Source organism: Neomonachus schauinslandi, chromosome 13, assembly GCF_002201575.2.
Source record: "Neomonachus schauinslandi chromosome 13, ASM220157v2, whole genome shotgun sequence".
Classification (NCBI taxonomy): domain Eukaryota; kingdom Metazoa; phylum Chordata; class Mammalia; order Carnivora; family Phocidae; genus Neomonachus; species Neomonachus schauinslandi.
The window spans coordinates 19,831,457-19,902,501 of NC_058415.1; the positions used below are offsets into that span (position 1 = coordinate 19,831,457).

Genomic DNA, 71,045 nt, shown 5'->3' on the forward strand with positions numbered 1-71,045 from the left:
GGTCCTTTTGTCTTAAAGGATAAATTTGACCGCGGTGTGAAAACAGAAAAATCAGGAGAGGGGATAGGAGAGGTGTTGTATAAGGTTACACAACAATATTGTATTATAATCATCAAACTTGCTAAGAGACTAGATCTTAATTATTCCAACCACTAAAAAGAAATGATAATTGTGTGACGTGGTGGAGGTGATAATTACCACTACAATGACAATCATACAAATGTATCAAATCAGTGTGTTGTACACCTTAAATTAACAAAATGTTATATGTCAAAAATATTTCAATTAAAAAAGCTAAAATCAATTTACTAAATAGCTCTAATTTCTTTACACCGAAGTCAAACCAAATCTTTTCTAAGAACCTAGTGCCTTGGGGCGCCTGGGTGGCTCAGTCAGTTAAGCGCCGGACTCTTGATTTCAGCTCAGGTCATGATCTCAGGGTCGTGGGATCGAGCCCCACACGTCAGGCTCTGCGCTCCGTGGGGAGTCAGTTTGAGATTTTCTCTTTCCTCTCCCTCTGCCCCTTGGCGTGCATGCTCTCTCTCTAATAAATAAATAAAATCTTAAAAAAAAAAAAAAAAAAGAAAGAATCTAGTGCCTTATTGTATACCAGATAGGAGACACTTTCACGTATTATTCCAAGACCTGGAAACCTATGAGGGGTCAAAGGTGTTATCTTTATACCCTTTATATCAGTCATACCCTGTTTCAAGCTATTGCTTACAATCAAGTGAACCGCTAGCTGTTTTTGGGACGAGTGGCAAGAATGGCAAATTTGAAGCTATGGAACATGGTTTTCTTGGTTTCCTGCTCTTTTAAGGCTTATATCATTTTCTGTAGTTGCTCTCTTATCCAATGTAGTTAATATAATAACCTTGTAACTATATAATAAGTTTAAACTGGCTAATGCCTCAAAATTTTTGGTATAGATTTCCATTCAATTTTGATTTAAAAAAATTAAATATTATAATTTTTTTAAATTACATCACTTTTTTCAGGGGCACCTGGCTCAGTCGGTTAAGTATCCGACTCTCAGTTTCAGCTCAGGTCTTCATCTCAGGGTCATGAGTCCACGCTGGGCATGAAGCCTACTTTTAATAACTTTTTGCAGAAATCACTCATCTTAAACCGAGTGAAGTCCATAGTCTTCAAGGCCTAGGTTTGAATACAATTGATAAGATGAAGTTTGGTGTTTTCTTTCACTGATAGGAGCAGATTTACCCTGAACCTTTTACTGGGGGTTAAGATTTTAGGTCTTTAGGTTAAAATAAAGCTTCAGGCCTACAACCCTCAGTTGTCCATAATTTTGCCATACCTTTAAAGTATTTCCTCTTTGTCCCAATTTTAATAAATGTGCTGCCAAAGCAAGCACTCAAGTATTCCCTTTTATAAACAGGACCAGGGTCGAACTTTCCACTAACCTGAGTTAACTCTGTTCCACAATTTACAGAGAGATGGTAATCATTTAGGGTTTCTCCCTGTTTGGTCAACTGGAAACCCGTAACTCTTCTCTACAACAAAAAGATGCCTCTCTGCCTATTTCTCCATCTCCCCCCCCTTCCCCCTTCCGCCCGTTCTCCCTTGAAGGAGAGTCAGTGCCTCAGGCCTTGGTTGAGAAATAGGCCTTGCCGGTAGGACGTGGGTTGCCCTTCTGTGTTAACACTTACGTTGTGCTTCAGCCCTTGCTGGTGACTTCAGCAAAATTAGAAGCAGCTTCATTTCTTCAGGGACTTCAAAGTCCCATGTGGAAGAGGCAAGGTGCCTGCTGGAATGAGGAACGTCTTACCTCCAAGCAGGCAGAGATGCGTCTCCTCAAGGGTTTTGAGGAGAAGCCGCTTCTGAGGAGAGCTAAACCCCCAGCACCCGGGCCTCGGCCGCCCTTGGACTCCCGCTAGCCGTGCGGAAGGCTCCGTAGCAGAAGGACTGACCCCACGAACATGAGTTTCTCCCAGTTGAGTTTCAGTTCACAAGTCAGGGACTCCAGACAACCAGCCAAGGGGGTGACATCCTGGAGCACCTGAAGCCAGATTGTTCTGCAAGTGGAGGCAGCTGTGGAAAGAACCAGACTCCACCACCATCGCTGAACGAGCCCCCTTTGACCCTGAACTGAAGGGAAACTGGGCAGGAAATAATTGTGGATTTTTAATTTCTTTAGAGTTCAACCTTCAAGAGAAAGGATATTAATTTTTTTTTTTAGACTTTAATTCCTCCCTGAGAATTTAATAACGTGAGGCATTTCATACAGTTCAAATCAGGGCATTTTAATATTGCCGGCATTTATTATTTGGAGTAGATTTATGCCTTCATTTGAATTCACTGCATAATCTCCAGCAAGCTCTATCGAATGCCCTACCTGGGAAAATCGAAGATGGAAAACAGATTGGGGAGTGCATTTTGAGGCTAGAGCATTGGGATAGGCTTGAGAGAATTTAATCGGTGCTCCATTGAGACCCATTTCAGGGCCGTCGGGGTCCCATGGCTGACCTCAGGAGGACTCACAAGGGGATGGTGATGAGGCCGGGGAGCACTCAGCATTTTCCCAGGAAGAACAGCGGCACTCGTGCAGTGCTGAGCCCTGTGTGTTAAGAAACTCAAATGTTAGAAATACTGGCGACACAGGAAGAGAGACGTTTTCCCCTCCCTTCCTGTGTCAGCCGAAGTCTGTAAAGGTGAGCGTCTGCTTTCTCAGAGCTTTCGGACACTCAGCGTTCATTCTCCTTGTCAAGCCCCCTTCCTTCTCCCAGGATGAAGGAGTGGCTTATTCTGGCTGTTGAGGTCAGCAGTGGGGTTGTTCATTACACGGGCTCAGCCTCCTCCTCCTGGATATCTTCTGGATCCTGCCTGTCCCCGTTGCCTGCCACTGCCCAGTAAGTCCATTCCATTTGGTGAGGGAAGAGGAGAGAAAGACTAGCCTGAACTTGGCTCTCCATCCTAGCCTGCAGTCCACCTTGAGAAGTACTGACGTGGCTACTTTAATCCCCATGAGAGCCTACTGGGCTTCCGTGAATGGGTTTCAGCTGGGTTCAGAGCTTTGAAGGGAAGAACAGTAGGCTTAATTAGCATCCCAGAAACAACACAGGCTGTGTTCCTTCAGGTGTCAAGACAATATAATAATTAACTCTGGAGTCCCACCACCCTGGCTTCTGTTCTAGGAGAGAATGACTATCTTCCTCAGTTCCAGGTAGAAATCCTGGTGAAACCACCTCACAGGCATTAGGATGGCTACTCTAACAAACCAACAAACCCCAGAAAGTAACAAGTGTCGGTGAGGATGTGGAGAAGGAGGAAGCCTCGTGCACTGCTTGTGGGAATGTGAAATGGTGCAGCTGCAACGGAAATCAGTATGGAGTTTCCCCCCCCCACGTTAAAAATAGAACTACCATATGATCCAGCAACTCCACTTCTGAATATATACCCCAAAGAACTGAAAGCCGGGTCTCAAATATGTATTTGTACACCCAGGTTCATAGCAGCATTTGTCACAGTAGCCAAAAGGTGGAAGCAACCCAAGCATCCACTGATGGATGGATAAACAGAATGTGGTAAAAAAAAAAAATATGTGAGGTAACAGAAAATAGATATACTGGACTCTAAAATACATATATTTAAAATAAATATATGGGCTCCTGAATCCTGGCACCGGGCTCCTAAAACCCTTGTCCTTTCCTAAGTGATAAGAGCACTAGGAGCATCTCTTGTTCCGATGAGGTGACTCTGGATGGGCTTCTGGATGGGGGCTGGTCACCAAAAAAACCAAGACATAATTAGCAGCTTGGAGTTTTCAGCTTGGCTCCCCCTTCTCTAGAGAGAGGAGAGGGGCTGGAAATGGAGTTAAGAATTGATCGTGCCTACGTGAGAAAGCCTCAAAAGAAATTCCAGTAGTATACGGTTCTGAGAGCTTCCAGGTCGGTGAACACATCCACGTACCAGGAGGGTGGCAGGTGCCACACACGGGACAGAGTCTCCTGCCTTCAGAACCCTCCCAGATCTCGCCCTATGGATTTTTTTTTTTTTTTTAAATCTGGCTGTTCATCCATATCCTTTATTATAGCCTTTAATAAACTGGTAAATATAAGTCAGTGTCCCTGAGTTCTGTGAGCTGTTCTAGCAAATACTCGAATCCAAGGGGGAGGAGGTCATGGGAACCTCTGGTTGTAGACAAGTCAGACAGAAGATGTGGGTAACCTGGGGACCTACTCCTTGCTATTGGCATCGAAGTGGGGCAAAGTCTTGAGGGACTGAGCCCTTACCCTGTGGGATCTGACGCTAACACGAGGCAGGGAGGGTCAGAAGTGAGTTAAATTGCAGTACCCTCAGCTGGTATTGCAGAATTTCTTGGTGGGGGAAAACGCCCACACCTCCGGTGTCAGAAATGTGGTGAGTGTGGTAGTCCTGTGGGAGTAAAGACTGGGATTTTTCTAATGCAACATACGATAGAGTAGTCACATGCACAGAGACAGAAAGCAGAATGACAGTAGCCAGGGCCGGGAGCAGGGGAAGTTGTTTAATGGGTAAAGAGTTGCAGTTTTGCAAGCTGGACGTGTTCTGGTGGTTGGTTGCATACACTGTGAATGTACTTAATACTACTGAACTGTACATATAAAAATGAGTAAGACGGTAGGTTTTTTTGATTATTTGTATTTTACACCAATTTTTTTAAATCATGGGGAAGATTTGGGACGAACGCCCTTGGATCAGGGGCTCATTCTTGAAACCATCAATTGTGGCCAATGGGCAGGGTCAGCTCAGAACATCTGAGCCTCCACTCCTACGAAGAAAGGAGCACTGAGTGTCTGCTGCTGCTGGCCTTCATATAATTTGAAACTAGTAAGACGCTGGGAAGCTCTAGAATCCTGTGGCTGAAAAGTATCTGTGGCAAAGAAAATCATAAATGGAGCTGAAGAGTCATTGGAATTTTTGCAGAAGAAACAATCCTGTATTTTTTTTTTTTACAAGGAAAAGGAAGGGGTGAAGTATTTCTTCTGAGTTGTCCAAGCATAGAAGAATAAAATTAATAAATCTCAGAAGTTCAATCCGAGATGCCAGGACAAGAAGGGCAGGAGAGACAGAGTCCTTTTTTTTTTTTTGCTGAAGCCCTAGGATACAGTGTTCTTGCATGATCAGTATTTCCCAGTGATGTATGATCTTCAGAGTTCAGGCCCTTAAGGTCGTATATAATCTGCAGCAATAATGACTTAGTGATTTTAAAATAAAAACGTCTTTCTTTTGTAATGTCACCTAGCACTTTGGTTCAGGATAAAATGCTAATAATTGATTTTCTGTTGAAACTTGGTTTTCCACTGGGCCAGCACCTCATACTGAGTAGTCTTACCCGCATGGGTGATGAACTGGAATGTCTGAGAGACACTGTACATCAGCCAAACAGCTCAGAATTCTGATTATTGACAGAATTTGAGATGAGGTCATCAGGCCGAGCTGTGCAAAGGAGGGGAAGGAGAGGGCATATATAATGTTTGCCCTCCCAGCCCTCTGCCTTTCCTCTGTGAGGACCATCCCACTGTGGGACTGAACTAATCACACCTCACTTCAGTACTGGGGTGCTGTCAATCCTAATGCTCTGCACTCCTGGGTGCAGAAGTAGGTGTGTGACCCAAAGGCCCCAGAGTCCTTTCAAGGTGATTTTCAAACTAGAAGCAAGGGAAGAGAGTCCCTTCTTCTCTCATGGCAAAGACAGGACAGTCCCTGGCCATGGTTTCAGGCCTGGGGAGAAAGTCAGTTTGAGAGAACGAAATGATGTGAAGAGAGAAGCAAAAACGGGGGACAGAGACATATGCAAATACACAGCTTACAGCACATGGGGGTTCTGTCCAGGTTGTCCCTGAAGCAAAGCCTCACCCTTGTCCACCGCCTTGAGGTTTGGCTCCAGGTTCCACAAATGGATTCATTTCCCCTCTGCCTAAGCTGGTCAGAATTGAGTTTCTATCATTTTCAATGGAAAGAGTCCAGGGATACAGGCCAGAGCATCTGCACAGGCCACCCAGCACTCATAGGATGAGGAGGTGTCCCTTGAAGATAAACTAGAGCAGGAGTACGCTACTGCCTTCCCTTCCTGGGAAAACAAAGAGTAGCAGGAAGTAGGCTTGAACCCTGGACTCTGCCTTCTGCTCCCATCACCAACTGCGCCATCTTGGGTGAGTTATCTTCTGGAACTCTGTAAAACGAGGGGGCTAGACAACGCACGCCATCCAAAGGGCATTCCAGCTTATATTATTTCAAATATTGAAATGTCAGTTTGATTTATGCTACTGAGTCTTCTCTTGGTTTTGACCCCAAGTCTGCCTTTAGTTCTTTGCCTGAGTCTTGCTCACTGTAACAGGGTTTAAACGTTAGTCCTTCCTTTGTTGGCTAGAGGGAGTAAGACAGGGAAAAATAGCGCACCCTGTATCTCCCCAGTTGAGTTCTCAGATATTTAATAAAGAGAGGATACCTGTTATTGGCAGCATAGGGCATAAAGAAGGCAGAAGAGGGGCGCCTGGGTGGCTCAGTCGTTAAGCGTCTGCCTTCGGCTCAGGTCGTGATCCCAGAGTCCTGGGATCGAGCCCCGCATCGGGCTCCCTGCTCGGCGGAAGCCTGCTTCTCCCTCTCCCACTCCCCCTGCTTGTGTTCCCTCTCTCGCTGTCTCTCTCTCTGTCATATAAATAGATAAAATCTTTAAAAAAAAAAAAAAAGAAGGCAGAAGAAAGAAGAATCACCAACTGTCCTCGGCATTTTCTGCTCCTGAGGCTGAATGCTGCCATGGGCTGATGTTTTGCTGCAGGACAGAAGTGGCTAAAAATGCAAGGGATGTGCAGACAGAGTTGAGTTCTGCTGTTTGGGCAGTGGTTAGAGTTGCTACTTTGTTTTTGTTTTTTTTTAAAGATTTTATTTATTTATTTGCGAGAGAGAGAATGAGAGACAGAGAGCATGAGAGGGAGGAGGGTCAGAGGGAGAAGCAGACTCCCCGCCGAGCAGGGAGCCCGATGCGGGACTCGATCCCGGGACTCCAGGATCATGACCTGAGCCGAAGGCAGTCGCTTAACCAACTGAGCCACCCAGGCGCCCTAGAGTTGCTACTTTGGAAGACTTGGAAAAACTCCTTGTGTAGGTATGAGTTCCCCCAACCTAATTATGTAAGAGCCTCTCAACAGCCTGGGATTATTGTTCTTAAACCAAATACACTGGGGTTTCTCTGTTCTTTTCAGGAAATATCTTGTCTGTGTTGTGAGGAAGGGGAATAGTGTGGTGTCTCTTGAATAGGGTAAGTCCCTCTGAAAAATATACTTGCTTCTTCCTTTGAAGTGTGTGTGTGTGCAAAAAGTTAAAGAAGATTATGATTGGTTGACACCATGAACTTTTAGTTTTTGTGTTGGGAGAAATTAAAAAATGGATTCCTTGGAATAATTCTGCCTTCAGAGAGTTGGCTGAACTTCACAGCAAAAAATCCTTGGTTGGCTGCCTGCTAAGGAGTGAACTTCACCAGTTCTGGACCCTGGGGCTATCTGGACTGTTGGGAAGTCTTACTCTCAGACAGATGGGGGAGTTTTGTATTTATATTGACACTGTATTTAACAGAGAATTAAAAAGACAAAGCCCATTCTCTAGTTTCTGTCTCTTGGTATGCTCTAATTTTTGTTTCCTGGTGATAAAAAGAATCAAAGGATGGAATGACTCCAAGAGGACAGACATCCCCAGTTTTGGTTGTCCCTAAAGTAGCTGGGTCTCACAGTATCTCTGAACAAGCAAGACAGGAACCTGAGCAGTTCTGGCTCCTCCATGGGCTCACCTACCCCCACCTTCTGCTACCAACCATCAAACAGAATCTTCTCGACAGATCTTATCCCTGGTTTATTTCTTCCTCAGGCCCATGGAGAGGAGTAGGTTGAACAATCATTGGCTCAATTAATTTATCTTGCTTAGTTATACAAAAGAAAAAGAAAGAAAGAACGAACGGACGAACGAACGAAAGAAAGGAAGAGAAAGAAAGGAAGAAAGGGAGAACAAAAGAAAGGTGTGTGTGTGTGTGTATGTGCTCGCCCAGGTATATGCACATGCACATATATGCATATGGCCTTTTATTTGTTTTTTTAACCTTCTGAATCAAAATTTGCTTAATATCTATTATGTAGAATAAAAAAGCAAGATGCAAAGCAGTGCTTATATTATGTTACCTTATGTGTAAAAGGGAGAGAGGGAATAATTATATATTTATATTTGCCTGTATTTGCTAAAGAAACTTGAGAAGATACGAAAGGAACTGACAAAAGTGTCTCCTAGTGGAGATGAGATGGAAGCTAGCTGGGTGGGAGGATAAGGAAATTGTCACTGTACATCTTTTATATGTTTGATTTTTGAACCATGTGAATGTATTACCAATTCAAAAAATAGACTCAGTACCTAAACTAAAATTGTCTCAAAGGTTGGACATTCTCTGTCTATGCTCTGAATATGTATAATGTTGGAACATTTTGTTTTCATTTTTTAAAATATTTTATTTATTTTTTTGAGAGAGAAAGCAAGAGCAGGAGGAGGGGCAGAGGAAGAAGCAGGCTTCCCGCTGAGCAAGGATTCCCCATGCAGGACTTGATAACAGGACCCTGGGATCATGACCTGAGCCATAGGCAGACACTTAAAGGAATGAGCCACCCAGGCGCCCATGTTTGAACATTTTAAAAGCAATCATGTGTTATATATGCCTCAGGAAAACTTCAAAGGGGAGAAGACTGTTATGTAACAACACATGCTGTTAACATTTTTCCTAGGTAAGGACATCTAGAAAAACAAAGGCGAAGTACCACATACTTCTCTAGGGACCAAGACTGTGTAAATGCACCAAGTTCAAAAAGTAGGGAAGAAGAGGGACTCTCCCAGCCACGGGGTCTTCTAACACAAACGTCTCTAAATTTAGATCACCAATCAGTCAGAAAGCTTCTCCTCTGAGTCACCCCCTGCCACCCTGCTCCTCTACCCACCCCTTCTTCCCACACAAAATGCCTCGCTTCCACCACCTGCGACTCACCGAGGGCTGCCGTGAACTCTGGTGGTTGCTCCAAGTCAGGGCAGCGCAGACGGATCCAGCGCCAGTTTAGTAGGACAGGCTCCCACTTGCAGCCTCACTTACCAGTGAAAACACTTACCTAGAATTCTAATTGCGCCGCGACATGTTCATACTCGATGCAGAGAGGAAGCCTTCAAGTCTCAGCACATGCCCGAGGCAGGACGGGCCTCAGCACTCACCATGTTGCAAAGTGGTACGCCAGGATCGCCAGAGTTTCTCACGGTCCAATGTCTAAGTTCACCCCACTCTTTAAATATAGCGGACTTTTTTTTTAAAGATTTTATTTGAGAGTGTGCGCGCACAAGAGGGGAGGTGGGAAGTGGGGGGTGGGAGGATGGGGATGGGGGAGGGGCAGAGGGAGAAGCAGACTCCCCGCTGAGCAGGGAGCCGGATGTGGGGACTTCATCCCAGGACCCCGGGACCATGACCTCAGTGAAGGCAGATGCTTAACCGACTGAGCCACCCAGGTGCCCCTAAAAATAACCAACTTTTAGAAAATGATTATTATTTTTAATATTCACTATAGAAAATTCTGGAGCAGTAAGAGATACAAGTTCTTTCTCCTAGCAACAAAGACTGTCAGCATTGTTATTAATTCCTTCTTCCTGCCCTGGACATTCACTCAAAAAGTATCTACCAAGCACATACTGTGCTGATGCTGGAGGTCCAGGGTGAACAGGGCTGGTGTGGTCTCAGCTCTCAGAGGATGTGAGAGGTGGACAGTGACTAAGTACACGAGTGTTTCAGAGACGTGGCAAGTTCTGAGAGAAAGAGCCTGGGAAATATGGTGAGGAGGAACCGATGAGGCGGGCACTTTCGATGAGGCGGCCAGGCAAGACTTGAGGAGGTGGTGTGAACTGCAGACTGAGGGATGGGCAGAGCCAGCCTTGGGGAAGCCAGAGAATGCCAGGGAGGGAAGGAGCTTGGGAGGGTCCCGGGACTGGCACAGTAATATGGGGGCCGAAGCAAGTCAAGCCCTGAGCCAAGAGGGGACCAAGGACCAGGCCAGGTAGTATCTTGTGGGCCTGTAAGGAGTCTGGTTGTTCTAAAGGTAATGGGCAGCTGTTAAAGGCTTTAAGTAGGGCAGTTACAAGATCTACTTCATGTGCGTTTTTCAAGGATGACTGTTGCCCTGTTTCGAGAATGGATTCTAAGAGGGCAAAGGGAATGCAAGGGGACCAGGTCTAGGAGTCTGGAAAGAAAGAGACCATGGGAGCTTGGATAGGCAAGCAGAGATAGAGAGAAGTGGATGGGGTAGAGAAAAGTTTTGAGGTTCAGCAGACTTGCTAAGAGATTGAATATGACAATGAGGGAAGGCATACCCTCCTCTGAAACCTTGCAGGATGGGGTGGGGAATAGTTTATTAATAAAGGCAAACAGGAGGGCACCTGGGTGGCTCATTCATTTGAGTGTCCGACTCTTATTTCAGCTCAGGTCATGATCTCAGGGTCGTGAGATTGAGCCCCTCATCAGGCTCCGGTCTGGGGTGGGGGGAGGGTGGAGTCTGCTTGAGATTCTCCCTCTCCCTCTGCCCCTTCCCCCCCTGCTTGCATGCCTGTGCACACGCTCTGTCTCTCTGTCTCAAATAAATAAATAAACCTTAAAAAGAAATAAAGGCAAGCAGCTTTCTGTCTCTAGAGGTGGAGACTTCCAACTTTGGGACAGATCTCTTCACTTTAGGAAAATTATCATAGTAGATCTAGTATTTATAATTTCAGTCTTTCACTCAGCAAATCCTGTGAGCTTACCTTGGGCTAGGCACTGATCTCGGTGTACCAGCAAATCCACAGACTCTGCATTCTACCACACAGGCCATACGTATAGGGGCCAAGGGCAGGCTGTCCCAAAATGTTCCACTTTGGCATACTGATTATTATAAATAAAAGTTTCTTGTGCAAGAAGGACACTCAGGCCCTCCCCCATCCCCCTGAAAGCAGGAAATAACCTTCCCCTGTGAAAAGTCTCCTCCCTCTACCAGGCCGTAAAGGGACATCCTCTTCACCAGAGGTGGAAAATTTAGAGCAGAAAAGACTGAATAAACAACCCTTGCTACTTTTTACTAATTTATTATCCCCCAGCCCAAACTCAGTTGAGAATTCTTTACTAAGTGAAGCTCCCAAAGTTAACTTCTCTTTGTCCTGTCAATTTCTCACAGGTTTATTGTCTTTTTGTCTAGGAAGCATAAAATCTGCCTGCCTTGGTCATTTCCTTAGGTCTCATTTTCATTACTGGGCCTCTGTGAGCATGTAATAAAAGTCTGGTTTTTTCCTCCTGTTAATGGGTCTCGGGTCAATTTAATTCTTAGTTCAGGTAGAAGACCCGGAAGGATAGAGAAGAATTTTTCCTTCCCTTCATACACATGAATAAATAATAAATGGATGAATTCTATCGCATGTGAGAGGTGATTCATGCTTTGGAAAAAAGAGAAACGCTAGCACGGTAAGAGTAATCAGGAGCCCCAGGTGTAGAGGGCGAGGTTTTGATATTATCAAGGTGATCATGGCAGGCCTCATTGAGCTGATGACATTTGCAAAATAGGAAAAGATTCTCTATAAACATATCAAACCCCAGAAGCTGCGGGAGGGCAAGGACTATGCTTGCATTCTTTGAGGTGCATGGTAGGAATGCAGTATTTGTGGAATGAATACATGAGTCTGAATGCATTTGTTAATGTTCTGGTTTGGGACTACAAATTATTGTCTAAGTATGAGTAGAAATTGTGACCCCCACGGAGGTGGGTTTTTTTATTTTTTAAGTGGGGGGAATCATTGTTATGTTTGCAGAATGGAGCTGATCAGTGGTTGTAGTGGTGGAAAGCGGCTTTTGTTTTCATTTGATTTTTTTCATACTGAGCATATTCCTGTGTCATTAAAAAGTCTTCGTGAGGGGGCGCCTGGATGGCTCATTCGGTCGAGAGTCTGACTCTTGATTTGGCTCAGGTCATGATCCCAGGGTCAGGCTCCACGCTCAGTGGGGAGTCTGCTGGAGATTCTCTCTCTCCCTCTGGTTTTCCTGCTCATGTTCTGTCTCTCTCTCTAATAAATCTTTAAAAAAATAAAGGTCTTCATATGCGTCACCTGTATGTGTATGCACTCACCACACGCATAAACCGTGATATATCGCACTGGTCTCCCCATGCTTCTCAGTCACTCCCCTCCAGACGCGCTGCCCACCCTGCCTTTCCTCCATTTCATCTCTAGGATTACGGAAATGGCTCTCACGTACGCAGCTCTGAATTCTTGCTAGTTTTTATTAATCTTTGCTGCCTTTCTGTACCAAACGTAAGCTAGTCAATCCGTCAGATGACAACCACCAAGTATCGCTGAAGCAGTGTGTGTTGGAGTTGGGATTCAGTTTGGGGGATGAGAAAAAGAGGAGTAGAAGCAGGAAGTTCTGAGTCCTGCCCTGGCTTTGCCCCCATTTTCCTTTCTCTTAGTATTTGCTCTGGCCCCCAGAAAGAAAATAAAAGGAGGGGTGCCTGGTTGGCTCAGTGGGTAGAGTGTGCGACTCTTGATCTCGGGGTTGTGAGTTCAAGCCCCGCGCTGGATGTAGAGATTACTTAAAAATAAAATCTTAAAAAAAATGAATAAATAAATAAATGGAAAAAATAAAACCCCCACCACATCACTAACAGTGCGAAAGTCATTCTAAGAGAGACTTGACGATTTCCATAATAGGCACATGGTTTTGTTTTGATTTGATTTATTTGATACAGCGAGAGAGAGCGCACGTACAAGCAGGGGGAGTGGCAGGCAATTGGAGAGGGAGAAGCAGGTTCCCCGCTGAGCAGTAAGCCTGATGGGGGGCTTGATCCCAGGACCCTGGAATCATGACCTGAGCCGAAGGCAGATGCTTAGCCGACTGAGCCACCCAGGCGCCCTGACACACATAGACTCTGGACAGGTGATTAAACAAGCACTCTGCGGCCATTTCATGCTTCCATGTGGAACCCTGGGATGAGGTAGCCCAGGTGAAGAGTGCTGATGCAAAAATGTACCTGTACATGAGCAGAGCCAGCCCGGCTGAGTGTGGTGAATACCATGTCTACACACCAGAGATGGTGCCAATGAGTTTTGCTCCTTTCCTTTAACAAAAAAAAAAATAGCGAAATAAGTACATTTTCAGGTTTAAAAAAATCCCAATGCCTTCTCCCTACCAGAATCTTTTTATGCTGTTGAGAGATATAAGCGGTGTGCAGTCCCCTGTGTAATTTTGCCCACTGGTCCATAGAGAGCATTTCTCTTAAAATGACTCCCTTAGAGCTTTTTCTTGTGCAAACCTTGCAGTAGAATGCTCTCTATACTGATCATTTAAAAAGGGAGACAGAGGAGGGCACCTGGTTGGCTCAGTTGGTAGAACATGTGACTCTTTTTTTTTTTTTTTTTTAAAGATTTTATTTATTTATTTGACAGAGACACAGCAAGAGAGGGAACACAAGCAGGGAGAGTGGGAGAGGGAGAAGCAGGCTTCCCGCGGAGCAGGGGGCCCGATGCGGGGCTCGATCCCAGGACCCTGGGATCATGACCTGAGCCGAAGGCAGTCGCTTAACCAACTGAGCCACCCAGGCGCCCAGAACATGTGACTCTTGATCTTGGGGTTGTGAGTTTGAGCCCCACACTGGGTGTAGAGATTATTTTAAAGAAATGAAAAAAAAAAAAAAAAAAGGGAGGGGCACCTGGGTGGTATGGTCGGTTGAGCATCCAACCCTTGGTTTCAGCTCAGGTCAGGATCTCAGGGGCGTGAGATCAAGCCCACCGTCAGGCTCCACATTCAGTGCAGTGTCTGCTTGGGATTCTCTCTCCCTCTGTCCCACTCGTGCTCTGTCTCTCTCTCAAATAAATAAATAAATCTTAAAAAAAAAAAGGGAGACAGGGATGAATGTGCAGAGCACTGCACTACTCTATATGATACTATAATGGTGGATGCACATGATTATACATTTGTCCAAACCCATAGAATGTATAACAACAACTGTGAACCCTAATGTAAACTCTGGTCTTTGGGTGATAATGCTGTGTCAATATAGGTTCATTGATTTGTAACAAATGTACCATTCGGGTGGGGGATATTGATAATCGGGGAAGCTATCTATGCATGTGCAGGGGCAGGGGGTAGATGAGAAATCTCTGTAATTTCCTCTCAATTTTCCTCTGAACTCAAAATTGCCCTAAAAATAAAGTCTACTAAAAAAAAGTTTTAAAAAATAGAGCAAAATGGATGAACCTTGAGGACATTGTGCTAAGTGATATAAGCCAGTCACAGAAGACAAATTCTGTATGTCCCACTTACGGGGGATACTCAGAGCGGTCAACTGCATAGAGACAGAAAGCAGAATGGTGGTTTACAGGGGCAGGGGGAGGGGAGTGGGGAGTTACCATTTAATGGGTACAGTCAGAATTTCAGTTGGGGAAGCTGAAAAAGTCTGGAGATGGAGGGTGGTGATGGTTGCACAACACTGAACTGTATACTTAAAAATGGTTAAAATGGTAAATTTTGTTAGGTATATTTTATCACAATTTTTTATTTTATTATTATTTTTTATCACAATTTTTTAAAATGAAGCAAAGTAGGGGGAGGAAATAAACTGAGGTAAGCAAAATGAGTAGGATGAGGAACTTTTTCTGACTTTTGGGGTCAGAATGAAGAATGTTATAGGATTTTGACTTTTTGTTTCTTTTTGCTACTTAAACTACAATGACACCCTCGTCCCATCCCTCATTTCCCCTGGGAATAACGAATGATACAGGAAAAGGGTCTTCAGCTCCAGCTACAAAAAGGGCAACAGGAATAATCTTACCTCAGTCCAAACAGGGTTCTTTTCTCTTCAGTTACCTCTCTCCTCTTGCCTCTCTAAATGGGACGGCCGATCTGACTGGAGACAGTAGCATTTTCACGGATGTATAATAAGGGCTCAATAAAGAACACTTCTGAAAATTAACATTTACAAAAAATGCTTTTCAGGGCGCCTGGGTGGCTCAGTTGGTTAAGCGACTGCCTTCAGCTCAGGTCACGATCCTGGAGTCCCGGGATCGAGTCCCGCATCGGGCTCTCTGCTCGGCAGGGAGCCTGCTTCTCCCTCTGACCCTCCCCCCTCTCATGTGCTCTCTCTCTCTCATTCTCTCTGTCTCAAATAAATAAATAAAATCTTTAAAAAAAAAATGCTTTTCATGAAGAAGCTCCTTTTTACCTATTCAATGACAGCCTACTAAGAGGGGACAGGGGCCCTCCTGAAATGTAGGAGTTCCCTGGGCTGTCCTTGTACATCTGCACCGCAAAATAGGCAAAGGGTGACTGTGGTGTTTCAATGGGGTGTCTGTTGATCGGATGGGGGCCCCAAATGTGGAGCAATGATCTGGCGGAAGCCAACAGCACAGGAGGTGAAAGAATTCACCTGAGGCAGAACAAAGGAGATAGAAGTTTATTGAATACACCACAAGGGAGCGGCGGGCAGGACAGCAGTGAGGCAGCAGGTGGGGGTGGCTTTTATTTTTTTTTTTAAGATTTTATTTATTTATCTGAGAGAGAGAGAGATAGAGCACAAGCAGGGGGAGCAGCAGAGGGAGAGGGAGAAGCAGACTCCCTGCTGAGCAGAGAGCACAACATGGCGCTCGATCCCAAGACCCTGAGATCATGACCTGAGCCAAAAGCAGATGCTTAAGGGACTGAGCCACCCAGAGGCCCCTGGGGGCTGCTTTTAAGGGGGGAAGGTGAGGAGTCTGGATATTCCCTTTTTGGTAACTGGTTATAAGTAGCCCATTGGTTAGTTAGGGCCTATGGTGGGTCACCTGCTGGGCCGGGCTGTCTTCAGCCAGGGGGTAACTCTGGGCCCTTTCCATTGCTCAAGGCTGTTTGCCTAAAAGTGGCCTCTACAGTGACAGAATAATATTTTGAGATTACATTACATTTCCCCCCAGTGTTTTTTCTTGTTCTGTTCCCTTATTCAAGCAGGGAACAGTGTGTTCCTCGCTGAATGAGGGCAATACATGGCGGAATACGATAAAGCAGTCCTTAGAAGGAGAAAGCCTATAGCCAGCAAGCTGAATCAGGACTTCAGGGAAACTAGGCTTGGCCCTTCAACAATACTGATCTGCACAGTGTTTTCTGAAATTTAAATTTGGGTAGCTTCTGGGTTACATAACAATCTGGGTTTCTGGTTTTTCCTTATAAATGGGAAGACAGCTCAAGCAACCTTGTTTGCCTGTTTGGCAACAGCAGTTGGATCTCAGCTGTGGCTGTTGCATTGAGAATGGTGTATTTATTAGGATACCACGAGCTGCTGAAACAAAATCAGATTTCTGTGGCATAACCCAAAAGAAGGTAATTTCATACCTGTGAATAACAAGCCTAGAGTCAGTGATACAGAGACTCGAGATCCTTCCTTCCCCAGAGTCAGTGATACAGAGATTCAAGATCCTTCCTTCCTGCGTCTCCACCATCCCCAGGGGCCTTGGAGTCTTTGACTTCAGCCTGTAGAATGGGAAAAAGAAGTGGAGAAGCACACTGCGAGCGTCTCAACCACTTTGGTCTCAAAGGGACATCCTCTGCGCCATTCCACCGATGGGATCCAGTCACGTGATCTGCCTAGATGCAGGGGGGGCTGGGAGATGTGGAGCCTGGTGGGGCAGCCACTTCCTGGCAATGACTCTGTTCCATGGGATGGAAGCACGGATGTGTGGCGGGCTTCTGCAACTCCCCCACAAATGGGTGCGTTCCAATTCAGCATAATCTCACCACCACCTTTCTGTTCCTGAGTGGCCCAGGAAACATTGAACTTTGTGGCCCAGGAAACATTGAAATTCATGGCCCAGGCTTAAGGTATTTGTGCACAGAGTGGGAGGGAGAAACAGAAAGAAGTGGATTCTCTCTAGAATGAAAAAGAGACTCCCTCGGGCTGGGAGGAAGAGAGATAGAGGCAGAGGTCAGCAAGTCTGTAGAGAGCAAAATGGAGTCTCTCATGTCAAGCAGGAGACTGTGCTCAGCAAAGACGCAAGCAGTTAAGGTAGTGCAGCCAGGAGATATAGCCAATGTCAGGTGACACCCCAGAACTGATAATGAGCGGAACCAGAGGAGGTCTGCGGGGCCTGAGACGGACTAAATCCCTTGAAAAAGGGGAGGATTTGGGCAGCAAACTGTCAGACTCTTCAGACCTGACCACTTAAAAAAGGCAACTGTCCCCGAAGGCTCTGCCCAGTGGATCTCCGAACAGAACCGAGATCCTTCCCTGCTTGAGCATCAGAAGCAGTAAGTGCCAAGCGCTGACCTGGGCCAGACAGAGGCCTTATCTCAACTGCACGCCCACAGACTGACTTCGCATTTGGTTCCTGCACCCCTCTGCTACCTCGTTTGTTGCGTGGTTTGTCTTCTGTCCTGCTTTGTGTGCTGTGTAAGGAGCCAAGTTTAATCACATGGGGAATTGTCACTGAGTTTGGAATCCTGAACCCACTTTCTCATTGAGATTTAACTTTGCTTTATGATTGAATAAAGCTGATGTTGTGGGAAGACACAAGTCGTGTGTGCGCCTTCGTAGCGAGCAGGCTCATGATGAAGTCCCTGAGTAGAGGGTCTGTGCGCCTCAGACCCTCCGTATCATCATCTGTAATATGGGATGATAGCCACCCCCACCCCCACCCAAATTTCCTGTGTCCCTTTGATGAGGGAAACAAAGGCAAGAGAAACGTAGCTTAGGGGCGCCTGGGTGGCTCAGTCGTTAAGCATCTGCCTTTGGCTCAGGTCATGATCCCAGGGTCCTGGGATCGAGCCCCGCATCGGGCTCCCTGCTCCGCGGGAGGCCTGCTTCTCCCTCTCCCTCTCTCTCTCCCACTCCGCCTGCTTGTGTTCCCTCTGTCGCTGTGTCTCTCTCTGTCAAAATAAATAAAATCTTTAAAAAATAAAAATAAAAATAAAAAAAAAAAAAAAGAAACGTAGCTTAAATTAAATCTCCTTACAGCTGACAGGCCACTGATGGATACCTGAGACGTTCAGAGCCTGACCTTCCTCAAGGACTTCACGGCTGCCTTTAGGGCCTTAATGTTTATGTTTTATTAAAGACTAAAAATAACCTTATCTCAATGGCAGCTAGCCCCTCAAGGTCCTGAAAGCCTTGTTTACAAATTCCTTGGAGACTTACACTATCCCTAAACCCCACTAATGAAAAAGCATATAATCTCCTCACAATCCCAGTACAGCTCTTTCTACCCATGGGTTCTGTCTCTGTGCTATAATACAATCACCTTTTTGCACCAAAAACATCTCAAGAATTCTTTCTTTGCTCACATCTTCCTTCAGTCATGAACCCAAAAACTTCCAAATTTCATCACCTTGTGGGATATAGCAGTGGTAGAGAGCTAATTGGCTGAAGCAGCCATATAAACCTGGATAGTGGACACAACTCAGCCACATTTTCTGGAGCTGGAGGACCAAATGGATGCGTGCTTCCCTCTTCATCCCACACCCTAGGACCATGTAAATCCCTGTGGTTAGGGACTCCAGGAAGGAGGAAGGCCAGCTTCCCGGCTCCGCCAGGGGAGTAGCTGCTAGGGGTCCACAGATAGGTCATTACATAAAATAATGGATACGTGACAATTCTTGCACATCTTAGTTTATGGACTGAGATTCATATCGCTGGCCCCGCGCCCGGCCTGGCTCTGGGCCTCTCCCTTGGCTTGCGCTGCAGACTGGCTCTGGCCTCTCCACAAGCTTGCGCTGAGTCCCTAGGGATATCGCATTGCAGTTAATATCTCCTCACGTTTCTAAACTCACAGCTTGTCAGCGCCGGCGCAAACTGACAGCTAAAGCCAGATTCTAGCTCGCTCTTTTCACAGGAGAAAATGGAGAATCAGCAACTTGCAACGACTTGCCTGGGGGGCACCCAGGTTTCCCAGGCTAGGGCTCCTCCCAGAGTCCTTCTCCCCCTCCATCCTTTCATCCTGCAGGAACTCCTAGGCTTTATGCACGTGCAGAGAACCTCATTCCCCACCCACCCACTTCCGGTCCAGCCTTCACCCTGCAGTTCCTTTCTTGGGAACCCTGCCTCTCCACTGGAGTATGTGGGGTCCGGGAGAAAAGTTTGGTGAATCAGTAACTGCTGGTTCTGAAATATGCATCAGAACCCAGACCAGGGGCATGGTGAAGGAAAGGTGGTTGGACTGGGGAGCGATTTGCTCCACATCTTCTGGTGCAACCAAGAGAGAGGGGCTGGGCTCCGGGTTGGAGGACGGGAACGGGCCTGATCCAGGGTGCAGAAGCACTAATGCACGTTGGCAGGGGCAGCCTTTTCCCCGCCGCCCACGATCCTAGGGCGGGCACTCCGCCGAGCCGGGTGGCTGGTGCAATCTCCCGCGCGCCTTGCATTGATTAGAAAAGAGAGTTGAAACAGTAAAGGAGAGGAGGAGCAACTGCTCCTGGGCCTTGGCTGTTGAGCACGACCAATGGGGATGAGAGCCCCGTAGCGCGAACCAATTAGCGCAGGGCCTGCGACAGCGCGGGCCAATGGTGGCGCCGGCTGGGCGCTGGAAGAAGGCAGATGGTCTGCGCCGGCAGCAGACTCGCGCCGCGCACGCCTCTGCCCGTTGTCCCCGTCGCCTGCGCTGCTGCACCATGAGCGCCCCGAGGCAAGTGGTCAACTTCGGGCCCGGGCCTGCCAAGCTGCCGCGCTCGGTAAGTCCCCACGAGCGCGCGCCGGGAGTGCGGTCCGAGCGGGAGCCCGCGCGCGGGTGGCTGTGCATCTCTGCGCCGGGCGCTGGGATCCCCTCTCCCTGCCCGGGAGCCCTCCGAACGCTCCGCACCAGCGTGCACGCCCAGTTCGGGATCCTTCGCTGGTGGGCTTCTGGAAGAATGCACGTGGGGGAAGGAAGCTCGCCAACGTGCTTGTGCAGCTGCCCCTGGCGCCGACTGCCCGTGAGCGGCTTGCACAACTTGGCTCGCCGGCGCAGCGCACCTGCAGACTGTGCCTTCTCCGGGGCTGGGCCCGGGACGCGGCGAAAAGCTCTCATCTCTGGGTTCGCCTTGCCGGGCATTGCTGCGAGCCAGGCAGTGTTGAGTGGATCCGTGAATGGGCACTGAATGAATGGTGAATGGGGATCTCTTTAAACTGGAGGGGATTGCAAACTGGAGTCCCGCGCCTGACCCCTCGTAAGGAGTGTTTGGTTTAGCCAGCACTTGGGAACATTGCTTTTCAGAAATGTAAATTTGAAGGCCTGCAGTCCTGGCTTTCCTTCCTTGTTTCCCAAGAGAACCTTCCCTTCCCCCGCTTTTTTCAGCTCGGTTTCACTCGTAGATTTTTTTTTTTTTTAAATTTTAACTGGCTTGACTTCTAAAGGCATGCGAGTATTCAAATTCTGGTAGGCAGTGGGCTGCCAGCCCAGTTCGCTTCACTTTGTTTTGGAGGAAATGGAATGATTGAATTCTCCCTGGGGCCACAACCAGACTTTTCAAGTGCAAGTGGAACTCACTCCCTGCCTTCCTAGGCCCCAAGCCAGGTTTCAGCTCCTCCCCCCAACGCCCATTCTCCTTCCCACATCATCTCAACCCCCTCCCCCCCAACTGTGAAGAAGGCACGTTTGTGATGTGCCTTGATTGACAAGCTGCTATCACTGCTGTTACATTTTTATTTTTCTAACCACAATGACTCTGATACTATGTTGTAGCAACATGGAGCCTAGCCAAGTGCTTTACAATTATCTCTTGTTGAACAGAGTAGAAATCTCCCTGGGATAAAGCCTCCTCTGTGTTGTAAGAACAAGAGAATCTTACAGTTTTAGAAGGGAAAGGACTTCGTGCTTCCCTAGGGGCAGGGCTCATAGTAGCTGAAAGAACAACGCTTGGTTTTCCCCACTTACTGCAGTCTGTTTTAGGCGAGATTCCTTCCCTGCTTAGAGCTGTGTAAACGTTTCTTGTACCCTCCTCACCTTTGTCCCGTCTCCGTGGTTTGGAGCCTTCTGAGTATTTGTTCCCTGTGCAATTTCTTTCTTTCTTTTTTTTTTTTTAAAGTACTCTCTCCCCTGTGGGGCTCGAACTCAGGACCCAGAGATGAAGAATCTCAGCTGAGCCAGCCACGTGCCCCTCCCAGTGCAATTTCTTATGCATTTATTATCATGGCAGTTATCATTAGTAATACAATTATTTGTTATTTTCTTGGGAGGATTTCTGTCCTCAGATGCCCTCTCTGAGGGGGGATGGGGGTGGGAGGAAGTGGCAGATGTTGCTTTTTGTGAGTTTTGATTTAATTTTATTGTAAGGATTAGAGAAGCTTTTTAAACTTTATTGTTGACTGTGACCACAATGAAAAATATATTTTACAAAATGACAAAGTATATGCATATAATTATAATTAAAGCCTTGTGAAGTATTTAGCCTAAATCACTATGACATACATACTTTTGTACTCTATTCCGCTATTCCGCTCGTCTGTTCTATTTCATTTAAAAAATGTGAACCACAAGATTGCATTCTGCAGTTTGGAAAAAGCTCCACTGGAGTAGAGAGGCATGCTTTTTGAGTAGAAGTCTTTAAAACTCTTTGTAATGATTTGGATCATAAACACATTTCAGGGGATACTGTCTGTAAGAGAAATCCCATCTTAAACGGGAGTTCAAAGATGATTTTATTATCTGTTTGTGTTCACTAAAGAAAGGATTCATTAAGTGTGTTTTTAATCAGCCAGTGCTAATAATCATTCTGTAGTTTGCAAAACCAGTGACCGATACTTTTATTTATTTATTTTTTTAAGTAATCTCTACCCGGCTTGAACTCACTACCCCAAGATCAAGAGTCACATGCTCCACGGACTGAGCCATCCAGGCGCCCCAACAAGACAAATTCTTAACTCCCCCTTGCCAGGGAGATCTTTTGTCTAATTCTTTACTGTTAAAATGTTTTTTTTTTTTTTTCCAGACAAATTGCAATCCAGTTTAGATTGTTTTATGACATCCGATTTAGCCTCTTTCAAGGAAATCTCTGATGGCAAGATGCTTCTTTTTTTTTTTAATATTTTATTTATTTGAGAGATCGAGAATGAGAGAGAGCAAGTACATGAGAGGGGGGAGGGTCAGAGGGAGAAGCAGACTCCCTGCCGAGCAGGGAGCCCGATGCGGGACTCGATCCAGGGACTCCAGGATCATGACCTGAGCTGAAGGCAGTCGCTTAACCAACTGAGCCACCCAGGCACCCGGCAAGATGCTTCTAACAGAGGGTTTGTCTCACCTATTTTGTGTACGTTGTTAGAGCTTCCCCCCCCTCTCTTTTCATGTTATGGCTGTTCTCACAGACACAAAGCTAGACAGGGGAATCCATGGACCCATCTCTGAGGATTTTAACTTCTGTTGCCGCTCCCGTCCACACCCTCTTTCTCCGCACCTGCCCCTGGATTTTTTTTCCTTTTTTTTTTTGAGAGAGCAAGCAGGAGCGGTGGGAGGGGCCACAAGGAGAGGGAGAAGCAGACTCCCTGCTGAGCAAGGAGCCCGACCCTGAGAACAAGACCTGAGCCTTGGGCAGACGCTTAGTCGATTGAGCCACCCAGGCGCCCCCGGAGTATTTTAAAGCCAATCCCAGATACCATGTCATTTCACAAAAACACTTGAGCATTCATCTCTGATAGGACTTACTTTCTTCTTAAAAAAAAAAAATAAATAAAGGTTTGGTGGGTTTTTTTCATTGTCATTTTTATATCTAAGTAAATTCATGCCTTTGGGAAAACTGTATTTTCACATCAATCGCATTACATAATTTCACACTTGTGTGTGTAAGTTGCATCAGTAGGGCTCTGTAGTCTGGGTGGGAGGAAGGGGATTGGCCGTGGTACAGGAGCTTCCAGACCTCACAGGCTCTGTGGGTGGCCCCACTCGCTGGTCTGATGTCCAGAGGGAGAGCTCTGTGCCGAATATTCGAATCATTTTATTTTCTTTTATTTTTTCTAGGTATTGTTAGAGATACAAAAAGAACTATTAGACTACAAAGGAATTGGGATTAGTGTTCTTGGTAAGATTTACTTTTTGACTCTGAATATCCAGGTTCCAAAGGGAACTGATGAAAATGCATCAAGCCTCGAATTTTTCGCCTCGGTCTCCCTTTAGGCCTTTGTAGATATATTTTTAAATTTTAGTAACTTTGGTGGCATGTTTGATAGAAGCAGTTTTTTTCCTAAAGATTTTATTTATTTATTTATTTGAGAGAGGGAGCATGAGTGTGGGGCAATAGCAGAGGGAGAGAGAGAGAGAGAGACTCAGGCTCTCCGCTGAGGAGGGGGCCTGCCACGGAGCTCGATTGGCATCTGAGATCAGAAGATGCCAAACAGGTGTATCACAGGGCTCCAAACCTCTGCAGTCTTGCCTCCCATTCGTTTCAAAGCTTTTATGGAACTTAAAAATGAACTGAGTAAAAGTTTAAAAGTCTATAAGCCTTTGCTCAAGATCTTGCGCCTTAATAATTTCATTAAGTTTCTCCTTTATCGTTGAGGAAGGGTCCCTTTGAATTTTTTAAATTTACTTTTTAAATTTTAATTTCCTTTTTCTTTGTTTGGTAATTCCCAAGGCCGAGGCCGCATAGTATGAAGGGATCATAAGGTTAACTGTGTGCTCACTGCTATTCAATTTTGTTCCTGTGGGTTTGGGGACTAAACTTGGGTTCTGCGCATGAGAGCCGCAGAGTGGAAATTTGTGCTGTTGTTTCTACGGGGCAGTCTTTGCACCATGGTTTCATGTTTGTGAGAAGGATGTGAAAAATCATAGAGATGGAAGGATGAATTAGTAAATGGCTCATTCAATGAGTATGCCGCTTGAAAAGTCATTCCGCTGTGACCATAAGTCTCAAATGTGTACAATTTGAAAATCAGTTTGGATTTTTCCCCTAAACGAAGTCAGCCTTGGCCCACAATTTGAGTGCAGAATAACCAAAATTTCCCTTTATTATTTTATTTGCAAATTGTGTAGCTACTTCTAAAGTTACTTCTGTGTGTTTGGTTTTAAATGGGAACTTTTTTTTTCTTATTTATCTTTCCTTCCACAGAAATGAGCCACAGGTCATCAGATTTTGCCAAGATTATTAACAACACAGAGAATCTTGTGCGGGAATTGTTGTAAGTTAAAAATTTTAAAGACCGAAGTCATTACTCTTGTTTGATAAACCACATGTGTGGGTGTCTGTTACGGTATTTACTCTGCTGTGTGTTTAAAATATTTCATAATTAAAAATAATCTTTTAGGGCACCCGGGTGGCTCAGTTGGTTGAGTGACTGCCTTCGGCTCAGGTCATGATTCCCCCGGGGTCCTGGGATCAAGCCCTGCATCGGGCTTCCTGCTTATCGGGGAGCCTGCTTCTCCCTCTGCCTCTGCCTGTCACTCCCCCTGTTTGTTCTCGCTCTCTCTCTCTGTCAAATAAATAAATAAAATCTTTTTTTTTTCAAGATTTTATTTATTTATTTGACAGAGAGAGACATAGCGAGAGCAGGAACACAAGCAGGGGGAGTGGGAGAGGGAGGAGCAGGCTCCCCGCAGAGCAGGGAGCCCGATGTGGGACTTGATCCCAGGACCCTGGGATCATGACCTGAGCCGAAGGCAGACGCTTAACGACTGAGCCACCCAGGCGCCCCAATAAATAATATCTTTAAAAAAAAAAATAATAATCTTTTGAAGATTTCTCCCAAAGTCACTCCATTAGTACATAATGGTTTTTACTTGTTTCCCATCCTGCTTTTGTGTTTTTATTTTTATTTATTTATTTTTTTAGAGAGGGAGAGGGAGATCCTAAGCAGGCTCCATGCCCCGTGCGGAGCCCCAGTTGGGGCTCAATCTCACAACCCTGAAGTCATGACCTGAGCGGAAATCAAGAGTCAGACGCTTAACTGACTGAGCCACCCAGGCGCCCCTGTGTGTTTTTATTTTATGTGGTGTTTCCAAAGATTTGAAATCATTATATCTAGGAAAGATTTTTCAGGCTTAAAGGGGATTTAAATAACAAAGAAATGGTCATCTTGGTCAGGGCACTGGTTCTTAAAACATGGGCCTCCTACCACCTGTCAGAACCACCTAGCTGGGGGCAGGTATTAAAAAATTCAGGTGCGGGGCGCCTGGGTGGCTCAGTCGGTTAAGCGGCTGCCTTTGGCTCAGGTCATGATCCTAGGGTCCTGGGATTGAGCCCCGCATCGGGCTCCCTGCTCTGCGGGGAGCCTGCTTCTCCCTCTGCCTCTGCCTGCTTCTCTGCCTACTTGTGTTTTCTCTCTATCTCTCTGTCAAATAAATAAATAAAATCTTAAAAAAAAAAAAAAAAAAAATTCAGGTGCAGGGCCCTACCAAGCTCGGCTGAATCAGAATCTCTTCAGAAACTTCATCTTTAACAGACTTTTTGGGTAATTTTTTAAAGACAGATTTATTTATTTATTTATTTATTTGAGACAGACAGAACGAGAGAGAGTACATGAGAGGGGGGAGGGTCAGAGGGAGAAGCAGACTCCCTGCTGAGCAGGGAGCCCGATGCGGGACTCGATCCCGGGACTCCAGGATCATGACCTGAGCCGAAGGCAGTCGCTTAACCAACTGAGCCACCCAGGCGCCCTGACTTTTTGGGTAATTTTAAGAGTTCTTCACTTCCGGAACTTCTCAAATGATCCTTCCTAGCTTATCTGCACTACTCTCCTTACCCAGAGGAAAGCTTACTCTTCAATAGATTGCTATTTAAAGGAGAGATTTATATATTATCTAAGTATATTCACATAAATGTTACGAATATGGTAATCTTGAAAAAAAACAAAAACCCCATGTTTTCTGCTCCTAAAACTAGTGCATATTCATGGTAGAAAGTTTAGGAAAAACTGAATGGCACAAATTACCCTGGAATTATCCATAACCCCGCCAGTCAGAAGTAATTATTGTTAACATTTTAAGGGTCCAAGTTTGCATGATTTCATTAACATGATTGGAATTGTACCAACTATTACTTTCCTTTTAAACTGTCTTGATAAAATGCTTCAAAGAGGGCAGGCTGGTGCCATTTTTGTGAGGAGCACTAGAACCCATTGCATTGTGCGTGGCCGGAACCAGTCATCATTTGCTTGGCTGCGCACATGGGGTCTGCCTGTTGGGTCCCATGTCATATTCACCGCACAAGCCCGTCCTGCATGGAACAGGTATTTGGAACCTCGGCCCAGAAGACGTGGCATTTGACCTGCATGGCTGCAAGCCTCTTGGGACTGGACTCCCAGTTCAATTTCTGGGCCTATCCTTTAGTTTCCTAACCAAGTTCCTACCTTGTACCCCTGTACCCCTGGGCCTCTGTCTCGTGTCCTTCCATCCAGGTGTTGGCCTTCTTATCTATCTGGCATGTGAATAACATAAACCTGGAACCCTGCCTTGGGCTGCCAATCCTCCCAGCTGCCGAGACCTCACGTTTAGAGCTTCTTAACGAGAACTGCCTACAAATCCTGGATGATCGCAGGCAGATATGGTTCACACCACCCATTCCCCAGGACCCTCTCATGTTGCCCTGCCCTTTGGTACTTGAACACCAGATCCGTGCTGGATCTGTGTACCTGTTCCCAAGCTCTGAGCTTCCTCAAAGGCTGGGGTCCAGTTTCCATGGCCTAGTCCCTCTGGAGCTGGCCTTCTACTGCCTGTAGCCATTTCAGCAAACATCTTAATTTTCTACGCTGGAGTCAAAAAGTTTTCACTGTTAATCTCGATGTCTGTCGGTATGTGATTACGTGCTTAGGCCTAACACATTATCTAAGATCCTTTACAAGTGTCCACTTGGTTCATAGCATGGAGCAGCACATGTCTATTTTTAGGATTTCTGGTTGCAAGTGACGGAAGCCCAACTCTTGGCAGAAGAGAAAACGTACTACCTCGTGTAACTGTAAAGTGCAGGAGGGATTTAGGAGGTCAGGTGATGTCCAGGAAGATCTTTTCCTCCATTTCCTGGCTTTGTTTTTTGATGTTTTGGCTTCACCAGATGGCCACCGGTGGTTGTAGGATTAGCTGGTTTATTCTTGCCCTCAGTAGAAACCGTTCCTCTTTTCCAGAAGTTTGAGCAAAGGTCCCAGAACCAAACTGCAAGATGATTCCCTACAGGAACAGCAGGGTGTTATTAGGTTCCCTCCAAACAGTACCCATAGGCTTCCACACAGAGCCCAAGGAAGGGCTCTGGGGAAGGTGAAGCAGGGGTGGGACTTTACTGTATTTCTTATGGTATATCCACCCAAGGTAAAGTGCTGGTAGATCATTGCTCATTCTCTTTCTTTGACCCTGTGTGTCTCTGTTTACTGTCTCCCGCGCTTCTGCCCAGAGCCATTCCAGACAACTACAAGGTGATTTTTGTGCAAGGAGGTGGGTCTGGCCAGTTCAGTGCTGTCCCCTTAAACCTGATTGGCTGGAAAGCAGGAAGGTGTGCCGACTATGTGGTGACAGGATCTTGGTCAGCCAAGGCCGCAGAAGAAGCCAAGAAGTTTGGGACTGTGAATATCGTCCACCCCAAACTTGGGAGTTACACGAGTAAGTGCTGGGATCTGAGTTGCACAATGACAATGAAATGTGGACAAATGCTGCCGGGTGGGTGGTCCCTCTTCAGATATCAGGTTACCCCTGCCCAGGGCAACCTGCAGTTTTTAATTCCTTCTTGTTGGTAGCTGATTTGATACCTTTTAGAGTGGATGGTCTTACTTGTTAAGATTACTAACTGGCTGCTGCAGAAAGAATATTCATAGGTTTACTCAGCTGAAAAGCCTACGGGCCGGGTTGGCTTTAGGTATGGCTTGATCAAGGGCCCCCAACAATGTCTGCAGGTCCTGGTGTCTCTCCAGGTCTCCTCTATAATGGCTCCACAGTCAGGAAAGCTGTCCCTTCCCTTTTAGAAGATGCTCCTGACCTTATATTCTCCCAAGTTTCAACGCCTTTGCTCAAGCATTCCATCACAGCCTCACATCTCCTGTGTCATGTGGCTGTAGGTGGAATTGACTACACCGGAACTACATGAGCTGAGCTGGAGAGGCTGGGGCCCCAAGAAGGAACTCAGTGGACATAGGATGGATGGGTACTGGGTAATAGGAAAAATACCAAATATCCACCATACCATTAGTTGCCCCCAGTAACCGTCAAAAGGATGGGATGGATCATCCTTTTAGGTTGTTGATGGGGATTATAATGTAAGATGGATAGGGTGGTGTCACTTGGGAGGACTTTGGAATCAGCCTTTCACGGCTAGGGGAGGGCTGTCATTCCTGGTCATTCCCATCTACACAAGGAAAGAGGAATGAAAGCGCAGACTCTCCACCTTTTCTTCTGTGATAGAAATTCCAGATCCAAGCACCTGGAACCTCAGCCCGGACGCTTCCTATGTGTATTACTGCGCCAACGAGACCGTGCACGGAGTGGAGTTTGACTTCATCCCTGACGTCAAGGGAGCCGTGCTGGTTTGCGACATGTCTTCAAACTTCCTATCCAAGCCGGTGGATGTTTCCAAGGTAGAGCGTAAAAGGGCCTGGTGGGGGAACCCCAGTGTCTTGGATTTCATAAGGGCATTTTAAGAAATACGAGAACAAGGAAAGGCACAGAATGTCTTGGGCCAGCAGAAACCCTGAAGCCAAGACAATTCACAGTGCCCAGGCCAACAGTTGCTTGTTTATTGTGGGTTGTTGGAGCGTGTAAGTCTCGATGTGTTCCACCCTGTGTTAATGATTACCTCACGGAGTCACACTGGAGTCCTTGGGGAATTCATCTGCCTTTGAGAGTCCCTCTTAGGAAATGTTTTGGCCAATACATTGGGAGTAGCTTGCTGACTTCCGGGGAGGATGCAGATGACCCAAGCTCGGGGGATCTCTGAAGGAGCTCCACCCTACCTCGAGCCCACCTCAACTCCAAGAGCATCAACAGGACACAGAGACCATCTAGGTGGCCTGCCAAGGCGGGCAGGGGAGCAGTGCACTCAGGTGCATGCAGCGAGGGGGCATAATATCTGTAAAGCGTTTAGAAACAAACGCACTAAATGGTAGCCTGCCTTTTTAAAAAAAATATTATGGTAAAATATATATAACATAAAACTTATCATTTTAGCCATTTTTGAGTGTACACTTCAGGGGCATTAAGTACATTAACACTTTCAGGCAAACATCACCACCATCCGTCTCCAGAACTTTTTATCTTCCCAGACTGGGACTCTGCCCATGAAACAGTAAGTCCTCAGCCTTCCCCCAGACCCTGGGAGCCTCCGTTCTCTGCATTGGACTACTCCAGCTATCTCATAAGGGGACTAATGCAATATTTATTTTCTTGTGTCAAGTTCATTTCACTTAGAGTAATGCGCTCAGGGATCATCCATGCGATGACAGGTGTCAGGCTTCATTCCTTTTTTTTTTTTTTTAAAGATTTTATTTATTTATTTGACAGAGAGAGACACAGCGAGAGAGGGAACACAAGCAGGGGGAGTGGGAGAGGGAGAAGCAGGCCTCCCGCTGAGCAGGGAGCCCGATGCGGGGCTCGATCCCAGCACCCCGGGATCATGACCCGAGCCGAAGGCAGACGCTTAACGACTGAGCCACCCAGGCGCCCCCAGACTTCATTCCTTTTTAAGGCTGAATAATATTCCATTGGGTGGTTCTACCACATTCTGTTTATAGCCTGCTTTTTATTACCAGTTGCCATGCATTGGCAATTCTCAACAGTGCCAACTGTGAAATACTCCCTAGCAGGCCAGACTGCCTTTCCTCCTCGCACTTGGGATGCAATTCGCTGTTTAGAAAGGTTTCACGAGAGGAGATGGGAGAGGGCTGTGCATCTTATATGAGAACATTTTCTGAAGTTCCTTTAAAGGAACTTTAGCTTAATTTCTGTTTGTTAAAATTTCTTCTCCGGTAGCTTGTCTATTATTTCTCGTCATCTTCTGACTGCCCTTTATATAAACATGAATGCATTAAAAACTGTTTCTTTTGGTTACCAAGAACAGTTAGCAGCCTCATTTTATTTTTATTTTTTTTTAAGATTTTATTTATTTATTTGAGTGAGAGAGAGCGCATGCACAAGCAGGGGCAGAGGCAGAGGGAGAAGCAGGCTCCCTGCTAAGCAGGGAGCCCCATGCAGACTCGATCCCAGGACCCTGAGATCATGACCTGAGCTGAAGGCAGACGCTTAACCGACTGAGCTACCCAGGCACCCCAGCAGCCTCATTTTAAAAACTGGTTTGGGTGTAGAAAGGAGGTATACAGAGCGAAGATGAATATGTATAAGATCTTTATAGTGATGCTTGGACTAGCCCCTTGCTGGTGAGAAGGACCAGGCGCATACGTAACCTTCAGGCCTCGGACCTCGGGAGGATTGATTTGCTGTCCCAGATGGAGATGCCGTTAGAGAATGGGATGCACTTTGAGCAGCACTGCAATAGAATCAGCTCCTCATACTTTGGAAAGAGATGGTGAAACTGGACTACATGTATGAAAAATGACCACGTGTATCTACAACAGCGTGTCTTCTCTTTCTCAGTTTGGTGTGATTTTTGCTGGTGCGCAGAAGAACGTGGGCTCTGCTGGGGTCACGGTAGTGATCATCCGCGACGACCTGCTGGGGTTCGCACTCCAAGAGTGCCCCTCGATCCTGGAATACAAAGTACAGGCTGGGAACAGCTCCTTGTACAACACGCCTCCATGCTTCAGGTGAACTCCGGGGGGCAGGGCTCGGGGGACTGCCGGAGGGGTTCTCACCGTTTGCCATCAAAACAGAGGGAGGTAGCTTTTTAACGTAGAGCGTGTTTTCATGAACAGTGACCTCATAGCTCAGACATCCTATCAGGATTCTCTGCCCAGCTCGTCTCTCCCTGTTAACCTTCTGTGCACTGTTAGATCAGTTTCTCTTGCCCTTTCTTTTTGGGGTGGTGTTTTTGTTTGATCTCGATAGCCTTAGTGGTTCACCATTAACCCAAAAGCTCTCTGCAAATGAAGTGAAAGGCTTGTATCTCAAACAACCTGTGAAGCTTTGGAAAAGGACTTTGAAAGGCCAGGCCTCCCCCGGCTTTCTTTTCTTGCCCTGCTGGGCCTGCCCAAAGCTGGCCACGTGGCAGCGAACATCCTGGCTTGGAAAAAACACCCTTCTCGTTTTTCACCCAATCTGCAGGTGTCCTGTAAGCTTGGCTTCCCGTTAGCCAAGTGAGAAAAGGGTGCTGGAGCACATTCAGGGAGAGCCAGGCTTCCCTGTCCCCCATGATCTTTTAACAGCTGGTCTCAGATATTTTGTGAAAATCTTGTGACACCTAGGATTTAACAGTTGCCTGGGAGATTGTAGGATTGTAGTGCTTGCTGGCTGTGTGACCTTGGGCAAGTCACTTAACCTCTCTGTGCAGCAAATTCCTCCAGCAGTAATAACAATACCCTGCCGACTGGGTTGCCGGGAGGAGATATATAGATGAAGCACACTTCGTGGTTGGCACTTGGTGATTTATAAATGTTAGCTGCTGTATTATCATTGTTGTTTCTCTTGGTGTTAGTTCCCAGAGCCTTAGCAGGGGAGGGAAGAGCTGGAGTTTATGGATTTCTCTTTCAGGGCAGGTATGGTGTCGAATGGTGATACTTTATGTGTATGATCCTTTTAATCCTACCAAGCACCCTAGGAGGTAGATACTCTTCATTCCCATTTTGCAAGCAAAGAACCAGAGGCCATACTTCTAGGACGTGGCATAGCTGGGATTTGAACCCAGGGAGCCTGGCTCCAGAGCCTGGGCATGTACACCCCGTACCTTCGTGCTCGTGTTATCAGTATGCATTTATTTGTGCCTGAAGGATTCCGTCTTGGGAGAATAAGTCACTGTTAGAGTCTAGCTCTTCCACTCATGGATATTTCTGTGGTGGGCGGAAGGGTGGGCTTGGGCTGGGGCAGGCAGCAGTTCCTTCGGGGTTTGGACTTTGTCAGAGCTCTCCCCCACGGGGCTGCCTGTAGAAAAATCTCCCACCTACTTTGCTCCAGGAAAGAAAGGTGTTGTTTTTCAAATTAGAATTCCGGTGGAATTCTAAATGGGGACCGTAGCAGCACATTTGTGTCCTCCTGCTTTCCTCAGGGAGTGGGGTGTGCTGGTGCTTATTCTCCTGTCACCTATAAACCCCACTCTGTTTCATCCTGGTGGAAAGGGTTTCTGAAATGCCGTTAAGGGTGGGGGCCGTGGGGCTGGATCTCTCACCCACCTGTCCTATCTCTGGGGTTCCAGGCAGTGAAACAACCAGTGGTCACTGGCCAAGTTGGACACGAGAACTGGGTGTGCTGAGCAGTGAGGCCACAGGTGCAGGGACCCTGGGGAAGGGGCTCAGGTGCCAGGCTGTGCAGTGACAGGAGGTGTTTGTCACCGCCCCCCCCCCCGCCCCGCCGGGGCCAGGGCCTAGCTCACAGTCAGGTGAGTCTTTCAGGGCGAGGCAGAGGCCACCATGGGCTCCAGGAGAAGGCAGGGAGAACATTGTCCCTGAAATGTGGCTTGAAAGCTGGCAAGTTCAGATGAGAGCACCGCCCAGAGGAGCCAGGAGAGGGCACACCTTCTGGCACCTTCTGTGTAACTAAGAGTTGCAAAAGGCAATGAATATGTTAAAATGCCGTTTGTTAATATTAGGGTGAAAAGTCAGTGAGAAAGCAGGTCAGTCTGTCTAATAAATATGACAAAATGACAAGAGATAACAATGTCTGGAGTCAGACCTAGACACAGAGAGGAAGGGCTCCTTTCAGCTCCTTTCAGTAGGGGCAGTTCCCCTCGCAGGCATCAGCCCCAGGCCTTGACCAGTCAGGTCAGCTGGTCCCTTGGGGGAGGGTGGTGTGGTGGGGGATGGGGGAGGGCAGATATTGCCTCCCCAGAGCTTTCCTGCCTGCTAGGGTGGGGGGGGGGGGGCTGCTGAGCCAGAATCAAGGGCAGAAAAGGGGCACACCTTTTCCCCCAGGCAGATCAGAATAGTGTTAACTGAGACCATCCCAGGGCAGGATTGTGAATATTGATTCGAATGGTGTAAATGTAGCAGATAAAAGAGACTGGGTTAAATGTGTTCTGACCACGACACCCCCTGGAAGTTGCTTTGCTTTCTTTTACCCTGAAAGAAAAGTACAAGTGTGTACAATGGAGCAATTACCCTAAATCTATGATTTGAAAAACTTCAGAGTTCATTCATGGTACTTAAATAGTCAAGATTAGCAAATTACAGCTTGCCCAGTGAGAATAAGCTCCAAGTTAGAGGGGAAGATTTGTGCCAAATCCCCTCCCTAGTCCTTGAAGGTAAGCCAGCAAGACACCCAGAAGGCTTCTGAACTTTGTATCACACAGAAGTCCTTGGAAAGGCCCCACATTTGAAAAGAAGCCTTTACTTACTTATTTATTTATTTATCTTTTAAAATCAGAGCTGGGGGTGCCTGGGTGGCTCAGTCATTAAGCGTCTGCCTTCGGCTCAGGTCATGATCCCAGGGTCCTGGGATCGAGCCCCACATCAGGCTCCCTCCTCGGTGGGAAGCCTGCTTCTCCCTCTCCCACTCCCCCTGCTTGTGTTCCCTCTCTCGCTGTGTCTCTCTCTGTCAAATAAATAAAATATTAAAAAAATAAAAAAATAAATAAAATAAAATCAGAGCTGAACGACCACAGGCTCTGGGCATTTTGTGTGAACTGGGCTGGGTAACTGGCCTTCACATAGTCGCCTGTAGCCCTTAACAGTGAATTGGGGTGGAATAAAGGATCACGTGGTTATTCTGTTTTCACCCTTTAGTAGATCACACTGGACCCAACGAATGAACAGGTAAAAAGATGCCTAAGCTTCCCTTCTGTTCCCACAAAACAGTTTTTATTTACCTCGACTAACGGAACCTGTGAGTATAAATTTGTTTTTGTTGTAGTATGAGGGGAAGTAACCTAAGAAGAAACAAAATAACCCCATCCATCACGGCCACCTTTCTCAGCAGAGTAGGATTGTGGGCCTGCCCAGGGCCTTAGCCTCACTTACCATGAACCCCAGGGGCAGATGTACTTATGCAGTTAGAATCTTCAGAACAAACAGCTAGGGAGAGTTTTTCCAAGGACTTTCTAGTGTACTTTTCTTTCTTTCTTTCTTTCTTTGAGAGAGAGCGTGCCCACTTGCGGAAGTGTGTGAATGGGGGAGGGGCAGAGGCAGAGGGGAAGCATGGGGCTCAATCTCACATCCCCAAGATCATGACCTGAGCCGAAACTAAGGGTTGGACGCTTCACCGACTGAGCCACTCGGGCGCCCCTCTGGTCTGCTTTTGTAAGCCTCAGCACACAGAGTACTTTGTATTGCTTTAAAAAATTAACACGTGTTTTTTTTTTTTTAAGATTTTATTTAGGGGCGCCCGGGTGGCTCAGTTGGTTAAGCGACTGCCTTTGGCTCAGGTCATGATCCTGGAGTCCCGGGATCGAGTCCCGCATCGGGCTCCCTGCTCGGCAGGGAGTCTGCTTCTCCCTCTGACCCTCCTCCCTCTCATGCTCTCTGTCTCTCATTGTCTCTCTCGCAAATAAATAAAATCTTAAAAAAAAAAAAAAAAAATTAAAAAAAAAAAGATTTTATTTATTTGACAGAGAAAGACAAAGTGAGAGAAGGAACACAAGCAGGGGGAGTGGGAGAGGGAGAAGCCGCCTCCTACTAAGTAGGGAGCCCGACGCGGGGCTGGATCCCAGGACCCTGGGATCATGACCTGAGCCGAAGGCAGATGCTTAACGACTGAGCCATCCAGGTGCCCCCCAAAATTAACATGTGTTCTTAGCAAAGGTTTCTTTTTTTTTTTTTAAAGATTTTATTTATTAATTTGACAGAGAGAGACACAGTGAGAGAGGGAACACAAGCAGGGGGAGTGGGAGAAGGAGAAGCAGGCTCCCCGCTGAGCAGGGAGCCCGATGTGGGGCTTGATCCCAGGACCCTGGGATCATGACCTGAGCCAAAGGCAGACGCTTAACGAGTGAGCCACGCAGGCGCCCCTTAGCAAAGGTTTCTGAAGTGAGCAGAAACTGCTGGGGTAACCGTTCTTAACTGCTGTGTGTCCTGGGCATGTGCAAGTATACAGAGCCATAGATTATGCAAGTGGAACTTTACCATATAGACTGTTCTGTGAATTTCTTTTTTCTCCCGGGCAATATGCCACGTACACTATTCTCTGCCTTGTCAGCTCAAATGTCTGCCTTTTTTTTTTTTCCCTTTGAATTGCTGTAAGGTATTCCACAGAATGGATCTACTGTGATTTATTTAGTTACTTACTAATAGGCCGGCTTTAAATGGTAAACTTGCTGTGTGATGCAGGTGGCCTTTTAGGAGTGAAGGCAGCAATCAGGCATGTTCCATTGGTTAGTGGGGAGAATTGAGACTAAGTTGCAGAGCTGCATAAGCATCCAGGTCCCCTGTATTTTTTTTTTTCTTAAGATTTTATTTATTTATTTGACAGAGACACAGTGAGAGAGGGAACACAAGCAGGGGGAGTGGGAGAGGGAGAAGCAGGCCTCCCGCTGAGCTGGGAGACCGATGCGGGGCTCGAACCCAGGACCCCGGGATCATGACCTGAGCCGAAGGCTGACGCTGAAGGACTGAGCCACCCAGGCGCCATGAGGTCCCCTGTATTTTGAAGAGTTTGGATTGTATGGGGGTAGAATGAGAAGCCACAGGGAGAACCTGCTTCCTTGCGAGGGGTCTGCCTCTTGCTGAGGCTTCCCAGCCGAGGCTCCCGGTGCGCACTCTGGGCAGTGCGTAGAGTGGGAGGGCTTTCTGCTGATTGGCTGCTCAGATCGCCTTAAGCTCGGCAGGGCGCAGGGGCTGTGAGTCTGAGCGTGACAGCCACGGAGAGGGCAGTGTGTGGGTGCTGAGGACGGGCTGGGATTGTGGACCTGCTCTGGGCCTTGCTGCGGCCTTGGATTTGAGTGGTGAGAAAGCACTACTTTCCACTATTTAGGGAACTCCAGGGTCACAGAGCTATGGGTAGAAGCAAAATGTGGCCTCTGAAGGGTACTGTCAGTGAATGGGCACCAAGTGGCTCTGCTTGGATCATGGGGCAGGGTTCGTGGGGGAGCGAGCAGTTTGGGGTCAGATGGGAATTCGAGAGCATTTACTGAACAGAAGGGTGGGCGGGCGGCGTCCTGTCTGGAACACACATCTACACGCGTGTGCTGTGAAGCTGTTGTAGCCCCTGCACTTGGCAGCTGTGTCTGTGAGGTTTGGTGCCAGCCTGGCTGCCCCACGAGCAGGGGAGGTAGTGGTGGAGGGTCCTGGAGCCCCTCCTAAACCAGATGCCTTGGTGACTGTGAAAAGAGCTTGGGCTTTGGAGTCACACCAAAGTCGACTTTGGGGTTGTAATCTTGGCTTTATCAGCCACTTAATGGATGACATTAGCCAAATTCAGCTCCCCAAACCTCATTTTCCTCATCTGTAAAATGGGCTGATGGTACCTCTGACCTCAGGATTATTGTGATCAATAAAAGGGAGTTAGCCGGATGCCTGGCCCCATAATAGATGGTAGGAAATACTCCTGCCTCTTTCTTCTTTCTCTTTGTGCCTCTGATTTCTCAGTCTTTTAAAAAGATTTTATTTATTTCTTTGACAGAGAGAGACACAGCAAGAGAGGGAACACAAGCAGGGGGAGCGGGAGAGGGAGAAGCAGGCTTCCTGCGGAGCATGGAGCCCGATGCGGGGCTCGATCCCAGGACCCTGGGATCATGACCTGAGCCGAAGGCAGACCTGAACGACTGAGCCACCCAGGCGCCCCTTCTCAGTCTTGATCCAGAGAGCTACAGCTGAGGCTGTAAATTACTCAGGGCCTGTTCTCTGCTCTATTCTTCCTTCCTTTTCTGCCACTGGCTACTATTTCTCATTCCTCAAGCTGGGGAAGTTTCTGGAGAACCTATTACATGGTTTTGGGTGCCCATTGCCTACTGGGCAGCCCGGCATTGACTTCTGCTAACTTCTGGGGTTGGAAACACCTGGGTTCCCTACCTACCAGGTTGTGACAGTGAATGAACCAGTCAGAGCCTTGGGCTTCCCCTGGCACCAGCTTCTGGCTATTAGAGTTTTTCCAGATCCAGTGATCTCCTGCTTCAACCTGTCACGGTGGAAAGAGACCCATGGTGTTAATAAACAAGGTAGCTCTTGTCCAGGGGTTACCATGCTGGATTTTCGCTGGGCATTGACTCCTGGCAACTCAGTTTGCACAGATTCCCATAGGGGGCCTTTGTCCCACCCCTGGAGAGTGCCTAGCTGAGAGCTGATCTTCAGATTCCCAGCTCAAGAGGATGGAGTCTCTTCCCTTGGAGGCCTGTGCTTTCGGTGAGGGGCACACGGAGCCCTGGGCACCTTTTTAAGAGATGGGCTTTCAGAAGACCGCTGGGGGGCGCCTGGGTGGCTCAGTTGGTTAAGCGACTGCCTTCGGCTCAGGTCATGATCCTGGAGTCCCGGGATCGAGTCCCTCATCGGGCTCCCTGCTCGGCAGGGAGTCTGCTTCTCCCTCTGACCCTCCCCCCTCTCGTGCTCTCTGTCTCTCATTCTCTCTCTCTCAAATAAATAAATAAAATCTTAAAAAAAAAAAAAAAAAGAAGACCGCTGGGAAGCCACCCACTGCTCTTCACTGTGTGTTTGGGTTAGTTTTGAGCACTTGGTCACGAAGATGCCGCTAACTACACTCGTGTGACCTACCTGCCATGTGCTGGGCCCTGCACTAAGCGTTTCACCCAACCTGTCACCTAGTCTGTCTCCTATAGTCCTCTCGAGCCCCAGGGTCTTACAGGTGGCAGAGTTGAGATTCTGGCTCAGAAAGGAACCCTCCCAAGCTCCATGCGCAGCCGAGGGGCTGTGGCTTCTGGAACCAGGGACACAGATCCCACCCCGTCTCCTCTCTCTTTCTGATCCTTGCTTCTTTCTGCTGGAATATTGGCTTCATTTTCTCAGATGAGTCTCCCTCGGATGTTCTTACTCTTTTTTTTTTTTTTTTTTTTAAAGTTTTTAAAGATTTTATTTATTTATTTGACAGAGAGAGACACAGCGAGAGAGGGAACACAAGCAGGGGGAGTGGGAGAGGGAGAAGCAGGCTTCCCGCCGAGCAGGGAGCCTGATGCGGGGCTCGATCCTAGGACCCTGGGATCATGACCCGAGCCGAAGGCAGACGCTTAGCGACTGAGCCACCCAGGCGCCCCCGGATGTTCTTACTCTTGACTCACACTGTCATGAACACACAGGGCTGCCTCTTTGTCCTCACTCCCAAGTCAGAGAGTCCCGGGGAGGACTCTGATTGGCCCACTTAGGTCCCCGGCCCAGCTGTGAGACCAGGGGACAAGGGACCCAGCTGGATCTGCCTGTTGGGTGGGAGTGGGGTTAGGAGGATCAGGGCAGCTAAAATGCCTGGTGTCCGCCATAGGGTGGTAGGCCTCCCTCTTTCCAGGTGGGAAAGCCGGGGTTTGGGTTCCCCAGGTGACTAATGCTGGGTGCTCTTAGTTAGTGGTACCAGCAGTGAGACTAGAGTCAGGACCAACTTAGAGCTCACGCTCCAAGTGCCATGCCTCACTGCCTCCCGCCAGGTAGTAGAGGGCCCCAGGTGAGGGCTCGGGGGTAGAAAAGGTGAACACTGTGCTTCAGGTCTTCCGCAACCACAGAGTCCACGTCGTGGGCACAGAGAAGTAGAAAGTAAGGGCGTGAATGGTATAAACTATGGGAAGGACGGGCAGAGGGCTCTGGGAGTGTAGGAAGTGAAGGGGTTAACCGGGTGGGGGTGGGGAGCCAGGGTCCTGAGGACCCTTGCGGCAATGAGAGAGGTAAGCGTGTTCCAGGTGTTGCGGAGACTTTGCATTAGGCCTGGGGCTGGACAGGTGGGGACTGGTGTGAGGTCCAGAGAGGAGTCTAATTAAAACCTTTTTTCTGAATTGCCCTTTTGCAAAGCAGAACTAGACGGATTTTTAATCTTTATTTCAGCATCTACGTCATGGGCTTGGTCCTGGAGTGGATTAAGAACAATGGCGGTGCAGCAACCATGGAGAAGCTCAGCACCATCAAATCGCAGATGATTTATGATGTTATTGATAATTCTCAAGGATTCTATGTGTAAGTTGATGGGCTTTTGCCTCAGTTTACTGCTTGTGAATTTTAAAAAAATGTGTATATGTCATGTGCCTTTGAGAAGTGGATGTATTACCCTTTCCTGAGCTGTTGGAAGTGCGGTGAACTGAATAGTGCTGAGCCCCAGGATTACAGGGCAGGTGGGCCATTCCTTTGTGCATCCCCACCCGGGGAATCCCAGGGCGTGGTGATGTTTCTCACACCAAAGATCTGTCCTGGGAAATCTCAGTTCCTCCCTGTCTGCTTCCTCTATATGTCTCCTGGGGAAAAAGCACGTGTACTTGCTAGAAGCTCTCAGCTTTACCCAGGGACTCCACTGGGCCCCTCAGGCAGGTCACTTACCTTTTTTTTTAAGTTTCATTTATTAGAGAGAGAGAGAATCTCAAGCAGACTCCACTTTGAGCGGCAGAGCCCGACTTGGGGCTCGACCCCACAACCCCAGGATCACAACCTGAGCCAAAATCAAGAGTGGGACCCTCAACCAACTGAGCCACCCAGGCGCCCCTAGGTCACTTACCTTTTTAGGAACATTCATTGCTTCCCTTATTACAGGACAAATGTTACCATCACAGGCCTGCCGTCTGTGAAGGGAATTGGCTATGGTATGAGGAGTCTTCTATGATTCGTGAATGTGTGTTGACCACGGGACGAACGCCTGGGAGGGGTACAGACCACGTATGGGTCTTGCCTTAGTCTCCTAGGACTGCTGGAACAAAAATGCAGTAACTTGGTGGCTTAACAGAAATCTGTTCGCACTCCTCTGAGGCCTGAAGTGCAAGATGTCAGCTAGGCTTTGCTCCCTCAGAGACTCTAGGGAGGAATCCATTCTTTGTCTCTTCCAGTTTCTGCTGGCTCCAGATATTTCTTGGCTTGTGGTGTTGTCACCCTAGTCTCTGGCCTCACCTTTGTTGTGTGTCTTCACTTCTGATCATTGGATTTAGGGCCTACCCAGGTCATCCAGGATGATTTATCTCAACTAGAGACCTGTAACTTAATGACATCTGCAAAGACCCTTTTTCCAAATAGGTCACATCCACAAGTTCTGGGGCTTAGGACATGGATATACCTTTTGGGGGGCTGCTGTCCAGTCCCCCACCATAGACCTCTCACCAAAATGCCTGCTTAGAAGCACCTGGTACAGTGCCTGGTACACGAGACACTTAATAGATGATGTTTTCATTTGCGTTTCCCTGCCTTCAAAGTGGCAGGTGTATGAGGCTTTATGCTGTGTGTGTGTGTGTGCGTGTGTGCATACACACATGTGTATATTTGTGTTTGTACACATTTGTACACACACATACTCCTTTACCAAGCCTTGGACCTCCTACTTAGTGACCATTACTCTTTGGGTTCAATGATAGTAACTGACTGATAGTAATGGGAGAATGTACATTCTTCTTTGACAATTCATGTGCCACATGGGGTGGACAAACCAATGCTTTGAGCCTAACTTAATACATCCCCATGACCACCCAAGGGTGGGGGATGGGGGTGTACTTTCGTAGCGGATAGCATAAAGCAGCCTGTTACTGCTACCTCTGCCCTTAAAATGCTTGTTGCCTGTTCCTCTGAGTTCTTGGCGTGCAGTGGACCTCCGGCCACAGGCCCTGTGGGGAGTTGGGTTTGGCTGGACGCCTTAGCCTTTAGGCTCCTCTCCCACGTGCGGTCTGGAGGAAGGGGTGCACTCTGCTTTCTGCGGGCTCTGGTTCTGTTTGACAGAGCCAAGTGCAGACTGGGGGCTTGGTAGATGGTCCAAGGAGTTCACAGCCAAGGTCTAAATAGTAGTTACAAGCTTGGAGCAGTAAGATGATACGGCTTTGCCTGTAGGGGGTGTAGGGGTTTTTGGTTGGTTTTTTTTGTTTGTTTGTTTTTTGAATGAGCTTGAGGCTTGGGCATGAGTAGAGTTAGAGGAGGGCAAAAGTACTTTTAGGAATTTTTAGGAAGGCAGGGAATGGCCCCTGCAAAGGTACTGAGGAAAGAAAGTGTATTGTGTTTGGGGAGCAAAGAGTGGGTTGCCTGGAGGGGATGATTGTGCTGGATTAAAAGGAAGGTCTGGAAAGGTCTAAAGACATGTTTAGTCCACCTGTTCAGTCCTCTGTTCACCTGTGCACCCATCTACCCATTCACCCACCCTTCTATCCATCATCCACCCATCTTACCCACCCATCTATCCGTATCCACCCCTGCACCCATTCATCCATCCATCCACCCACCCATCTACCCACGCACTCATCCATCCATCCATCATCCACTCACACACCCATCCATCTGTTCATCCATCCATCTGTTCTTCCATCCATCCATCCATCCATCCATCCATCCATCCATCCAGTAAATGTTCCTGAGCACCTACTCTGGGCTAACTGTGTTCTAGGCCCTGGGTTACCCAGAAGAACGGGGTATCTTTTCTGACTCCCAAAGAGTGCTCAGAACCTGAATGTGAGTAAAAGCACTTGGCTATTGTGGAGGGGAGACCAAATTTTCTATTAGCTTTTGGCTCCATTTATTTCTCAGGAGATGGGTAGGCACAAAATGGAAGGACGGAAAGAATGATAATGCGTCTGGAAAACTCCAGGAATTAGAAACAAAACAAAGCATAGGAGGAACTCTGGGAATCCCTGGAATTCCTTTTCCCTCAAGCTTCTTAAACTCCAAGCACCCAACCTGGCATTTCCCAGAAGGCAGCGTGCTGCAGCCAACATGGCAGGTGGGTTGTCTCCTGGGAAATCAGGTCACCTCCCACCCAAAACTTCTCTTTTACTTATGGATGGCCTCGACCCAGAAATTTCATCTTCTAGAGTAAACCTCTTTCTGGGAACTTCCATCCTCCCTGGGCTGCCCGCCCAGAAAATGTCACCCCGGTGCCTGACGTTCCTACGGGGCACTGTTATTGGAGTCAGTTCGCAGTTGGGTGCTTGCTAGCTCTTCCTCGGGTCACTTGGATTTTCGGGCAATTCTCCACTTTTCTTTCGATCTATAGAAATATTGCGCCAAAAGGGAGGTGAACAATTTTTTAAAGATCTTATTTATTTGAGAGAGAGAGAGTGTGCACAGAGGGAGAGGGAGAAGCAGACTCCCCGCTGAGCAGGGAGCCCGATGTGGGACTCGATCCCAGGACCCTGGGATCATGACCTGTGCTGAAGGCAGACGCTTAACCGACTGAGCCACCCAGGCGCCCTGGGAGGTGAAAATTTTAAAGAGGAATACCAAGTAACCTAGAATTAGAATACTGAACACAGTTCTGGGCAGTTTCCTGGGGGCTGCACCGGTGAGCCTGGCAGGGATATCGAGACTAGATGAGACAGCCGCAAAGTCCCCGCCTTCATCCCATGGCCTAACCACCCACGTGTCGCTGGTCGACCCTGACTTGAGCCCACGTGGATAGTGCAGCATTCTTGGCAGAGAACCCCCCTCTTTGCCATTTATTACTGTGTGACCTTGAGCCAATGACCTAACTGCTCCAGACTCCGTTTCCTTATCTGTACAGTGGGCGTAATGATGGTACGTACTTTTTATGACTGCCTTGAGGACTTAAGTGAAAATCCATGTGAATAAAGAATATAAAACAGGGCTTAAGAACATGAGCTCCGGCGTCGGTTAATTTGCATAAAGCATGAGAAGCAGTACTTGGCATCTAGGGAGCATTCCTTAAGAGTTAGTTCCTAATATTATTTTGGGTTACTATGGAAAGCACTCAGACTGCTGAATTTTGATCTTCTAAAGGTGTCCACGTGATAGTGTCCATATCCAGACCTGAGGTCACCTTTCTTGCTAGCTTCATGTGGGGACCAGACCCTAGGAAAGAGGGGAGTGTGTGATGGGTCTAGCGATAACCCTGACATAAAAGGAAGCAAGCAGAGCCCTAGCGCTTTACAGATACTAACACTTTATTGTCAGCACAGCCTTGTGAAGCAGACGTTAAGCCTATTTTCCAGAGGCACAGACAGGTTAAGGTGACAGCTGGGAAATGGGAGCAAGCCAGGATATGCACATGAGGAGCATCATGGGGGGCTGGTTCCAGGGTCTTTTTTTTAAGATTTTATTTATTTATTTGTCAGAGACAGAGCGAGAGAGACAGTACAAGCAGGGGGAGCAGCAGGCAGAGGGAGGAGCAGACTCCCCGCCGAGCTGAGAGCCCGATGCGGGGCTCAATCCCAGGACCCTGGGATCATGACCTGAGCCGAAGGCAGACGCTTAGCTGACTGAGCCACCCAGGGGCCCCCTGACCAGGGAACTTATTTAGAAGAGCTTTCTAGCAGGTCTCTCCACCTTCTGGTGTTCCCACACTCCATTCTCTCCTCTGGGTACTGTTGTTCTTTTTCTAAAATTCACATTTCATATTGTGGAAACCCGATTATTCCTCATGGCTCAAGGACCCAGTCTAGTTCCCATTGGTGTATCTGCAGGGCCCCCCACCATCCGGGCCGTACCCCTGGCCAGGAAACCCAGCACTCCAGTTCCTGGAGTTCTTGCTGGGGGCCCCCCAGGCTTTTGTAGACGCAGTTCTGCCAGAATGGCCTTCCTTCTGGCTCACGCGTCCAAACCTTGCCACGTCCCTCAGACACGTTCCCACTTTCTCTCAGGCAGAATTCCTTGCTTGGCTCTGTGCTTCTTGCTGTTACAGACCTCTCACGTGGCATGTTAATTCCCTACACAGCTGTGTCCCTAGATTGGGAGCAGTTAATCCCCTTGAATCTTTGTTTCCCTCCCTGAGCCTTCTCCCAGAGACCTTCTTGGGTGCCATGTAAACATTTGTTGGGTGCCGACTCACGGCTCTCATGATACCATCCACTTTCATGGTAGGATGGGTCCATTTGGGGTGGGGCTGAACTGTAAATAAGTTGTTTAATTCTTCCTCCTTTTAATTTTTTTTCTTAAATTAGACGTGCTCTTTGCCATGCCACCTCTATAGTTGGACCCTCCTGTGGGAGCAGGATATCAGGAAGGTAGCCAATGAATTTTTAATTTAAATGTCAGCCATGAAACCTACCACCTCGTGAAAGGGGGAGGTGTGCGGAATTCAGGCTCAAAGCCCATTACCAGATATTTGGTTTCCCTTCTTTTGCCTGTAGGTGCGCACTTGACTCTTATTAACTTTAGCAGGAATTATGTATGTGCCCTTAGGGGAGAGCATGACTTTTCATGGAGGCTTCCTCACACTGCTTTTATTTGCTCTTTAATTTTAATGAATCACACCCTGTACAAGTGTAAGAATAAAACAGGGCGAGCTTGAAAATGGGGAAGGGGTTATTACATATTTTACTCCGTCTTTTATTCTGGAATAGATGTCTGCTCTTCCATTTGTCTCCTTTGATTGTCCATGGAACATAATTTTGGCTGCTTGTTTTTCAAATCGGAAACTGAAGTCAAAATACTAACCTTTCCTAGGTAAAAACTCACACGTCATTCGTTTTTTTTTTAATTTTTTTTTTAAAGATTTTATTTATTTATTTGAGAGAAAGAATGAGATAGAGAGAGCATGAGAGGGGGGAGGGTCAGAGGGAGAAGCAGACTCCCTGCCGAGCAGGGAGCCCGATGTGGGACTCGATCCTGGGACTCCAGGATCATGACCTGAGCCGAAGGCAGTCGCTTAACCAACTGAGCCACCCAGGCGCCCACATCATTCGTTTTTGAGAGTTTGGATAAGCCTTATGCAAAATGTTGGGACCAAAAAGATGCATTTGTTGAATTTAACGGATACTTAGGTTGTTTTAATACGTTCCAGACACTGTTCTGTTTTAAAAAATTTTTTAAAGATTTTATTTATTCATTTGACAGAGAGACACAGCGAGAGAGGGAACACAAGCAGGGGTAGACCCAAAGGGAGAGGGAGAAGCAGGCTCCCTGCTTCGATGTGGGGCTCGATCCCAGGACCCTGGGATCATGACCTGAGCCGAAGGCAGACACTTAACGACTGAGCCACCCAGGTGCCCCTCAGACACTGTTTTAAACTGTATCAGTTATCTGTTTTTGCATCACAGAACACACAAGACAGTTGTTAGAGCAACAACCATTTTTTTCGCTCATGACTTTGGGTCAGCAGGCTGGGCTGGGTTTAGCTGGATGGTTCTTCGGCGGCTCTCACCTGGGATGTTTATTCAATCAGAGTCATTGGTAATTCACCTGCAGCCAGTGGTCTGCAAGTGACCTCACTCACATGTCTGGGAGTTGGTGCTGGCTGTTGCCGGGCTTTTTTCCAGCAGGCTAGCTCGGGCTTGCCTACATGGCGGCCATGTTTTAAGAGGGCAGGTAGGGAGGCTGTATTCCCCTTGAGGCTTAGGCTTGGAAGTTGCATAGCGACCCTGATGCTGCAGTCTTTTGGTCAAAGCAAGTCGCAAGGCCAGCCGGATTCAAAAGGTGTAGAGAAGGGCGCCTGGGTGACTCAGTCGGTTAAGAGGCTGCCTTTGGCTCAGGTCATGATCTCGGGGTCCTGAGATCAGCAGGGAGCCTGATGTGGGACTCGATCCCGGGACTCCAGGATCATGACCTGAGCTGAAGGCAGTCGCTTAACCAACTGAGCCACCCAGGCGCCCGGACCAGCACATTTTTTTCTCTAGGCTTGTAGAGAGAGGGTCACTCACATCGCCGTGTGGTTGCCATTTATTGGAAGCTGCATATATGTCGTGCCACTGAGCTATCACAGTTAGTCTGAAATGAAGGTATTAGTTCCATTATTCAATAAGGAAACTGAGGCTCGTGGAAATTAAGTACAAGCCATACAAGGGAATGCTAACTCACTGTTCCATATGCAAGAGTGGTCTCCTTAAGTAAAAATTATCAGTGTCCTGCGGCAGATTTTTTTAAATCTTCTATTTGTATTGACAAAATATTTAAAGTGATTTTTCTGTTCATTTGTTAATGGTTGTCGCACATTTCAGAGAAGTAACTGGAATAATATGTTTTTCAGATGTCCAGTGGAGCCCAAGAGTAGAAGCAAGATGAATATTCCATTCCGCATTGGCAATGCCAAAGGAGACGATGCTTTAGAAAAAAGGTTTCTTGATAAAGCTCTTGAACTCAATATGATCTCCTTGAAAGGGCATAGGTGAGTGTACATCCAACCCAGAAGCTTATCAGAGAATTGGTTTAGCTTTTCTCTTCTTTCGTTCTTTTTATTTATTTATTTATTTATTTATGTGACAGAGAGAGACACAGCGAGAGAGGGAACACAAGCAGAGGGAGTGGGAGAGGGAGAAGCAGGCTTCCCGCCGAGCAGAGAGCCCGATGTGGGGCTTGATCCCAGGACCCTGGGATCATGACCTGAGCCGAAGGCAGACGCTTAATGACTGAGCCACCCAGGCGCCCCTTCTCTTCTTCCTTCCTTCCTTCCTTTTGAGAGCTAGAGCCCCCACACAAGTGGGATGGGGGTGGGGTGGAAGGAGAGAGAGAATCTTAAGCAGGCTCCATGCCCAGCAGGAGCCCGAGGCGGGGCTCTGTCTCAGGACCCTGAGATCATGACTTAAGCCAAAGTCAAGGGTCAGATGCTTAACCTCATGACCTGAGCCAAAGGCAGACGCTTAACTGGCTGGCCACCCAGGCACCCCCCCCCCCGCCGGCCTTTTTAAGATTTTATTATTTATTTATTTGAAAGAGAGAATGTAAGCATAAGAACAGGGGTGGAGGGAGGGGCAGAGGCAGAGGGAGAGAGAGACTCTTAAGCAGGCTCCACGCCCAGCGCAGAGCCCAACATGGGGCTTGATCTCATGACCCTGAGATAATAACTTGAGCCGAAATCAAGAGTTGGATGCTCTACCAGTGGAGCCACCCAGGCGCCCCTTGGATTTTATTTTTAAGTAATCTCCACACCCAACATGGGGCTTGAATTTACAACCCGAGATCAAGAGTCACGTGCTCTACCAGCTGAGCCAGGCAGGCGCCCCTCTCCTCTTGCTTACAGAGCCCTTAGCATGATTCCCTGGCTGGGTGCACAGTGGGGCCACCTCTGCAGGCTTTTGTCAAAATTCCCTTTGAAAATCTCTGAAATGGCTTTTATGGCCCTGAGGTTGCCATCCCACGACTGGACAGATCACTGTCACTGCAGCTGAACATCAGATAGTTAATCCTGCACGCTCTGTGAAAAGTATGTGTCCTCCCCACGGGGGAGGCGAGACACCGGCCCTGCAGTGGTTGCCTGCTCCCCGCTTCCCATCGGATACCTGACTGAGTTAATCCAGGTTGTGTGAGCACGATGGGCCATCACTACATTAGGGAGAATTTCCTAGTGATTAGACGTTTGAACCTGCTGGCCACCTGGGTTGGACATGATGGCCTCAGGTGCAGTGTGTCTCTCAGGAGCAGGTGACTGGAAAGAGGGTCATCTTGATGCTGAATGAGATGCTTTTGTTCTCACTGGCTGCATCTGTGGTCCCTCTAGGTCTGTGGGAGGCATCCGGGCCTCTCTGTATAATGCCGTCACGATTGAGGATGTTCAGAAGCTGGCGGCCTTCATGAAGAACTTTCTGGAGATGCATCAGCTGTGAACACATCTTAACCAGTGTATACTCTGCCCTTGAACAGTGTATAACGTTTAAAGTAACTTGGGAATGGCGACAGAAACTTAGCGAACACAGTATTTTTCTCGAGTGAACGTGCTTATTATAGATGTCGTTTTTTCAAAGAACAACAACAAAACATCCACAGCTCTGCAGAGCTGGTGGGACTTAACGGCCCCCACCTTAATTCTGACTTGAACTGGAAGTTTGTTTTTTTTTTTAATCTTCCTTTAGCTTTTCTAGCGAATTCCGGCTAACTTTGTCTTTGCTGCTACTTTTTCTAGCTAGATCTCAGTATTCAAACTTGCCTGTGGACTTAATTATGCACATTGAAGTTGCTTGTTTCTGGAGACACACAAACACAGCATGGAGGCTGGGTGGGGACTTCTGGGTGCTGAATCTTGATCCTTTCCACAGTGACAGCAGTGGGGTCTCCTGGGTTCTGCACCTGTTAATTCAGGTCCACACTGCCTGTGTGGTGAGTGTTTCGGGGTTCCAGGCTGAAGGGCAAGCTGGGGGATCTTTCTTTATCCTGTTCTTCTTATAAAGAGATAAAATTGACATATGCTATGTTCATATAGCAAAGTCTGTTTTTAATACCAAATAGTTTATATCTCTATGCAATCTGTTTCTAATAATATGGTTCTTGGTGATGCATGTAGAGACTTAAGAGAATTTGTTAGAATCCTTGACCTCACATATGACGCGTTAACCCTTTCAGTGGTGTCTCTCCCCTCCCCCTTCCCTCTTCAAAAAACTGCTTCACCAGATTTCGAAGTTCCTGATTCCCTTTTACGTTCCTTTTAGTGGGTAGAAGGTTGGTTGCCCTTTGTTCTTTATTTTTCAGTTAGGCTGTTAAATTAAAATTCTCTGTTAAACTCCCTTCTTGTTGGTTCACTTGACAGTTCTCTTTATAGTGTTTGACCAGTGGTGCTGTGAGTTCCGGAAGATCTTTGCTGAAGAGTCTTTTCCCTCTTGTTTATCCATTGTCAGTATTTTCTCTTGACTGTGTGGAGGACATGAAAGTCCTAAAACATCTAAACCTTTGTCAATAAATTTCTTTACCTGCTATGTAGTAACGTATGTATATATATTAAGTGACCTCTACACCCAATGTGGGGCTCGAACTTGTAACCTGGGGATGAAGAGTCGCATGCTCTACTGACTGAGCCAACCAGGCGCCCCTACTTTAACCTGCTTTTTAGACGGATTGTTCTGTTAAAAATTTTATGATGGGGGCACCTGGGTGGCTCAGTCGTTAAGCGTCTGCCTTCGGCTCGGGTCATGATCCCAGGGTCTTGGGATCGAGCCCCGCATCGGGCTCCCTGCTCGGTGGAAGCCTGCTTCTCCCTCTCCCACTCCCCCTGCTTGTGTTCCTGCTGTCGCTCTCTCTCTCTCTCTCTCTGTCAAATAAATAAATAAAATCTTTAAAAAAAAAATTAAAAAAAAAATTTTATGATGGAAAAACTTGAGTCTGAAAGTAGCATCTGATAAGGGGAATTTAGTTCCACCAAAGGTGTAAGTCTTGAGTCCTGTGCATCCGTTTTTTTTTTTTTTTTAAAGATTTTATTTATTTTTTTGACAGAGAGAGACATAGCGAGAGAGGGAACACAAGCAGGGGGAGTGGGAGAGGGAGAAGCAGGCTTCCCGCAGAGCAGGGAGCCCGATGCGGGGCTCGATCCCAGGACCCTGGGATCATAACCTGAGCCGAAGGCAGTCGCTTAACCGACTGAGCCACCCAGGCGCCTTTTTTTTTTTTTTGAAAGAGAGAGAGACACAGCGAGAGAGGGAACACAAGCAGGGGGAGTGGGAGAGGGAGAAGCAGGCTTCCCGCGGAGCAGGGAGCCCGATGCGGGGCTCGATCCCAGGACCCCAGGATCATGACCTGAGCCGAAGGCAGGCGCTTAATGACTGAGCCACCCAGGCGCCCCGTTTTTTTTTTTAAGTGATTTGGTATACTGTGGTGGCTTCCATTGGCTTTTGGAATGGACATTATCAAGAAATCACCTTACAGCATAGCTCATGGTGTAAAGGTCTATGAACTCTGTCCCACGTAGGCTGGAAACATGCCAGTAGGACAGTTCTGAGCTCTGTTTTGTTGGATTGTGTAATAAGGACCGTACAGATCTCTTATCCCAGCTCACCGTCAATTAATTGGTTATATGGGTTCCCCTGGTCAGGGCTAAGCTTCCCTCATCTTAGTTCTCATCTGTAAAAAGAAAGATTGAAATAACTCCCCCACTTGTCCCAGAGATGTTGAAGAACTTCAAACAAGGGCTCAAGGCAGGATATGAATAATGACTACAATAAATGTTTATATAGCAAAGCCGGCCGGTCCATGGAATCCTCCTCAGTGTTCACATGGAAGAGTGCTCAGAGTCGACCTCACCTTTTTCATCCTTTCCTGATGGGCACAAGCCCCTGTGCGTTGTACCAACCCCAAGTCTCAAATTTCCACTTACTTCCATTCCTGTCGCAGGGCCCGCTCTGATGTCTGCCCTCTGCGGATTATTTCTGCAGCCTCGTCTCCCCCAGCCCCCACCCCTGCACAGTCAGCTGGACTACTACTTCCCTCATGCTCCTCCATGATATGTTAAAAATCCAGGGTTCTCAGGCTGGTATCGGCAGCTTTGCAGCCTGTGGCCTGGGCTTGTCTTTCTTATGTTTATGGTTCTTGGAATGGGACATGCGTTTGCTTGTGCTGTGACATATTCCTGGCCTGGAGTTCCTGCCTCGTTTGTGCCTCCTTCGGAACAATGTTCTTACAGGGGTGACCCTTTTGCCCGTCACACGCCTGACTTCCCTACCGAGGTGTCTGCTTCTCTGCCCTCCCCTTAGAGCATCATGGAAGGAGCCATGTTTCTCCACTTCCAGCACCTGGCATCCTTGCCCTTAGTGGGTACTCAACAATTGTCTGTTTAAGGAATGAAAAGTCTTATTCAGGTCATATTGGTCTTCCTGAGTTTCACGAACTGAACTTGGAATAGAGGCAGATGTACCATCTTAACATATATGGATTTTTTTTTTTTAATTTTTAAAAGCTTAGTATACAATATAATGTCATTTTCCACTACAATGGTCAGATAGGACTCTGTGGTTGAATAGGGGAATTTAAAGTCTTGGAGGGCTCCCAGACTCATCTTTATCAATCTGTGAATGCTTTTGGAAAATGGTCAGCGATTGCATCCGTACAAGTACAAAGGGTAGTCACTTGTTAGGACAGATGGCTGGAAGATGCTCATCGAGTGAAAACCTTGGCCTTTGTATGTCTCAGGTGAATGAACTGATGCCAATCTGCTGACCACGTGGAGAGAGGTGGGAGGGAAGATAAGGTTGCAGGCTCCTGGGTCAGCAGGCCGCGGGAACCAGAACCAGCCATCCTTCCCTTGAAGATGAAAAGCAAAGTAGATAAAACCAGTGTCTTTCAGGCCTTGGGGAGTCTGTCCTCACGTTCCTTCAGATACTCCCAAATTCTACTCCCCCCCCCCCGCCCCGCCCAAACTGAATTTGAAGTTTTATTTTTCTCCTTCAAAATTCTTCCAGTACATAATCATTCCAATGCTGCTCCGGTGAGAAAAAACAATTGTTTCCATGTTCCTTATGTTTACCTCCACACACTACTTGGTCTCCCAACACTGCGGTTCTGTTCTTCGCACAAGAAACAGAAATCATATTCTGTCTCCAAGTCTTCATTCCCCCTGCTAGTCTATGTTTATCTAAATATCCAGTGCCGCTTCATCACAATTTAGCTGATGCTGGAGGGTTTGACAAGCCCTTTGGTGAACTAGGTGATGTAACACATAATTATTCCTTTTCCCCCCTTCGGAGCTGAAGGAGGCAGTAAGACCCATAAAGTGGACAGAACCCACAGATAGATTAGATGTTCATTTCTGCCGAAGGAATTAGCAGGTCTGGCCTGTATCACTTCGTGGTTAATGTTTGTTGTGACGTGTTCGTTGGAAGAAAAATAAAATGAGGAAGAATTTTCTCACATTTGATCAGAATGAACATAATTAAAAAGTGAAATGCTACTGGGTTTGGGAAGAAATCAATCACTTTAATTGGAAAGAAGATTCCTTGCCTCTGTCGGTAATTGGACTCTTGGTAATTTAGATTCGGAATCCATGACAGTTTGTGATAAATTGGCTCCTGTTGGGCTAAAGAAGGTAAGAAGTTCTAATTACCCCTGGATTATTCCAGAGTGGATGGAAAAGCTTGATCAAAGAAGGAGGTGCTGGGGAAGAGAGAGAAAAGCCAGCAGTGAGCAAAGATTTATTGAATTTCTTTTTAAGAAGGGTAAAGAATAAAATGGTTCATTTGATGTGACAAAAACAAGAGCATAGTATTTGTGGTATCTGACATCCTGGGGATGTAAATTGGATTTTCTAGGAAAATAGGGAACTGGGCATATTAGAAAAAGTTTATGTATACAGAAGTTCTACAATCGGGCTATAGCAATTAAATGCCTCGCGTACTTGTTAGTGCGTGAGAATATTGACAACCTTGGGCCTCACTGGGAGAAAAAGTATGGAATTTGTACTTTGAGTGTTTAAGCGTAATAAGTCATCAGCACTAAGTTTAAGGAAGTCTGATACATTTTATTCAAACGAAACATAATTTAAGCTAGTAGAAATGTAGACAGATTAATTAGTGAGTCTGCTGACCTGGTCGCTGTTGGTATCCTAGCCTTGTTTCTGTACAGATTTCTTCAGAATACCTGAGGAGTAGGCTGGATTTTAGGTTGATGCCCTGGATGATGAATTTATTTTGAATTGTGTGGTTTATTTTATATATCTATCTAGTTGTCAGTGTATAGATGTAGATAGATCTGATTTCAGACTTACAGAGAAGTTGCAAGATTAGTACAAAGAGCTCTTGTATTTGCTTGACTTAGAGTCACCAGTTATTAACATTTTAGCTTCATGTCCCTGGTATTCACACTCTCTCCATCTATACTTTTTTTTTTTCCCCCTGAACCATTTAAGGATAAGCTGGAGACATTGTGCTCCTCTACGTCCAAATAGTGACGATTTCCTGAGAATAAGGACATTTTCCTGTGTAACCACAGCAATGATGATCTAAATCAGAAACGTAACGTTGATACTCTTGACTCTTCTACAGTCCATATTCAAATTTTGCCAATTATTCTAGTAACATCCTTCATAGCTATTTATTTTAGTCCAAAAACCAGTCCACAAGCATGCATGGTACTTAGTTCTCATGTCTCTCTCTTTTTTAAATTTTATTTATTTATTTGAGAGAGAGAGCACGAGCAGGGGTAGGGTCAGAGGGAGAAGCAGACTCCCCGCTGAGCGGGGAGCCCAATGCAGGACTCGATCCTGGGACTCTGGGATCATGACCTGAGCTGAAGGCAGACACTTAATTGACCACTCACACACCTAATTCTCATGTCTCCTTAAGTTAAATACAAAACAGTTCTTCAGCCTTTTTGTCTTTCACGTTATTGACCGTGGCAGAGCATAGGCTGCTTGTAGTAGAAAATGATGGAGTCGGTTTGAGTTGGTCCTGTTTCCTGTTTTGGCAGGGGTACCACAGAAGTGATGTCCTCTGTGCATCCTGACAGGAGGCACCTGATGTCCGTCTGTCTCACTGGTGTCTTGCTTAAGGTGGTGTCCATGAGGATTCTCCACGGTCAAGTTGTTATTTGTCCCTTTGTAGTTAATAAGTAGTTTATGGAGAGAGATTTCGAGGCTCTCATTATTCGGTTCTTCATGATGGAGAAGGTAGAGTGATTTATGGCTTATTTTCCACCAGTATTTCTACAACCTACTCCTCTCTCTCCCACAGGGAAAAGAAGCCCTAAAATATAAGCAAAGGTGTGTAAAAAAACAAAAGTACATTGAGAAGTCAAAAGACAACAGTTGGGGTTATAGACCCCAGGAGCCCTGAGAGTAACAAATGTGTTTTGAGAATGTGAATAGTATGGGCAAGTGTGCTTTTTGGTGAAACAGGAAAGAAGGAAAAGAATCTCCTGATCAGGATATAGGGACCAACTTGTGGAATTTTCCCTCCCTGTCCAGTCAGGTTTCTTTAATTCTCAATATTTTTAGAAGAACAGCCCTTTGGCAACACAGACCCTTAATCTAATAGCCGGATCATGAACCACACAGCCTGATTATACTTTGAAAGATGTCATATAACAACCTAAAGTTAAGGTTGCTTCTGATGTTTCTGGCCTAGCAGAAGAGCCCCCAGGAGAAAAATAAAATCTTGGCTTCCAACTAGCCAGGTAAAAAGCTGAAAGCATCTTTTTTTTTTTTTTTATTAAAGATTTTATTTATTTATTTGAGACAGAGAGAATGAGAGAGACAGAGAGCACATGAGAGGGGGAAGGGTCAGAGGGAGAAGCAGGCTCCCTGCCGAGCAGGGAGCCCAATGCGGGACTCGATCCCGGGACTCCAGGATCATGACCCGAGCCGAAGGCAGTCGCTTAACCAACTGAGCCACCCAGGCGCCCCAGCTGAAAGCATCTTAAATGCCTGAGAAATAAAACTTGAAGTTGAAATGTAAGAAATGTAAGAGGTTATAGGGTATTCTGGGGGGAAAAATAATGATCTTACCCAGCAGAGTTAAAGGTGGCTGCTGGCTCAATACTCCTTCCTGCTCGCTTCCCCCACTTTATTTTTTTTTATTTTTTAATTTTTTAAAAAAGATTTTATTTATTTATGTGACAGAGAGAGACACAGCGAGAGAGGGAACACAAGCAGGGGGAGTGGGAGAGGGAGAAGCAGGCTTCCCGCCGAGCAGGGAGCCCGACGTGGGGCTCCATCCCAGGACACTGGGATCATGACCCGAGCTGAAGGCAGACGCTTAACGACTGAGCCACCCAGGCACCCCAGATATATATATTTTTTTAAAGATTTGATTTATGTATTTGAGACGGAGAGAGAGAAAGAGAGCTTAAGTGCAGGGGGAGGCATAGATGGAGAGGGATGAACAGACTCCCCACTGAGCAGGGAGCCCCACATGGGGCTCGATCCCAGGACTCCAAGATCATGACCTGAGCTGAAGGCAGATGCTTAACCGACTGAGCCGACAGTTGCCCCCCACCTTGCCCACTTTTTTGGTCATACCTTTTACCTATGTGGCCCTTGAGTACTGGGTCTGCGTATAGCAAGATTTGAGCTTTCTATTAGAAAACCATCCCAAAGCAAAAAGTGTAAGATATTTTATCATCCTTGGTACTATCCTTCTGGCCTCTTCTGCCATTTTCAGCTCTTCAGAAGCACAAACAAGCTTTATAGCGGTGCAAAGGACTCTCAGAATGGAGCAGGGCAATCCCCACCAGCTGACGTTGGTCCCTTAGCTCTGTGCAGGCTGAAAGCATTAAATCATCATTTCCGGTTACACCCTCTTGTCATTTTCCTTCGGTATACAGTTTGCTCTCATGGCCTGAAAGCCTGGCCCAGAACTAACCTCTCCAGCTTGATCTCTTTTCAGTGTCTGAAGCATCTTTCCTGTTTAGATCTGAAGTCCAGTCCTGTAGAATTTTGAGTAAAGCTCCCATCCCCAAGTCATTCATCCATCCACTCAAGGCACTCACACTTACCTATTCATTTAATGAAATGGGGAATAGTGTTGACAAGATCGTGATCCTGAAGGGATTTGGAGGCTGGTAGGGAAATGAAAATATGAACATGCAGTTGTCATACTTTGGGACAAGTATAAAACCAGGTTAGGCTGCCAGATAAAATACAAGACGTCCAGTTAAACTTGCATGGTTTATTTGTTAAATCTGGTAACCCCACCACCTGGGGAAGGGTCAGGCGCAAGGGAACACATGCAAGGGGGACTGGGCAAGCCTTCCTAGGAGAATTGCCATTGAGACCCACGCAACAGGTGTAAGGAGGGAGGGAGAAGGTGGGGGGAGGAGAGCGTTCCATGAAGAACATGCTATTCTGCATGTGTGAAGATCAGGAGTCAAGCTGCCCCAGAGAACTCAAGGGCAAGCATGAAGGTCAGGATATGGTGGGTGGAGGAGTTTTTCACCACAAGAAGACGGAGAGGCAACCAAGTCCTACCTTGGAATCTGGACTTGATTCTAAGCACAGTGGGAAGCCATTGTAGGACATGAGCCGCAGACTGATATAAGACGTGCGTTTGAGAAAGTCCTGGCAGGGGTGTAGTGGCTGATCGGAGAGGGGGAGTCGAGATGGGACACAGTGAGTGACGGCGGTGGCTGTGGGGAGGAGACGGATGAATGAGCTCTTTACAGGGTGAATGACTAGATGTGGGAGGTGAGGGGAAGGGAAAGGTCAAGTGTGGTGTTTAAGTGATGAGTGAAAGATGCTTCCACTCAGTGGGATCAGGGACACAGGGAGAAGGGGGTACTGTGCTGTCATTTGCCTGTTTGCTCCCTGCCTTTCCATTGCTCTACTCAGGGCCCCGGGGCTGCCCCTGCAACCTCTATCTCTCAGATTTCCTTGCCAACTCTTTTCCAGGTAGGGTCAGCTGGTGGAAAACATTGGCAGGAGTTTGGAGAGGGGAGGAAGGTTGAAGCCAGGTAACTCTCCCCCCTCCCTCTGTTCTCGCTTCAGGCACCTGCGGCTGGGCCTCTGAGTGCCCCCCCAACCCCCAACAGGCAGCCCTTCCCGCTGAGCTTCCAGCTCATACCTGGCAGCCTGGCTCTGGCCTTGGCAACGCCATCCCCTTCTCGGTCCCTCCGGTGGGGGCAGCTGTGGCTTCCAGTGCCGTGATGCTCTGGGCTGTCTTGCCACCACCCGGGAGGCATAGATTTCCATCACCGTATGAAATTTGCTGTATTGAACTGCCTGTCTTGGAGCTATTTTTCTGAGTGGGCATCAAGTAATACAGACGTGTCGAGTTTGAGGTACCTGTATGAGACATTGGAATGGGGGTGTTCAACAGGTAGTCACATACACGGGTGGAAAGCCACAGTGAGTGGGGTTGGGTGGAGATAGGTGTCCAGGGTAGCTGAAACCTGGGGAGTGGGTGAGATGCTCCGAGAGACAGCCGAGGGGAAGGAGAGCAGAGAGGGGCCAAAGGCAAAGTCTCAGAGAGAGACTGGCAGGGCAGGGCGAGAGAGAACAACTTCGGAAGGGTTGGTCAGCACAGAAACCTGAGAAAGAAGATACTGTCCCGATGGAGACCCTGTGTGAGATGGTAACTTTGCTTAGAGGTCACATAGATGAGGGGGGAGCCTGGGTGGCTCAGCCGATTCAACGTGCGACTCTTGATCTTAGGGTTGTGAATTCGAGCCCCATCTTGAACCTACTTAAAAATAAATAAATAAATAAACAAGTAATAAAAGGAGGTCACTTAGATGAGGCTTGAGAAGCACTGCTTTGAACTCATCAGCAGAGAAATCACTGGGGCCTCAAGGAAACCGCTTTCATGAGAGTGGTGGGGCAGAAACCAGCTCTGGTGGGTATTTGCTTGAAAAACATAAAAGGAGAGGGGCGCCTGGGTGGCTCAGTTGGTTGAGCGACTGCCTCTGGCTCAGGTCATGATCTTTGGGTCTTGGGATCGAGCCCCATTGTGGGCTTCCTGCTCAGTGGGGAGTCTGCTTCTCCCTCTCCCTTTGCCTCTTCCCCTAGCTTGTGCGTGCTCTCTCTCTCAAATAAACAAATAAATAAAATATTTAAGAGAAAAATGCAAAAGGAAAGACACTTTGCAGTGACAAGCCTCAGAACCCTGAGGCTTCCCGAGAGGACAGCAGACTCACACCCCCATTTCCCTCTCACTCTGGCTGGGAGCTCATGGATCATGGTTTAAATGATCATGTTTTCCCCCTTTTTTATTCAGAGCAGTTTTAATGGAATTTATGCAAAATATGTAAACTAAAGGTGTCCTCAGGATCCCCTTCCCTTTGTTTTTTGGCACCTGCCGTGTTTATAGCTCTTCAGAATGGCACCCCACGCCATTCATGCCATGCAGTCCCCTGAGCGCTTCTTCCTTCCCACCCGGTCCTTGTTGACAACCTGTTCTCTCTCCTGACTCCTGGTGGTCTCACCCCTCCCCGGCAGCTGTCATGTCCCGCCAGGTTGAGTCACTGTGGGAAGGAAATGTAATCAACACCAGTGGACAGAGGTGATGAGGCAAGCGAGTGAGCCAACCCAGAGTCTGTGCACCCATGGGTGCAGGGCCAGGAGCCAGAGAGATCGCAGGTCGGCGGTGCCCCACACCGAGACATGCATGCGTGCTTGGATCCACAGATCGCTGCACACCCAAACTTGCCTTTCTTTGTTTTCCCTTTTGACCCCATCCAGCTTCCTGCTGTCCTTGTCCCTCAAGGGAGGGGGGTGGTACTAATCTAGGGCTAGTACCTGGATGCTTCCTACTTCCAAGCCCTAATTAGACTTGTGTATCTATCTACCTGCTTGGGTTGCCCTGGCATTCGTGTGTGTATATATATATATAATGTGGAGAGTGGTTTCTGCCTTGGGCTATCTTTTCTGGTATCTTTCCTTGTTCTTGTTGATAATGTTGGCGGAGATCACTGAGAGGTCATGACCCCAGGTTGACCCGCAAGCTGGATCTGGGCAAGTGGAGGCCCCTCACTCCACTCCCTCTTGCCTGCCATTCCCACAGAGGGAGCTGCTTTCAAGGACACTGCCCTGGCAGAGCAGTGTGTCGTTGTGACCATCTGAAACCCGTTAAGGCTTCTGTATAAACTCTGAAGGTTCTGGCGGGTGCAGAGATGCTCTCACTTTGCGGCCACCCAAGGCAAGCCTGGTAAGTTCCTTTGCTTCTTTACCCTGCCACCTGCCCATGTGCAGTGGCCTGCCTCCATCTTCCCTCTTTCCCTGCCCTCTGGCGGGGGCCAGTTTGCAAACCCATAGGTAATCTTAATGCTTTCTTTTCTTCCAAGGATGCACAAATCCAATAATGCTTCTGTGATCAAAACAATACGAAGAACCAAACATACTTTCCATTATACCCTTGATGCATAGTTGGTGTTACACTGACATGTTTCTTCTTGTTCTCACCCTTCTTGTTCTTTGGACTGTTTTTTCATCCGAGTCTGTTTCTCTTCCGACGATTGTCTACTGATTTATAAACATCTTCTGCGATTTTGAATATGCTAATATATTTTACTCTTAATTTCAGTTTGCATTCTTTACTCTCCATTGTCAGTGACTGGAGTAGTGTTTTCAAGATGTCCATGCAGGGATTCCTGACAACCGAAAAATGCTTTGGGAAAGTAGTGTCTTACGTATGCAGAGCAGTTTATACGGCCGATGTACATGCTGTTAATTCTCCCTCAAAGCCCAGTTCATCACGGTGGGGTCAGCTCAGGGCGGGCTGTCCGTGGGGCTGGGGCCACGTGTCTGTCATCCCCTGCCAGAGAGCCGGGCCTTGCGCTCCCAGTGGTGATAGGGCTCAAGACGGAAGGGTAGACGCCGTGTCTTGAGGCCTGGCTCCGAAGTGGGACACCGTCGTCCCTGCTCCATTCCACTGGCCAAGACCTGTAAAACGGTGAACCCAGATTCCAGGGTGGGGGAAACTGAGTCTACCTCTCCATGGGAGAAACTGTAAAAGTCACCTCGCCAAGGATGAAGATACAAGGAGATTATTTGGAACCTTTTTTTGCCATTTGGGAAGACAACTGTTGTCTTCCACAAAGAGGTCGTCAGGAACCTTCATTTTTCAAACCTCTCGGATTCCTGTCATTTTCCATCTCTGGTTTGGTGGTCCCTGAAAATTCCCGATCACTTTGGTGAGGGGGGCATTTTGGGACCAGTGCTGTCATTCCAAACGAGAAGTTCTAGTACTGACATTCTATTGCTTCTCATACATTATTTACAGGGTTCCCTCTATGCATGTGCAATTATATTTCTGTGTATATTTTGAGAAATAAATTGTACAGGTCTCTTTTCACACCCCCTAGAGATGTTATAGAGGTAGTAAAAGTGTCCAAATTTGTGAGGAATTGGAATAATCAAGAGTTACCTGTATGGAATGCTATTAACGAGAGCAATTCACGCTAGAGTACCTTTCATCTGAGAAACTCAGGGTCTGTTAACAGATTAAAAGTAGTAAAAGACACCGATCTAGAGAATTTTCATTATCTTGTGCTCTGAAAACTCAGATTTTCATTGGTTTGAATGGGCCTGAAAGTACATTTTTATTACTAGGGGCATAGAAGCCTCTAGCAGTGTTCTTAATAAAGCAAGGTGAGTTATAAGCAATCATCTGATGAAGGGTAAATGTACCATACTCCATTTTAAGAAAAATACAATATAAAAGTCTTACCATGGAAGAAAATCTTTATATGGTCGTTTAAGAAAACTTCAAGAAAAATAAAGACATGACACTATATTAAATTTAAAGCCGGTGACTTACAAGCAAAGAAAAGCAAAGACGGTCTGATTAAGGCTGTTGTATTGTTCTGGCATTTTTTTATGTCTCCCCCATTTCTGTGGCCTTTTTAGATCATAAGCTTTTAGGGCACAGAGAACAACTCCATTTTGATGTAGTACTGAGCAAATGCACCGAGAGGTTCTCAATAAATAGGCATCAAATTCTAAGTCCAGAAGGGGCCTGGAGACACCGTCTCTTTACTCCCTGGTAATACTGTTTTAACCAGCCCAGAAAAAGACTTTTTCTTCTTTAAATCTCAAAATTCAGAGACTCCACAAAAAGAATTCACGTCTCACCTTCACTTTGTGCTCTGCTGAGGACATGGGCCAAGTGGTGTGAACCTCCTAGACCCACGGCCTGGGTTCCTGTGATGTGATACTGTGCTGAGGGGCTCTTCTGATGGGGTCTCTGGGCTCCAGCGTGCCTTGGTGACGTTCTTTGGTGGAACCTTGGGTGCTTGACTACTCTGACCCGCAGGACCATTTTCAGTCCTAGGGGGGATTCAATGAGCTTGCGCAATATCTGGGTGACTGAGGCAGAGTAGGCGTGGAATGCATGGAATGAATCTTTGCTTCCTTTTAATTAGTTGCAGAGAAGAACTTGGCCCTAGGGATGGGATACTTGGACCCCAGCTTGGCGCTTCTCAAACTTAAAGATGTGTATGCATCTCCTGTAGATCTTATTAAAATTCGGGACCTGATTGTTCTCCTGTGGGTCTGGATCTGTTTCCAACGAGCTCCCAGGTGGTGGTCGTGGGCCACACTTGCAATAGCCAGGCTGTAGTTCTTGCCTTTGCCCCTGCTTCCTGGGAGAGCCAGATGTCTGCTGCTGAAGGAGAAAACTTCTGTAATGGGAATTCTGTAACCCACTTCCCTCCCACCACTAGGTCAAGGGGAGCAGAGGTAAACTGTAGGCTGTGGGTCTGGTTCTCCACACCTGGAATTGGAGGCAGATAGTCTGGATTTAAAAACTGGCTCTCCTATCCTCTGGCTGTGTGCTCTCGGGTAAATTATTTAACCGTCTGTGTCTGTTTCTCCATCATCAGAATCTCTCAGGGGCCATTATGGGGTTTGAATGAGATAAATGGCGCAGCCACATAGTAACCCCCCAGTCTGCATTACCTCAGCTCCGGTTTTTACCAGGAGACAAGTATTGTTAGAAGAAGAGGTGTCAACAGAACTAAGTATTCTCTAGAACAAAAGCTCCTACAGCATGTGAGCCTTCTTCCCTCCTGCAGCTTGGACACACGGGAAAGAACTAGGGGGAGTAAATAAGCCCACACCGAGGGGCCTCTTGCCTCCAGCCACCAGGCTCAAAGGACTGCTTTCAGGGTCGGAATGTCAGCCCCCGTCATTCCTGTTCTTTCTTGCAGTTCTTCCTTCCCCTGATCCCTGGTAGGTGGATTCACCTTTTACTGCAAGAAGAGAAAAGGAACATGCATTAAAACAAACCTATGCTTACTTGGAAACTTCACCACTTTTTAAATTGAAAAAACTCCTGACCAAGAGAAAGGAGCCGATTTAGGATAGACTTTAATTGGCTATTAGTGTGCATACTGGGTGGTAGAAATTGCCTGGCCTTTGGCTCCAGACCACGCAGGGCACCCATGGCAGGCATTAATAGCCCATTAACGCACACCCTGTCACTGCTTTATTTCCTAATTAATACTTCGTGCTTTAGGGATAGGGGAACACAGCTATAAAATTGTTTTATCTATTGCTTCAGCAATGAGGGAGAAAAAGGGTTATTAACACCTCATGCCTGTCACATTAATGGCTGGACTAGAAAATCAGAAGGATTAGTATGGGTTTTATTTTCTTCATCTTTACCTGAGGGTGGAGAAAGGTCAATCCCAAACCCAACCCCGAGCTTAGGTCAGGAAGCTAGAATTTTGACAATATAGTCAGCCCTCGGGTTCCTTATGGTATCTCAGGAGTCTAGGAAGTAGAAAGGAATGATCAAGTGTAGGGCAGATTAGCCTCATTCTCCTGTGAGATTGAGAGGGAGAGAGGAAGAGGAGGACTGCCATGGGCATTTGGGCAGGTTGTGCACTATACAACATCATAGATGTAGAACATTTGCATATATTATTATGACGGCTTTCTGACAGATGGAAATAAGTGTCTTGAGGAAGTATCTTTTTCTATTCCTCTTAGAGGATAGAGAATTCTTCTCAACGGGGGTGATTTTGTCCCCTACGAGATATTTGGCAATGTCTGGAGACATTTTTGGTTGTCACAAGTGGGTGGCGTGCTACTGGCATGTAGTTGGTAGGGGGGTGCTGATAAACATCCTACAGTGTACATGACAATCACCGCCCCCCCCCCCCCAACAAATAAAGATCTAGCTGCAACCATCACTAGAGCCAGGGTTGAGAAACTTTGGCCTGGAGGATGAAGGCAATCCTCCGTGCCTCTCAGACTGGCATCTTTTTCCTGCTTGTTCTGAAGAAATAGCGCTGGAGAGGGAGTGAGCCCCCTTTTTTTTTTTTTAATTTTATTATGTTATGTTAGTCACCATACAATACATCATTGGTTTTTGATGTAGTGATTCACGTTCCATTGTTTTTGTATAACACCCAGCGCTCCATGCAGTACGTGCCCTCCTTAATACCCATCACCGGGCTAACCAACCCCCCCCCAAACCCTGTTTGTTTCTCAGAGTCCATAGTCTCTCATGGTTCATCTCTCCCTCCGAATCCCCCCCTTCATTTTTCCCTTCCTTCTCCTAATGTCCTCCATGCTATTCCTTATGTTCCACAAATAAGTGAAACCATGTGATAATTGACTTTCTCTGCTTGACTTACTTCACTTAGCATAATCTCCTCCAGTCCCATCCATGTTGATGTAAAAGTCGGGTATTCATCCTTCCTGATGGCTGAGTAATATTCCATTGTATGTATGGACCACATCTTCTTTATGCATTCATCTGTTGAAGGGCATTTCGGCTCTTTCCACAGTTTGGCTATTGCAGACATTGCTGCTATGAACATCGGGGTGCATATGGCCCTTCTTTTCACTACATCTGTGTCTTTGGCATAAATACCCAGGAGTGCAATTGCTGGGTCATAGGGTAGCTCTATTTTTAATTTTTTGAGGCACCTCCACACTGTTTTCCAAAGTGGCTGTACCAACTTGCATTCCCACCAACAGTGTAAGAGGGTTCCCCTTTCTCCACCTCTCCAACATTTGTTGTTTCTTTCCCTGTCCATTTTTGCCATTCTAACTGGTGTAAGGTGGTATCTCAGTGTGGTTTTGATTTGGATTTCCCTGATGGCTAATGATGATGAACATTTTTTCATGTGTCTGTTAGCCATTTGTATGTCTTCTTCAGAGAAGTGGCTTTTCATATCTTCTGCCCACTTTTTGACTTGATTATTTGTTTTTTGGGTGTTGAGTTTGAGAAGTTCTTTATAGATCTTGGATACCAGCCCTTTATCTGTAGTGTCATTTGCAAATATCTTCTCCCATTCTGTGGGTTGCCTCTTTGTTTTGTTGACTGTTTCCTTTGCTGTGCAGAAGCTTTTTATCTTGATGAAGTCCCAAAAGTTGATTTTTGCTTTTGTTTCACTAGCATTTGGAGATGTATCTTGAAAGAAGTTGCTGCCTATGTTCTCCTCTAGGATTTCGATGGATTCCTGTCTCACATTGAGGTCTTTCATCCACTTTGAGTTTATCTTTGTGAATGGTGTTAGAGAATGGTCGAGTTTCATTCTTCTGCATGTGGCTGTCCAGTTCCCCAGCACCATTTATTGAAGAGACTGTCTTTTTTCCATTGCATGTTTTTTCCTGCTTTGTCAAAGATTATTTGACCACAGAGTTGAGGGTCCATATCTGGGTTCTCTATTCTGTTCCATTGGTCTATTTGTCTGTTTTTGTGCCAGTACCATGCTGTCTTGGTGATCACGGCTTTGTAATATAGCTTGAAATCGGAGCCCTTTCTGACTCCACATCCTGTATATGGGCCTGTCGGGGCCAACATGCCTGGAGGAATCCAGGGCTACCTGCTGGCAGGGATGTATCCCTGCAGGGCTATGGATCGGGATGACAGCCATTGTGGGAAAAACCTTCCTGCCTCTGGGCCCTCAGTTCACGAGGCCCACGTATCTCTTCCTTCCATCCCATGGGCCTTTGAGAGGAACCAACTTTCCTTGCCTCTCCAAAACTTTCCAACTGGGGATTCCTTGCGTCTCAGGAGAGGGGCAGAGTGTCCTCAGATTTGCCTTCCATGCTGCCTCCTAGACCAGTCTTGGAAGGTTTCTGGTTTTTCTGGAAGGTTTTGTAGACGATCAATTGGGGGATACAGGCAGAAATTTGAGGAAAAACAGAACTCCCAGTCTGGTAACTGGGTTCAAATTCCAGTGTTTCCACATGCCAGATGTATGGCCTTAAGCAATTCCCGGAACCTCTCTGTGCCTCAGTTTCCGTGTCTGTAAAAGGGGATGAGAATGGTAGAGCCCCCTGCACAGGGCACATGTTCAGAACAATGCTTGTCATGTACCAACTGTTCCAGGCCTCCTTCCATGTTCATTTTTGGGGCACTGTATTGGTTTGCTAGGGTTATCATAACAAAACACCACAGTCTGGGGTAGTGTAAACAATACATTTATTTTCTCTCAGTTCTGGAGGCTGGAAGTCCAAGATAAAGGTGTCAACAGTGTCGGTTTCTTCTGATGGCTGTAAGAAGGATCTTTCCAGACCTCCCACCTTGGCTGTCAGACAACCACCTTCTCCCCATGTCCTCAAATGGCCTTTCCTCTGTGGGCATCCATGGTGTCTCTGGGCCCTGATCTCCTCTTCTTAGAAGGACACCAGTCAGATTGGATTAGGACCCACCCTATTGGCCTAATTTTAACTTAATTACCACCTTACAGGCTCTATCTCTGAATACAGTTCCATTCTGAGGTACCGGGGGTTAGGGCTTCGTATGAATTTTGGGGAGACACAGTTCAGCCCTCACCCCCTGACAAGGGCCTGGTAATAACACCGACATGGTCCTGAAATGTTTGTGATGCCAACTGAAAAAGCCAGATGGACCTTGAGGGCATGATGCTAAGTGAAATAAGCCAGAGAAAGAAAAAGACTGTATGTCTTCACTTAAGTGTGGAATCTCAAAAAATGGAACTGCTACATACAGAGAACAGACTGGTGGTTGTCAGAGGTGGGAGGGTGGGTGAAATGGGTGAAGGGGGTCAAAAGGTATAAACATCCACTTATAGAATAAGTCTTGGGGATGTAATGTACGGCATGATGACTGTAATTAATATTGTATTGTTTCTTTGAAATTTGCTAAGAGAATAGATCTTAAAAGTTCTCATCCCAAGAAAAGAAAATTGCAACTATGTGAGGTGATAGATTTTTTAAAATTAATTGATTTATTTAAGCAATCTCTACACTCAATGTGGGTTTTGAGCTCATGACCCCGAGATCAAGAGCTGCAACCTCCTCCAACTGAGCCAGCCAGGCACCTCGAGGTGATGGGTATGCACTAGACTTGGTGTGGTGGTCACTTCACAAATACACATATATCAAATTGTTATGTTGTATAACTTAAACTAATGTTATGCATTATATATTTTATATATATATACATATATATATATATATATTTTATATATATATTTTATATATATATTTTAACACTAGGAAAAAAAGCCAACAGCTTAGGGATAAACCCTTCTCCCCCTTATGTTTCAGGTGAGACCTCAGGCCCAGGTATTATGCCTGCTTCAAAGATATTCCCAAGTCGGGGCATCTGGGTGGCACAGTAGGTTGAGCACTGGACTCTTGGTTTTGGCTCAGGTCATGATTTCAGGGTCGTGAGACTGAGCCCTTCAGAGGGCTCCACAGTCAGCATGGAGTCTGCTTGGGATTCTCTCTCCCTCTCCCCCTCCCGCTCATGCTCTCTTTCTCTCTCTCTCTCTCAAATAAATAAATCTTAAGAAAAAAAAAAAAGATATTCCTATGTCAATAAGGGCAGGTGCTTCCCTCCCACATATTCCTTTGCTAGCTGTTTGGGGACATGTTAGAGCCTCACTTATTAGAGTGATCATATATCTGAGATTTTTCTGGACAGTCATGATTTCAAAAATTCTGTCTTCTTGTCCATCTAAGAATACTTGTATTTTTTACACAACAGTTTCCAAAATTTGGTTTAGGAATTGTGGCCATGGTGCTGATCATGCCAAGATGGCAGCTTGGAGGATGAGGAGGGAGGGGCAGGCGACAAGTGGGTGAGGTCAGCCAGAAGGAAGAAAGAAAAAAAGAGCCAGAAAATCCATAACTCCAGAACAAATCCTCAAATAATAATGGTTTTCTATGGCATCAAGTATTAGCCTCTAGTTTATTCCTTAAATGCCATACTAGTAGGAACATTTAATACAAAATTTCCTACCTAAAACGGAAATATAAATACTTGCTTGTTTGAAGGTTATTTCAAGGAGGAATGCTAATATCCATAAATCCCTTCAAAAATGAACAAAAGTAACTTGGAAAATATTACTTTTCCTCTCAGTCACTCTTCATAGCTCACCAAGCAATGGTTCTATGACTCCTGGAAATATCTCTGAATCCTGGGAGTGTTACAATGATCACCTTCATACCCGTACAATATTCATGCACAGTGCATACAAATGATTATGGCTCAGCTCTTGGGCCTCATCTAGGAGCCACTGCATGAGGGGATCAAATCGATATACATTATGGCATCCTCAAGCATCTTTGGCAAGGGCCGATAGATTATTTTGCTGAAGGCATTTGTTAATTTGACAGCAGACCTGGAGTGGCAAGAACAATGCACTTGTCAGTCAGGAAAAAGCCCCTGCAAAAATCAACAGATACAAGCAAGGCAAACTCAGTGTGAAGGCTGATTGGAACCTGGCTTGTATTTTGGACGATAAACTCTATTTATGATGGTCTCCTGGTCGTTAAGTATCTCTGCTATAAGAGAAAACAGGGGCTATTAAGTCCTCCAGATACAACCAGGGGGAAGAACGATCATTTCTTTTATAAGCAGAAGGGAAGGTTCTGCTCAATAAAGATCAATTAAACATCTCTGTTAAAAGGTTGCTTGGGAGCTGGTGCCCAATAGAAGTTCCACTGTATTAAGCCACATGCCCTCATTTCCTTCTACCCTCCCACCTCTGTATCTTGCACTGGGGAGAATCTTAAGAGGACATTGGCTATTGTAAGCGGTATCAGGTGACAGTGGCTTTCACTCTCATGGCTGAATGATCTGTGATGTTGAGTGACTTTTCATGCCTTTAGACGGGGGCATCCCCAGAGGACACCAGGCAAATCAAATGCTCCATTGGATTCAGCTGAGCATCAGCTATTCTGATGAAGGAGTAAAACAAAACAAAACAGAAGATATAACAACAGGTGCCCTGAAAGATTACATGGTGATCAGAGCTACTAATTCCCAGGATGCAGGAAGAGATTTGAGGGCCCTTGGGGTCCATTACACAAAGAACATAGTCTAAAGCCACCCCCCCCATCTCCAACATTTGACACTTACAACTTATTTCTAATTCTTTAAAATGCTGTGCACTTCTATTCTCTGGCTTAGACAGCGGCCTCTCATGTAAATTCCATTTTTTTTTTTTTATCAGAATTAACTGTCCTGCTTTCTGAGCCCCTGTACAGTTTCCTTAGATTTCAATTATAATGCCTGCCTGACAGTTAATTTTTCAAACATCTGTCCCTCATCCAAGCTATAAACTCCTTATTTATCTTTTCATCCCCTATCACCCATCCACTGCCCAATATCTGATTTGATGCTTTGTGTATGACAGGTGTGTTAAAATAAGCTTGCAAGTTGACCTTGGATAAACATCATTGCAGGAGGCATCTTTAACTATATTCCTTAAAAAAAAAAAGATTTTATTTATTTATTTGCCAGAGAGAGAGAGAAAGAGAGCACACAAGCAGGGGGAGCAGCAGGCTCTCCAATGAGCAAGGAGCCTGATGCGGGACTCGATCCCTGAACCCCGGGATCATGACCTGAGCCGAAGGCAGACGCTTAACCAACTGAACACCCAGGCATCCCTAACTATATTTCTGGAAGGCGAGAAGTGTACACAGGCCTGAGTCCCAGGAGGATCCAGGCATGATGAATAAATATGGCTGGAAAGGGACACATCCACCTATATTTATTTTTTTTTTTTTTAAGATTTATTTATTTATTTGACAGAGAGAGAGACAGCGAGAGAGGGAACACAAGCAGGGGGAGTGGGAGAGAGAGAAGCAGGCTTCCTGCTGAGCAGGGAGCCCGATGAGGGGCTCGATCCCAGGACGCTGGGATCATGACCTGAGCCGAAGGCAGACGCCCAACGACTGAGCCACCCAGGCGCCCCCCCATCCACCTATATTTAAATCCAGAAATCGTTGGACTTAAAAATCTCCAGCAGTAATGGAGACATGAAAGCCCTGGGCCTCTCTATGATAGGTTTCTATTGCTGTGTAACAAATGAGCACAAACTCAGCAGTTTGCTGTGCGTCACTTTATCCTCTCATGGTTTCTGTAGGTCACAAGCCCAGACAGGCATGACGGGGCTGGATCTCTGCTCTGCTGGAGTCTCACCCAGGTGATGTCAAGGTGTGGGCCAAGGCTCGGTGCTCATTTGGGGATCAGTGTCCTCTGCCAAGATCACGAGTCATTGGAAGAACTGGTTTCCTTATGGTCATAGGACCGAGGACACCTTTCCTGGCTGGCTGTCAGCCACAGGCACTCTCAGCTTCTAGAGGTCACCCACTTTTCCTGCCTCGTGGCCCTCTCTCTCTCTAAAACCAGCAATGGAGACTCTTCCTTCAAGCCACACCTTCCTGTCATGTTGATTCTGACTCCTCCATGACTTCTGGACTCAGGTTTAAAGGGCTTAATTGATTTGATCAGGCCCACTAGGATGATGTTCTTATCTTAAGGTCACCTGATTTGGGGCCTTAGATACATCTGCAAAATCTCTGCAGAGTGGCACTGAAATGCCTGTGTGATTGGATAATTGGAAGAAGGTTGGATTCACGGGGGCTGGGAAACTTGGAGGCCATCTTAGAATTCTGCCTACCACATGTCCCAATAGGCGGAAGTGAAAGTTTTGCTTATCGGCCTGTGCCTGACCCAGGAACGTCCTCCCCTACTGTCATGAGTTGCGTAGACAGAGTTGGTCACAAACCTGCATCTGACATTAAAAGTGCCACTCCCCGAAGAGGGAGAGAAGACACAACCTTGTCTTCCCCCCTTGATGTAGGTGATGTTTCGTGGTGTTGGGGACATGTTCATTGGATCAGCTGCCCGTTTGAGAAACAACCTTAGGAAGGTGACAAATAGCTAGCATTCATGTCTCTTTTTAATGCTTTTATGAAGGGTCTAAGCTAGGAGACAGCAAACTAGAGCCAGGCACCTGTTTTGTGCAAATATAATTTTAGACTCCAGCCATGCCATTCATTTATGAGATTTCTCTGGCTACTTTGGTTACTAGGACAGAACTGAATAGTTGTGACAGAGACCAGAACTACTCTCTGGCCCTTTACCTTGCTGACCCCCTGGTCTAAGACCACCCTTGTAGTTCTCTGAGAATGAGAATCACCTGGCTCATTTGTTTTTTTTTTAAAGATTTTATTTATTTATTTGAGAGAGAGAGAATGAGAGACAGAGAGCAAGAGAGGGAGGAAGGTCAGAGGGAGAAGCAGACTCCCTGCCGAGCAGGGAGCCCGATGTGGGACTCGATCCCGGGACTCCAGGATCATGACCTGAGCCGAAGGCAGTCGCCTAACCAACTGAGCCACCCAGGCGCCCTCACTTGGCTCATTTGTTAAAAGCACCATTTCTAGGCCGAACACGGGCTTGCTGAGTCAGAATCTCCAGGGTAGAGAGTTTGAGAAGCTATGGTGAACAAGCTTCCCAGGTGATTGTTATCACCAGAGAAATATTGGCCTCAGGTGTGCCTTCTTGGCCGGTCAGAGCTTTTTAAAAGACGCAGTAGGGGTTGCCCTCAAGGGCACAGACGTTGAGTTTCCCTCGGTCGGTCCTGCCGCTCTGCTTCTCACCTCACCTCACCTCACCTGCCTCCTCAGGTAAGTTCCTTTAAATTCTGTTTCCTAACCTGAGAAACGAAGAGCATCATAACTTGTTGTATGTATGCGCAATGCCTAATACTAATGCTCGCTAGCGGTCACCCTCGCGGGAGGGGCAGAACCGTATGAATACCAGATGACCCCACGGTGGGTACAGCTCATCATTAAGTGGGGGCACAGCAGAAACTTCTAGTAGTCCACAGTGCATGGGCGTCTTACCCAGAAAGTAAAACTCCCTTAAAGGAATCTTCCGTTACATTCTGGAAAGTATGAGGCCCTTTAGAAAATTCAGCATTCCCTGCATATCACTGAATATCGCGAGAGGTTGTAATTGATTAGGATATACCTGAGTTTGCAAAAGAATTTATTATTGAGATTTCTGGTACACAGCAGGAAACTTGAATTCCCCCCCCGCCGAATTGTGAGGTTAATGCTTTTAACCTGGTGAGATCATGCAACTTCAACCATCTGTATAGCTGTTGAAAGAAAGTTTTAGATAAATTGTTATGCCTTTGCCACGTAAATTCTTGTAAGATCCTGGACTCCACTAACGCGTTGGGTTACCAGGGAGTTTTGTATTTTACTAAAAGGGGGAGAAAAATCAATCTTGAATCTTTTAGTCCAGTGACCAAGGAGTCCCTGCACTGATATTGTTCAGTTACTCAGGTAGTGTGCAATTTATCCTGATTTGCTCTGATTTAAAGTTTATTTTTCTGGGAAGTAGTAATCCGAGTGTTCTATGGATAGCCCTGTAATACCCAGCTCTCTTCAAAGCCACTTTACACAGCTTATGTAAACATCCTAGGGTAGAGTTTCCCTGTAAGTTTTCTCAAATACGGAATTTGAATTTGCTGCATGTTATCCCTCTTTTCAACAGAAGAGGGAGGCAAAGACCTGGCTTAAACACTATACCTAAAACCTAGGCTAGAGAGAAACGAATCCATTTTCTTCTTAGAGGAGTAGGTAAACAAGAACAGGATGAATTCTGCCAGGTATGCTGGAGCGTCCGCGAATGAATACAAAACAATTAGCAAGCCAGAGTGTTTTTTTTCTGTTTCTTAATT

At 46.7% G+C, this 71,045-nt stretch overlaps 1 protein-coding gene across 3 annotated transcripts; it reads left to right on the plus strand.

Annotated features, from left to right (window-relative positions):
- The first annotated feature begins 19,554 nt into the window (after nucleotides 1-19,554).
- Nucleotides 19,555-48,672, plus strand: PSAT1 (phosphoserine aminotransferase 1). 3 transcript variants are annotated; one of them, XM_021689378.1, is made up of 9 exons: nucleotides 19,555-19,711; nucleotides 22,969-23,029; nucleotides 24,056-24,125; nucleotides 27,326-27,531; nucleotides 28,327-28,499; nucleotides 30,511-30,680; nucleotides 38,931-39,059; nucleotides 45,982-46,119; nucleotides 47,449-48,672. In XM_021689378.1, the coding sequence occupies exons 1-9, from the start codon at nucleotides 19,652-19,654 to the stop codon at nucleotides 47,552-47,554; spliced, it is 1,113 nt and encodes a 370-aa protein (XP_021545053.1). In that variant the 5' UTR covers nucleotides 19,555-19,651; the 3' UTR covers nucleotides 47,555-48,672. The 3 variants fall into 3 exon arrangements, with proteins under 3 accessions (XP_021545053.1, XP_044776263.1, XP_021545054.1); XM_021689379.1 differs by lacking the exon at nucleotides 19,555-19,711 and adding an exon at nucleotides 22,218-22,244; XM_044920328.1 differs by lacking the exon at nucleotides 45,982-46,119.
- Nucleotides 48,673-71,045: the final 22,373 nt, after the last annotated feature.

Excerpts from the sequence above, each read along its gene's own strand:
- PSAT1 (XM_021689378.1), top strand. The coding sequence starts at position 19,652 with ATGAGCGCCCCGAGGCAAGTGGTCAACTTCGGGCCCGGGCCTGCCAAG. Across the intron at positions 19,712-22,968 it reads CTGCCAAGCTGCCGCGCTCG|GTATTGTTAGAGATACAAAA; the intron begins GTAAGTCCCCAC and ends TATTTTTTCTAG. Across the intron at positions 27,532-28,326 it reads CAAACTTGGGAGTTACACGA|AAATTCCAGATCCAAGCACC; the intron begins GTAAGTGCTGGG and ends CTTCTGTGATAG.